General features: G+C 38.0%; 1 protein-coding gene across 1 annotated transcript; it reads right to left on the bottom strand.

Moving 5' to 3' along the window:
- Positions 1-4,745: 4,745 nt before the first annotated feature.
- On the bottom strand, positions 4,746-5,408 carry LOC139730164 (uncharacterized). Its single transcript, XM_071641060.1, has one exon. The coding sequence runs from the start codon at positions 5,406-5,408 to the stop codon at positions 4,746-4,748; it is 663 nt and encodes a 220-aa protein (XP_071497161.1).
- Between the last annotated feature and the right edge of the window lie 66,681 nt (positions 5,409-72,089).

Below are 72,089 nucleotides of genomic sequence, written 5' to 3' on the forward strand. Positions count from 1 at the left end.
TGGTACTCAGTGTTATAGAAGGAATCATGATAAAAAATCAGTGTCAGGGGCAATGTTTAAACCTACGACCACCAGTCCTGATTGCCGGACAGGCGTCTTATCCACTGGACCACCAATCTTCCGCCTGACAACCAGTGTGGGTTGTAACTCCTTATTTTCCTTAATTTCCTTTATTTTGAATAGATACGTAGTATACCCGCTGCAAGTTATAAGGATTTCTTTTTATCTGCAATGCTCCTTTAAGATCTCAGACTTACATACCTTATTTTCTGAAAACGAAATGCTTATATAGATGATTAATAGTCGTTTCAATTGGGTCAATTTATGTATAAATGATACAATGCCTTATCAGATTTTTTCTTGTTTTGTTACGATGTTAAAAAGAACAAAACAGACGAATCCATCCATAAATACCCAGCACGCCAATCGAATGAGTCTCATTTACCCTTGACACCCATAATTTTTACAAAATCAGATTTTCACCTACTCTAATGTCTGGCATTTCCTTTGGTCGCAATGTCTCTTTCGTCCCAACTCATTTACTTCTGCATGCGGGCAAAAACTGAATAGGTAAAAATGTCCATTTAACGACAGTCAGTGCGAGAAACACATAAAGACATCATTAAAACACTGTGCAGAGGTGGTATTTAAATAGGCAACCGAGGAGAAATTAAACATTTTTAGAAGCGAAGGTGTTTTTTTACATTTTATTTTTAAATCATAGTAATTTTATCTTCTGCATTTCAGATCAATCCGTTTCCCGTTCAACAACATTGTGAAATCTTTTTGTCCTTCACTGTTCCAAAGAGAAAAGTTCATGATATAATTCTTGTAATCTATCATGATACAAATACTCGATTGTTATAAGTAACACTGTCTCTTCTGATCAATTAACAGGACGAACAGCGAAACGCACTGCCTTTGGTCGTCCTTTCACTGGCTTTCATAGGTAGATATGTTAGATACTATTTGCCATCAATCTTATACAAAATGATGCACAGGACAGAGTGGATCAGTGAGAATTGGTTGCGCAGGTTCGAGGTTTAACTATGGAACTGAGTATATGAATATAAGAACGACCCAAGTCCAATTTTTGGCCAAATTCAGTGTGACATGGGAAATTGTAGCTTATGCATGGACTCATCTTGTGTATAAATAATAAATCCTAATTACCCCCGGAAGTGCCTGAAATAAATGAGTTAAATCTTATATGAATGTAAGAATGAAGGACTTGGGTCATTCTTACATTCATATTATAGCGCCCTCTCTCGTCCTTCTCTCATCTCTATAGCAGAATATCATGTATATGAATCAAAGAACGACCCAAGTCCATATGAATCAAAGAACGACCCAAGTCCATCACACAAAATAGCCTTTCCACAATTAATGTTAATGTTAATTGTCATAATAATACATGTTCTAATTTGTATATACAATGTTGCCATCCCATCACAGTTAAATAGAATATCATTGGACAAACAAAAAAGATATGAAGTTTTTTTTAGTTTACTCGAAATGGTCTTCCATGGACTTGGGTCGTTCTTATATTCATATACTCAACTGTTTAAACCCACATGGTGCGCTCGTGTGTCTTAAACTGTTTCTAATGTTAAAAGAGAGCATCCACTTCTCACTGGTCCACGAAATACACCTGTGCATCATTCGTTAATGGCCCATATATTCCCCATCATGCATCATGTACACCTAAGATATATGCAAGGCTTGAGCCATGCGTTCGAATTTTACCGGACGCATGGCTCAGTGTGGATCAGTAAAACAAAATGCACGATAATTACCAATTAGATTGCAGAGATTCTACAGCACATTTCATATTGTGTAATATGAAATGAAAGATTAGTAAGAATGGTCACAAAAGATTTTTAGATCAAGCAAGTAAATTGTTGACTGCATTTTTCTTTCAAGGAAAGTAGGGAGGGGTAAAATGGTGAGTAGACCTACTTTACAATTTGACCTCGAGTTTTTCTTTCTGCCCACAAAACTTTGTTGTAATTCCCCCTTTTCTTGGATATTTCCTTATTTTTATGGATGATGATGCATGATCAATTCCATTTTAAAGCCTATGGAGTCTGAGAAAACAATTTTGCAAGTTAGTACTGTATACATAAACTGTATTTCTTTTCATGTTTAATATCGTAAACAACATTAAAAAAAGATATATATTCTTTACTAAACGTGTTTTAGACATAAATTATGATATCTGTTTACTTATAGATTATCATGAAATGCCTTTTGATCTGACAGCTTTCTGTAAACTGTTATGCATAACTCATTTTGAAATTCCGACACGTCATAGAACTTAATATATATATATTTTTTGATGAGGCATCTTTCTTTTTTGGGGGGGGGGGGGGTGGGTGGGGGGGGGGAGGAGTTGTTTTTACTAGTTTAGTTTTATCAAATTATCCCTTCTGCAATATAGACAAGGCAGGAAAAACCTAGAGGCTCCGATGGAATGAAAGTAAGATAATTATAATTGCTGCAGCAACCCCTTACCCTTGGAATTACTAACACGATTAAAATGCATTCAATTTATTTGACGAATTAATAAATGGCTTCCCAAATGAAGCAAGAAAATATACGTCTTCACTCTAAATATTGGAGAAATTCACTCAGTGGGGATTGTGTCGGCTCAGCAAGCGTAACCACCTTCTCACATTAATTTTACACAAGGTGAATTTGCTCTGTCCTATATTTGTGTGAAACTTGCCTGCCTCGTAGTCTTTATGCAAGCCGATTGGAGTGTTGCAAACACATGCCACGAAGTGCTGGGAGTTGGTTTGGAGGGATATTGTCCGTATGTGCTCTCCAATGCGACTGGCGAACGAGTCCAACTGACACCAAAGGCTGTCTCGTTTCCTCATCCGTACTTCAAGGCCCCTTTCCCTATGCGGTTCACGAAACACTCCTTTTATTGTGCTCCTCCGGGTAAGAACTTGTATTTCTGTTAGCATTATTATGCTATATCATCGTCATCATTATAATATTGTTGTTACTCGTGTGGCATAAAGATAGGGTGCAGTACAGGCTTCAGTGATGTGACAAAGATGCAAAGGATCAAACAGACTTTATTCAGGTCCGGACGTTTTACTTTTCAACTTTTGAAAAGTGGTGTATTACGTTGGGTTATTGAAGCTAACATAGACACCGTCCCTAGTTCCTTCCTGGAAAAAAAAAATTAAACACACAAATACGAGTGGCTCAGACGGTTAAGCGAAACTATGTAACTGACAGCTGCAATTGACTTCATGTTATTACAGTAGTGTCCGCTAAATCCGGTTACGCTTATCAATCGGGTAAGAAAATGTCCTGTCTGCCTCTACCCAATTAAGCGAAGAGTACTTAAATCTTTATTGCTCCTCATTGTACTGTGTGAAATTACTGGCCAGAGCCTAACCATGTGTAATTGATGTGAAATATTTGCTTTGACAAACGCATAAGAACATAATCTGTATAATTCAGGATACCTAATTCTTAAGTGGACATAAAATGATACATTAACTTTATGTCAAGATTCAAGATTCAAATCTATTTTCACTTCCATCAAATAAACAAAGAAATTATATACAATGCATATGTACAGGATATTTGTAATAATTGCAGAATGTGATTTAACAAAGTACATATGAAAATGAGTGGCAGATGAAAAAAAAAAAACCCGCAATTATATCTTTGTTAATATATACATAAAGCGTATAATACAAGTTAACTAAGGATGGGGATGGAAATGGAGAGTCCCACTAAGAAGCAAGGCTTGTAGGATATGGGACCCTCAGAAAATACACAAGACAGCAATACAAAACAAAATAAAACGAACCGATGTCAACTGACATGAAATCAAAATAATTCGGAAGGGAAAAAAGAAAGAAAAAAAAAGAACTACAGCACGTGCCATCGCGGACGCAAGCAAGCTGGATTCCATAATGTAAAATTAGTGATAAAATACAACCTGGATTGAATATGATGCAAAAATTTTTATACGTAATTATACCGGTAGCAATGCAGGACAAGGAGAGAATAGACGCATCGGTATATACGGAACACTAACAGGAACATGTAAGGAGTAATTATGTTTAAAAGTCATTTAAATAAATTCATAATTGTATAATGTTCAAAGAAATGACTTGACTGAGATGGTAAACCGAACCTAACGCGGTTGGATGTTGTAAGATTTCAATGAAAACAAGTTTAATTTATTCTTGAAGGAGTTCAAAGATTGAGCTGTTGTAATATTCTTTTTTAAGGACACGTGATAGATAAATTTTGCTGTGTATTACATCTTCACCTTTGAAAGTATAAGTGTATCACTGTATATAACAGCAGTTAAAAGAGAGTTGTTGAAGGTCACGTCATTTATAATTTTCTCAGCCTGCATTCCGAACCCGTGTCTTCACGAGGGAAACTGCTCCGAAACTGAAGTGGACTTCACCTGCACGTGCGAGACACCATTCACTGGGAAGACTTGTGAAACAGGTAAATCCCGAAACAAAGGCCCTACCTAAAGTGACTTGTTGTCATACCATATCATATTCATTCGATAGCAGTAAAGGGACCTATATTTCTAAGTCTCAAACAATATTTGACATAATCATGAAGGTGTCATATAATTTGTTGTAAGATCAGAATATCGTCAAACCAATCTTGATATTAACGCTTTTCTGAAATGAATATAATGTCCTGCATAGAACGTCAAAGAAAGTTTGTTACATGAATGCAATTTTCAATAGCTACCTGTATAGAAATAATGAAAGTCTGCCAGGTTCGGCAGTGACGTCAGTAACGCCGCTGGTGGGAGCGGAGCCCATAGGCGGACGCGCAGACGCGGCTACATGTTTGGCACGCAACAGCAGAAGTAGGGCTGAAATGCCGCAGGCATCAAGGGAAGTTTTTAGGCTGTCCTTGTATCGCTTGAGTGGCCTTCCGATGTTTCTTACTCCCGAAGCCAGCTCAGAGAAGGAGATCATCTTTGCATCATCCATTCGAACTACATGTCCGACCCACCGGAGATGGGCCTTCACGATGACTGCTTCGATCCCGGGCGTTTTGGCTCTGCGAAGCACCTCAGTGCGGGAGACTCTACCCTGCCAGGAAATTCCTATGATTCGTCGCAGGCAGAGACCACGTCTCACAGCCATAGAGCGCAGAGACGTGAGAGGTGTAGACTGCCAGCCTGATGGAAAGTCCGATGCTTTGTTCACCCACAAACGTGTCCAAAGTCTGTCAAACGGAGCTCCTGCTTTTGCAAGCCTCTTGCAGACTTCTTTGTCCATGCTGCAGTTCGAAGACAGGCAGCTTCCCAGGTATGCAAAGCTCTCAACAGTGTTCATTGTTGTGCCCTCAATCTTGATTTGAGGATCAGGAGGTGTCTGACCTGGTGCAGATAAAAGCATATCTTCTGTTTTCACAGGCTAATAGTCAGTCCGAAGGCTTTTGCTGCTGTTACAAAACAAGTGACAAGTTGTTGCAGGTCTATTTCATTCAATGCTGTAAGCGCACAATCTTCTGCAAACAGGCAGTCTCTCACCAGGGACTCCAGGACTTTGGTTTTTGCCTTCAGACGTCTAAGGTCAAGGAATCGGCCGACACATCTGTAGCATCTGCAGCATCACACTTGGAGAGGGTGAAGAAGAGCATGGAAGCGAACATGAGACTGACGAGTGTGGGAGCCATCACACAGCCTTGCTTCACACCATTAGAGACCGGGAATGGGTCAGAGACATCTCCGTTTTCCACAATGCGAGCCATCATGCCATCATGAAATGATTGGATAATCTTGACGAGCTTTGGTGGGCAGCCTGGCTTGGTCAAGATAGCCAACAGGTCCTCTCAGCTGACAGCGTGACAAACGCCTTCGTCAGATACACGAAGAGGATGTAGAAGTTTCGGTTTTGTTCTCGGCACTTCTCTTGTGGCTGCCGTACTGCGAAGACCATGTCTCTTGTTCCCCTGTTGTTCCTCAATCAACACTGGCTCTCAGAGACCACGTCGTCCAGCAGGTGGTGTGTGATACGGTTCAGAACAACACGGGCCATGATTTTTCCTGCGATGCTCAGCAGTGAGATGCCCTTGTTGCTGTCACATAAAGCTCTGTCCCCCTTGTTCTTGTACAGATGCAACCCTACTTACGTGTAGGTATAAAGTCCTGCGACACTGACCCTTCCTCCCAGAAGTGCTCAGTCAGCTTTATGGCAATAGCTTCACCTCCCTCTTTGAAGATCTCTGGGGGTATTCCGTCAGGACCAGGTGCTTTCCCCGCAAGTACTTGCTCGATGGCCTTCTGGGTTTCTGCCAGCGTTAGGGAAGTCATCAAGAGAGGCCAGGACTGGTGCTGTGGCATATCTTGAATGGCCTGCTGGTCGATCTGGGAAGGTCTGTTTAGCAGCTGGCTGAAGTGATCACTCCAGCGGTGTATGATGTTGCTCTCCTCAGTCAGCAGCGTTCCATCAGCAGGGCACACAGGTGCCATTGCATTCGGCGTGTGGCCATGGTCACGTCTTTGAGGCCGGCAAATAATTTCTTGGAGTTGTGCTCGTCTGCGTACTGCTGTAATTCTGCAGCCTTGTTTTCCCACCACATGTTTTTCATCTGTCCTATCTCAGTCTGCACCTTTCCTCTGATGTTCTTGAGCTGGTCGTGTTTGGCTTGGGAGGCTTTGTCGTTGAGCCAGGCTATGAAGACTTCTTTCTTCTCCTAGAGGAGGATTGTGATCTTCTTCTTGTTGTTGTTGTCAAACCAGTCTTTTTGTTTCCTTTTTATGTAGCCAAGGGTCATCCTGGCAAAGTCATACACTATGTCCCAGAAATTGGCCCAGGCCTTCTCGAAGTTTCCCTCTGCATAATTACGTACTTTGGAAAAAAATTGTTAATATATTTCACAAACATTTATAACTTTATTTTCTTCTTCACTTTAGAGAGCATATCCTGTTTTCAACAGGATTACTGCACAAGATGATTAACAGCGATGTTTGTCCAAAAAACGTGAAACAGAAAGGAAAAAAAATCACCCTTTAACAAACAAGACAAAGTGTAGGAAAAAAAAGGAATTAAGATATCAAAGGATAAAGTATATCCTTTTCCCCAGTTATATCCAGTTCACTTCTTTTCTTTTTCCCTTCCCTCCAGTGAATTTCATCACAGAAGTTTCTCTCATCGGCGGGGATAATCGTCAGGGTATTATGACGGTAAAATCTATTCTAGATGAAGACTCACATCGATTCCTGAGCTTTCCCCGCTGGCAGCCCTCAATCTCTGAACTCATCTGTAGCTACTTGGGATTCGACGGCGTGTGGGCGACGGTGAACGGCGACATCTACGACGTTCCGCCCGAGCTGTCGGCGTCGCAGATATCCGAGATACAGTGTCCTGAAACAGCTGTTAACATTACAAGCTGCATGCTTTTTGACGAGTTATCCAGTACCTCAACGGCTGTTGGTATCATATGCTGTGACAGTACGTAATGTAACGAATGAATATTGGGGAAAAAGAGCGGCAAAAAAACCCAACAACAACAAAAACAGGCAATATATGCAGGAGATGATCCTTGTATAACGTTTCAGTATCAGTCATGGTTGAAAACAGAATTCAGTTCTGGTGCATGCTATATCAAATCATTTTCTAAAGGATTTGAATGAATTAAAAAAAAAGTCACTTTCTACATGTAAGTCTCTCCGAGTTGATGATGCTATACCCTCACAATTTTTTATGTGTGTTATATATGGCATTCAGAAAAATTGTCATTGTAATACAAGTAACTACATATTCCCATACTAACATATATCATACTTAACATTTGTTCTTTTTTATTTTGGGTGGTTTTAAGACAATTCTTATATTCATACAGCTGAAATATGCGGTTTTTGTAATTTCTGTTTATGAAATGAATAAAAAAAATGATGAGTTTGGATTGTCTGATTTACTTTGTGGTATGCGTTATTGCAGTATCCAACATTAATTGCATGTATGTCTGAAGGCTTTCTATACGTAATTGATCAGGCTCAGCACTATTCGACACAAATTTCATCAACGTATATATGCACCTGATAGTATGCACCGTGATTAGATTTCCCTGCGTCATAACGTCGATATTCACACTGAACGAAAACCTACAGGAGTGGTAGATAATTGCGGAAAATAAATAAACGCAAATTGTCGAACTTTTGGGGGCGCTCTTTCATACGCTTGTCGTGCAGGAGATAACTGTACGAATCCAGGACGAGAGCTGGGACTGCGGGACGGGAGCCTTCCGGACAGTCAGCTAACGGCGTCGGGAGATCCGGCTACGCGACTGCGGGAAGATACGACAGTCTCCAAGATGGCTGGTATCCAGAATCGAATGATATCTACCAGTGGTTTCAAGTCGACTTACTTCTGCCGCACCTCATCACGGGAGTTAAGCTGCAGGGAAGCAGGGATGCGTCCTATTTTGTGACCTCCTTCACTCTTACCTTCGCCTTGTCGGGTTCCTTCTGGAGACCATTCAAGGATGAGCTTGGAAATGTAAAGGTAATCTAAAGAAATATATATAAATATATATATATTATATATTTGCCAATGATATTTTTTTTTTGTTTATCAGCGTGAGTGGTATCTATATGTATGTGCAAGTAAGTTCAATTTGGTACCTTTTCTTTTCTCATTTCTTTCTTTCCCGTACAGTTTGGCAGGTAAGTATACTTAATATAGACGAAAGAATTGCAGTAATATTTATATTTGAAACACGCTACCATGTTGAATGCCTGAGCACTGCTTGCATTGCATAAGTCCTTTTAAAGCAAACAATGTTTCATACAATCAATATTGATTTGAAGGGGATCAAACTTACACTTTTTTCCATAGTATTTCCCTGGAATACCTGCACGAAACGAAGATGTCTACCACGCTCTCAACCCATCACCTGTGGCACGGTACGTCAGGCTTAATCCAAAGACCTGGAGGGAAAACATCTATCTTCGCATGGAGCTACTTGGTCTGGGTCCCCTCACGTTCTGGGATGGTGGGTACAATATTCATTTCCTCATTTTTACTCGGAAGGGGGGGGGGGGAACGAGGATGAATGGGAGGGAGTATACAACATATCGAAAATCTCTCTCTATAGTACAGAATACATTGATAGAGTTGTTCTTTAATCTAATATCTAATCATACTACTATTGTGGACTAAATCTTAATTTTCTGGTATATTGTACGCTTTTGTTTCGTTGTTGATCGGTAAATATAATGAATTGTGATGAATTATAAATTTGTAATTATGTACGGGTTTACTGTATTGTGAGTATAGATTATGCTTGTATAATTGTGTATATATTGAAAATTGTATTCATTTATATATGTACATGTACATGAATGCATGTATGTATGTATGTATGTAGATATTCCTATGTGTGCGCCCATATGCCAACAAGAAGAATTCCCTAAAAGTAATGGACAATAAATGAATCTGAACCTGAATCTTAGAAACATCCGTACTAAGCGCGTTATGAATATATTGCATCCTTATTCTTCTTATTATTATAATTATCATCGTCATAATCATTATTATTTTCTAAGTTCATGATTACGAAGAGACTGTCTCACAAAAACCAATATAATATTGCCAGATAAGGGTTATATATGGGTAATATTGTTGTCTGTTTTGAAGAAGGTTTTACGTAGAAGGTGAATGCACAAAGAAAGAAAAAGAAAATCACCAGCACAAAAATTATGTTATACATGTAACTCCAAATAACACGATATCTAGAACTCATTGCGAAAAATTGAATTAAACAATAATATGACTGCCGTTTTAGACTGAAAAGGCTAGGTATTTCTGAAGTCTGGAGAGAGGAAAAGAGAGAAAAGGATAGAGAGAGAGAGAGAGAGAGAGAGAGAAGGGGGGGGGGATTATGCACATGACCGCTAGATATATAGCATGACTTTCTCTAACCGCTGGGATATCTGCATTATATGGCAACTCTTTCATAATCTGATACAGAATTGTCAAGTCTCATAATTACTTTTATTCGTAATTCTTTCTGCATTTTCTCCGATCTGTGAGAAATGACGCTTGACAAATTTCAAGTTTCAAGCTTTTTCTTAACTTTTCTCCATCTCAACACAATAATATATACTCAAAATTTACATGATAGCAAAGAGATAACGATATAAATAATTAATATAAAAGTGGAGTACATCATACTTTTGGTGGGGATTGCAGGAATAGGCTTTTTGGTGATAAATAGATAGGAGTAGGAGATGGGGGATCGTTTCACTAGTTGAGTACCTCTGAAGTACAAACGACTTGCATTTTTTTTTCGATGTTTTGCGTTTTGTTATATCGTGTATATCACTTCAGTCAATTTTCATGACAACGTATTTGAAACTCCAAGGTTCCACAATTATATTTTTCTCAGTTTATTTTGTTTTGATTATGCAACCTTATTCTCTGTTACCAAAGAAAGTGAAATGTTTATGTTCTTTTCGAAAAATGAAATAAAGTTTGAATTGAATTAAATTGAATTGAATTGAATTGAACACAATTCATTAAAAACGAAAACTTCTTTAGATGGATGATAATTGCCCTTCTCTTCGAATGAATCTGATTTGATTCCGCGCTTGAACTAAAGTGCCCGGACTTGCGCCAAGACGGCCTCAGTATTTTCTGTTTACCTATTTGTTGGTTTTGAGGTAAAAGTGTTTTTACCTCAGATATTTACATATGAGTTTCAAATGACCTTCGGGGAAAAAATGCCTTGCTCATACACGTGAACTATGCAGGAGCGGTGCGAAATTAGATTAGAAAAGCAGGTGGATTAATCGTGAAAGTCACGAGGATAATAAGGAGATAGAGAAATAGGAAAATATTTCCGGAATGCAATGGATAAAAAAAAGAGTAAGATAAATGGAGAGAGAGAGAGAGAGAGAGAAGGAAAGAGAAAGAGAGAGAGAGATAGAGAGAGAATTGGAAGAGTGATAGCGAAACCATGGAAGAAGTGTTTACCTTGATACTCGCGAAGCGCGAAAGGCATTGCCCATATTAGGCAATTGTCCATATTGAGTGACCATCAGGGTAAATCACGCATCACTGAAAATTCTAATCCATTACCACTTTTTTTTTTTTTTTTTTTTTACAGAGAAGACCCTTTTTTGTTTTGTTTTATAGCAATTCAGGTATATTCTGTTTTTCCCCCACTGAAGTAAGCCACGGAAAGATCCTTACTAATTCCCTTATGCATAATTGTCGTAATCCTTCGTTACCAGGTCGTATTTTTTGTTTTGTTTAAGGGCACAATTTCTTGTACCTTTAATGAACAAAGAAAAATGAAAATAATCTATCTTGAATATTTTGGTTGGAATCACTTTAATTTTCATTGTGTGTCTCTCTCTCTTTCTGTGTTTGTAAAATAATGTAGCTTCCGTATATTAAGGACATTTCAAGTCATTATCCTCTTCTTTATCCCCCTTTCTGCCATGGACTTTGTATAGTATGTTCAATGCTATGGTATCTGATGTTCCAATCTACACTCTCTTTGCGCATGTGCTCTATAAAGCAGATGGTTGATGCAAGAGCTGATTTTCAGGGTATATTTAATCGTTTCAATAACTGTTGCAAAGTTTAAACGGATGGTACAGTTTGGGTTTATATTATGGGGCTGCAGTTGTCCAATTTCTGTGTGTGTGTGTGTGTGTGTGTGTGTGTTAGTGAAAATGGGAAACCTCTTATGAAATATGAAATATCATGTAAATCTCAGACGAATTCACAGATTAATGAAAATCGGTACTGAACTGGCAAAGATATTAAAAACCGGTCTTTGTTTTACCTTGTTTTTGAATATCTCAGTCATTTCAAAACCGACTTTCATCAAATAAACTTTCAATTCAACTTAGAAATGTGTGCTCTTTATCATTTCAGTGAGTGGTTTCTAAATATCTCAAGAGACAAAAAAAAAAAAATCTTTAAAGCTGAATCCTCACCTTAACCAATACCATACCATCCCTTAAAACAGCTTGATATTTGACTATAAGCTGCGTTGGCTGAAAATCATGCTTTAAGATTTAGCTTGATGTGATCAGTGGTGATCAAAAATGTTTTTCAAGATTGATAGTTTGGTAGGGACATGTTTCTTCAGAGAGCAGTTTTAATCTCGCACATCACAAGCATAAAAAGCAGGACATGTAGAACTCCTATTATAAACGGAAACGAAAACGAAAGAAAAAAAAAACCGGCTGCGTGCTTTGGGGATGTGTTTTTAGTCTAGTTACCGAAGAAGTGTGGAAAAAACTTGAAGTACAAGTGATTTTTTTCTTCTGTTTGAGCTTGTTTCTGTTTCTGTTGTGTATGCATTTTATAAATATAAAGTTGCGTATATCACATATAACTCTTTTTTTCCCCTCCGGTCTACTTTTGAACAACTCTCCATAGCTTTAGTAGAAGTAAACTGCTTGTTTGACGAAGGGTTCTGTGGGTGGAGCCAGAGTGACGAGGATGATTTTGATTGGTCGATTCAAGAAAGCATCACTCAAACTTCCGGCGTCTGCCCCCATCGTGACCACACATCTGACTGTACGTTTCAAGTACATTTAAAAATACATGAATAAATAAATAAACAGATAAACAAATGAATACACGAATAAATGATTTAGTGAATACATAAATAGATAGATAGATAAATAAATAAATAAGTAAATAAATAAATGACTGAATAAATATGTAAATAAATAAATAAAAAAAATGAATGAGAATGGAATAATACATGAAATCATCTCATAAGGCATGGAGCTGATAGAAAAATAAAAACATTACATCAATTTATGATTATAGCACGCCGAAAGCTAAAACATGATTTGACGTAAAGGATCATTTGCTCATAATCCCCAAAAGTAGGCCTACATTATGAATTTGACCGAGAATGTGCCTGAATGTTAAAACATTTAATCTAAAATTTTCCATTTGATATGCATGCACACAATGTTGCAAAAAAGCACAATTTTTTTTCTCTTATAACATTTAACATTTCTATTTCGACATGAGATGGATGTAATGTACTTAAGAATGATTTCAATATTGACTTTGTGCCATGTAAATGCTATTTGTATAATACCGCACTTATAACTTGTAGTTCATGTGTTACTTTATATTGTCATGGATGGATGCTGTAAACACAGCACTGTTTGATTTGTTTGGAAACCTTTGGGAGCAGTGATTTAAAAAAAAAATGTTCAAGATATCGCATTTGATACATATGTGTAGGTCTGTTGTATCACAAAACATCCTACCATATATATATATATATATATATATATATATATATATGTATATATATATTTGTTGTTGTTGCAATAAAAGCTAAAATATAAGGAGATATCAGTATTTTTCTCATTAAGTCTTAACTGTAGACGGTTTAGTCTGGAAACAGTTTTATTGTAACTATTGTTCACATTTTGTGTATCTAACAATACTTAACATCGATTATATGAATTCATTTTTTAAAAGTGGTTGTTTCTATCCCTATCTCGCATCTTAGAACTATTTTTATAGCACTAATGCTGGGTTTTAGTTTCTTCTGCAAATGGTAAATTATGCCTTTAATACATGAAATGAAATGAAATGAAATAAAATGAAATGTCCATGTTTTAATGAAGAAAAAGACAGAAACTTGTGATATTTTGCTTCTCCTCTCTATATCAGATGGTGCTTACATCTCAGTTGACACTGAAGCAAAATCGCAGCAGGTGGCCAAGCTCGACAGTCCTTGGTACTTGGTTCCCGAGAAAGAGGACTCAGTTTGCCTTCGCTTCTGGATTTACATGGCCGGTGCCGATGTCGGCATCGTCCGGGCACTCGTGATTAAAGACGATAACTCTCTGGGCGACATCGTGCTTGAGATCAGCGGAAACCAAGGCAAAGAGTGGCTAGAAGCCATGGTAAAGCTATGCGATATGGAGTTTTACTCACTGTCCATTGTCGTAACATGGTTAGTGTGGTGTACTGAGTACTGACACGACGGATGTTCAGATTATGTTAACTATCTCTACGATATTAGAAGGTAGAATCAAGCTATAATCAATATTCATTCCAATCTGCCATCGATCTAGGAGTACATGTTGGCCTACTAGACTATCTACTTGGTGTGTGTATGCGTCTGTGTGTGTGTGTGTGTGACGTGAAAAGTGTGTAAGACCAAATTACCATACTTTTCAGCTCTGAAAGATTACTTACCACTGGTAGATATCTTATAATATTTGAAATATAGTGACTTTACAGTTTACACTTTATATGTACATTGTATGCTCCAATATAATGCGTAATGGGGAGGTAATGTCTGCTACACACCTAAAAAACTGTAATGCTTTTTCGGGAATTATGATTTTTTTCTTTGTTTCAACTTTTAAATCTTCTATATGATTTTACGAAACAAATACCTTACATAATAGTATGAAAACATGATCGAATTTATCTTTACTAGCCATTGGATAATAGGCTATCAAAATGTACTAAATCACGAGCATTGAGTATGTTCATTTTGAGGAACCGAACAGAACGAAAAACTGAAATAGAATTAAACATTTCCTCTGACTTCGTTGATGATTAAGTGATCAAACTATGTCGAAAACCTCAATTGATAGGTAGTGAAGATAAATTGTCTAAATTTAATATCTTAATTCGATATGCCGGATTTTTGAAGTGATACAAAACTTATGAAACAGCCGGTAGAATAACCGGAACCTGATATTCTAAAAAAGTTGATTTTTTTGGAAAAAGTTCAGCGTAGGAGTGTACGTACGGTTTATAAGATTGGAGAGTGAAGCATAAGAGCACGTAGGACCATATAAAACACCATAGCAAAGTATACTTAAGAAGAGCATAGAAAATGAGGTCCATTTGTGTCATGATCTATCTACCATTTCCTTGATTAAATATCTCTATCCTTCAATATATAGATATGTGTTTCATGGCTAGTGCCAAGAAATTATATCACAAGTTCAAAAATGTCTGCAGTGAGAATGTCAGAGGTTACATGACAGTGGTAGAAATATCCTCAATTAACGCCAACACTAGAAATGTTATAGGTAAGAAACTCAACATTAAAGAGATGGTACAGTGTGGGTCAGTGGCGTACCATGGGTCAAGACATTGGGGAGGTGGGGGCACCTCGAGGGTGTGTATGCTTGTGCGTGCGTGTGTCTGTGTGTGTGTGCGTGCGCTGTCAGTCTGCAAAACTTTATGGGGACTACAATACATAACAGAATGTGATACATTCCACAGCGCAGTCATTGAGTAACATAACAAGTTTTCCTTTGAATTATGGAATGATGACGGTGTGAAACGACAAATTACTGGCAGCAACATCAGGAGAATTACATAACAATTGCATGCGAGCGAGCTTGAAAATTTGGACAGTTTACAGTCCCCAAACTGCCGTTTGTAGCTTTATTTTTCCGCTTTGGAAATTAAGGAGGGGAGGGGGCGCATCGGGCGCAAATGCTGGCAATTACTGGAACCAACACCATGAGAATGGCATAACGATTAAATGCGAGCGAGCGAAGCGAGCGAGCTTGAAAATTTTGACATTTTATAGTTCCAAAAACTGCCGTTTGTAGCTATATTTTTCCGCTTTGGAAATTAAGGGGGGGGGGAGGTGTACCGAACGCAACTGCTGGCAATTACTTATCAGGAGAATGACATAACGATTAAATGCGAGCGAGCGAAGCGAGCGAACTTGAAAATTTTGACATTTTACAATCCCCAAAACTGCCGTTTGTAGCTATATTTTTTTCGCTTTGGAAATTAAGGGGGGAGGGGGAGGTGTACCGGACGCAACTGCTGGCAATTACTTATCAGAGGAATGACATTTAATGACGATTAAATGCGAGCGAGAGAAGCGAGCGAGCTTGAAAATTTTGACATTTTACAGTCCAAAACACTGCCGTTTGTAGCTATATTTTTTTCGCTTTGGATATTAAGGGGGGGGGGGGGGGTGTACCGGACGCAATTGCTGGGAATTACTTGCAGTAACATCAGGAGAATGACATAACGACTAAAAGCGAGCGAGCGAAGCGAGCGAGCTTGAAAATTTTGACATTTTACAGTTCCCAAAACTGCCGTTTGTAGCTATATTTTTTTCGCTTTGGAAATTAAGGGGGGGGGGGGGGCGCCCGGTGCGATCCGCCAATGGTAGTCAAGAGTGTCAGTTTATGTTCATGATTGGGGGAGGTATGACCAGCGAGGGGGCGTCAAAGTGACCAAGCAGGGGAAGGATGTCCAAAATCTGCACTTTAGAGCATCCCCATCGATTGTGTTTGTGTGTGTGTGTGTGTGTTTTATATTCATTGAAAATTTAGGAAATAGCCCTACTGGCGATGCACGGCATTTTAATCAGACTAGTATGGAAAGCAACACCGCAAAATCAATGATCTAGCTTTGATATAACGAAGCGTACAAAGGTGTACATTCTACATCACATTGCGCAACATTGCAGCGACTCCTTTTGCCGTTGGGATGTTCTGAGTACACTGCGCATATCCTGCTGATATTCAGAATGCCTTCAATAATCACGCTGTATCACAATCTTTTGTCGCCTCCGGGCTTTTTTGAACAGTGTTTCACACTATATACCTCTTTAATTATGGTTAAAAGAAATCTTATTTCTTATCTTATTAGGTGATACGCTATCAGCGTATCACCTATTGTGATTGTCAAAATCTCTCTTTATTTTTTTTTTATTCTTCTTTCTTTCTGGACAATTTTGTGTCGTCAATATCTCAACAATGACATTACGGAATGACATGAAATTTTCAGTCAACATGTCTCATAACAATATCTAGCCACAATAAGGTTTTCATGACAGTAACATATCTATGACGTCATCTAGGCGCCATTTTGTGATTTTCGGACCTTGTCACATGATCGATCATAACTTCATAACTAGATGTCATTTCTGCATCATTTTCGGTGGACATAAAGTTCAGGTCACGCTCTATCTTACTTTTTAACGCTAGTTACCCAGGTCTTCATTACGCGCGCCTACGCGCGCGTCAAAATTTTAAAAGGCTCAAAACGACTTCCCAATGGGAAATCTCGAAGTTTCAGACAATTTTAAGCGTTTCAAACATTTTCTCGCGTGCGCGTCCGTCCGCGCAATTTCACGCGCAGAGGGCGTAACCAACATGAAAATGCAATTTTTTTGACTGATTTGGATTCCTGATACTTTGAGTAACAATATCCACTGATTTCCGATCGATGTTGACCTATAACAAAGGAATGCACTGGCGTCAAAGTTGAAATTCCGCGCGCGCGTCTTTCTGCAAATATAGTGAAAAAACATGTCTTTGTTTATTTCGCCATAGCTCTTTAAATCGTCCGTTGACCCGATATTTCTATTGCATATTACAAAAGCATATGAATTGTAAATAACATTCCTAGTATCAATATTGCCAGGAAAACGCGATGAAGTGATCATATCGTCATTTTGAATAAAAAAAGTGGAATTGATTTTTTTGAGGTACTGTTTCTGACATTCATTTGCTCGTATCTCTGTTGTTTAAGCTCAATATTATCCCAAATTCACATATGTTGTCCTTTAAACATTTGCCTTTCAAGTCCATGTCATGGTTTTGAAATTTGATGACGTCATCATACTTTAAATTGTGATTAAAAGTAAAGATGCAAAATCGGACAAGTTTACGTGTTATGTCTATGGGAGGTGATTTTTTTTAAAAGCATGCATTGACTTAACAACGTTTAAGCACCTTTATCTCAGCTGATTTTGCTTCATTTCCTCTGAAACTTTAGTATGTTGTAGCTGAGACAATAAGCTGCAGTAATCATGCATTTTATTCTTTGAAATCTCCTCATCAGATTGACAATTTTGCAGTTTAAAACTGAAAATGAAAATGGAATGTGGACAAAACGATTCCTCATGTATCTTTCATATACATAAGTTTACGTTCCCCATATTTTCTCGTCGAGACGTATGGCCGAGTGGTTAAAGGCGCCGTCTCAGAGACGTGAGGTTGCGGGTTCGAACCCCACAAGATCACGAAACAATTTTTTTTTATTTTACTTTTTTTTCTTCAATTTGTATTATATATTCGTCCATGTAGAAATCACGTTCGTATATAAACGCACCTATACACACACACAGACACACACACACGCCATATCCCTCTTTTTTGTGTGTTGGAGACCACATTGCTTCGACTGCAGCAACATTTTGCAGGTTGACTTTGTCAAACCGATCATAGTATGTAATGACGACGACTGAGGTGTTGTACTTTGAACAATTGTCTTTCAAGACGATGTCATTGTTTTGTAATTTGATGACGTCATTACACTGAAAATTGTGATTAAAGGCAAGGTATCAAAACCAGCCGATTATAGGTTTTATGTCTGCGGGACGTATTTTTCCCAAGTTGCCAGAAATGGCATAGCGACCTCAGTCGTTACAAGGCCGCTTTTCCGTCTAGCAATGCAATAGATGTTCACACGGCCACGTTAGTTGAGTGGGCATTGACTTTCCCCCTGTTATATCTATACATTGTTTTTTTTTTTTTGTCTTACCATTTCCGTGGATGACCCGTGGCCGAGTGGTTACAGAAACGGTTTCGCATGCACGCTCAATATAACTTCAAGGTGCCTATATCACATTCTTTTCTTTGTCGATCACAGATGACTGTCATCTGATGACCACAAGCGTATCACCTAACTCGTCCTCAATGTGACGAGTTTTCATGTCTCGTTTATCTTATTTCTTGATCACCCTTTCATGTAGATTTCAAAAGCAGTTTATTAACCCTTGAATTACAATTTTTTTTTTAAACCAGCGGATGCGTTGTTAGAAGCCAAAATGATGATTACACGCGCAAATATGCCCTCAATGCGCGCTCCTGCACGCCTGCCCCCTGTAATTACAACCCAAGAGCTCCGTGCGCACACTCCGGTATTTGATTACAACCCCTCACCTACGCACGCGAAGATCTCATCCTCCTTGCTCACATAAAATGACAAAATTCCTCGAAGATCGGCTATATTTCTTTTTTTTCTCTGAATTCTACGGATACCATGATAGCAAGATTCAACCGCTCCTCGGTTACCGAAGACGGTAAGCATCGTTGTGGCAGAGAAAACACGATGTAATGCGTGATATCGGAGTAGTTAATGACACTCTTTGGTATCATTAAGTTTTCCATTAACTTTCATACTTAATTACACCCTCAGAATACCGATTCGTAATTAAATCTGTGATTAAGTCCTCTCAGAGGTGCACGCGCATTGATACGCGCAAACGCGTAGGTCCTTCCCGCCAAAACGCTTGTTGCTATGGTAGTTAATAAAGCCTCTACTTAATCATGCTCTCAGAATACCAATTCGGTAATTAAGTGCTAATCAGACACTTAATAAGCTCTCAGAATACGGCCCCTGGACTCTAGACCATGCCTAACTACTTCGATATCATGTGTTGTATAAAACAAATATTTAGTGTTTATCATTCGTGCGACGGTACCGAATATTACATTCGGTGCAAGTTTAACCGTTCTATTCAACTCCGCTTCGCGTCGTTGAATAGAACGGTTAAACTTGCACGCTCATGTAATATTCGGAACCATCGCACTCATAAACATTGAATATTTGTATAATATACCACGAGCGAAAGTGACGTCAATGCTGCACATCATCAATATAAACAAATGGTAAATATCTAGTCATACAGTCAGACATACAAAATCGGAGGAAAAGATGTCAAAATCTTATGATCAAAATGCCACAATGTAAAATTATGCCATTAATTGTTATGACATGTATGAAATCATCTTTTGATTCAAGAGGTCTCGAATTGATTTCTACTTGTCTTGTCTCTGTGATCATTTATGATATTTTTATCCTTGAAATTTTGACTTGTGGCCATTTACCTCTCAAATACCGATCACTGCCATCTTCACCCGACCCCAGCAGGGCACTTTTACCTCTCCCGCAAAATTCGTAAGTTTGAATCCATGAGATTATGAACTACAGCATTTCCCTCCTGGCCGCTTGTTCAAGTTCGCTCGTTCTCTGTTGTTGTTTTGTTTTTTCGTTCTCTCCCGCGTTATTTCTTCTTTTTTTCCCCGGTATATTTCATGGACGATAGGCTGAATTCAACGCTCTCCCGGGAACCTTTCTCCACGTGACACTTGAAGTTGAAGTAAGCTCCGGAGAAATTGGTTGCATTGCCGTTGACGATATCGAACTTATACCCGGTGTTTGTCCAACGAGTAAGTTATGCATTGATCACAGGAACTACTTATAATAGCTACTTCACGCCCCAGTCCTGAATTTTGACGAGCGAAAGCGAAACATGTTTGATAACATGCTAAGGCTTAAAGCTTCAACATTTTTCAACAATCATTTACTAAGAAATACTGCATATCTTATAGCATGTTTATGTAGATATGTAAACTGCTCAATACAATTGATTTTATTTATCTATTAAAGTAATGTTATACCATGATTTTAAATCACTGCACTTGTTATTCTTTTTTTTTGTCTTGAAATTTGTATTCAATTTGTATTTGATTAAATGCGGAAATAAATCAAACAAACAAACCAATTTGACGAGCGACAGCATCTGCAAAGAAAAACGGTTTAGTGTAATAATGATGATAACAATGATAATGATAATAATAATAATAAGAAGAAGGAGAACATGAAAAGACATGAAAAAGTTATAGCGCTTATGAACAAAATGTCTATGAACGCGTAACAATTGAAAAGAGAAACAAACAAATCAATTACAGAGCTCTCGTGCAATCTACTTCGGGAAAGTTTTGAATTCATCTTCGTTGGAAATGATATTTAGAAGAACTGTGTTTTAGGTTTTGTTATTCTTCACTTTGAAGTAACATTATTCAGTAATTAACCCTGAAAATACAAAACAAAAGGAATATGAAATATTTACATATATGTCTTGCAAGGAAAGTCTCCTTAGTTTCCTTCTGTCACGTATATTAACTCTTCAAATTAATGACTTCTTTATCATTGCTACTATATACTTAAGCACGGATTCATTCATTGCTTATTTACGTCGATGTAGGGCAACAAAAACAACTCGACGCAAAAATTTCTTAGATTTGAATTAATACGCTGCATGTCATAAGCATTTATAGAACCAGGGGCCCGTATCGTAAAGCTTGTCATCAGTGACAACTGCCACATTTCTATGACAAATTTGCTCTCAGCCAAACAGATGCAAGAATTTCAGTAGCTTGTCACATCTATGACAACTTGTCACTGATGACAAGTTTTATGAAACGGGGCCCCTGCACTTGTAGTTGTCGGGTGGAAGCTCTGTGGTCTAGTAGAAAAGACGTCTGTCTGTCAACTTCTGAAGCACTGCTCAATTCGGTGCGTATTTACGTCTGTTTAGGGAAATTTGTCATTGTGTTTAACACCTTGGTATTGCAATGAATATAATTATGTTGTTTAATTTCTTGGCTGTTGTACTTTGGAGTTTTCTCTTACCTTCTAAAACTTACCCACTTTTATAGCTGGTAAGGGGAATGTAAAACCACGGCGAAGTAAGAATAAAAAAGTAAAAGAAACTGGAGCATTTCAAGCAAACTGGCTCATATCATGATATGAGTGGTTAGTAAAGTAGAAAAGAATAATTCAGTCCCTCTATTCGTAGGGAATTAAAGACAGATATTTTCGTCATTCATGTAAAAAAAATCCTCCTCAAGTTGAGGGTAGAATGGACTGCGATTTCGATCAAAACTTGTGCGGTTGGCGTCAGGAGTTGGAGGACGATTTCGACTGGGCGCCGATATCAAAGTTTCTTGTGTCGTCTGGTAAAGGCCCATCCAGGGACCGCTCCATGACTGGAGGTGAGGAATATTTCTTCTTTTGTTGTTGTTGCCATTATTGCTTTTTCTTTTTGGGTGTCTGTGGTATACACTTGCATCCTTTAAATTCCATTCTGGCATTTGTTCTTTTCCTTTTCTTTGCTCAGAAAAAATAGACTGATTTCAACGATATATTGAAGAGCATTTAGTCACTCATGGTTACAAACGTACAGAAAAGCAGGAACAACGAAAAAGGACCTGGCTGTTGGAATGCTTGTTGGTGATTGAAAAAAAAATAATCGAAGAAGAAAATAATGAATGTGTTATTGTGTCTGCTTATATGCGGAGTTTGCTTTATCTGTGTGTGTGTGTTCGTCTGTGTTTGATTGCATGTTACGTAGGGGTAATTGTGGGATATATACGTGTTTGTGTGTTTGTGTGTGTTGTGTGTGTGTGTGTGTGTGTGTGTGTGTGTGTGTGTGTGTTTGTTTGTTTGTTTGGGTGTGAGTGGTTTCTTGTCTGTTTGGATGTATGATACCTTGTGAGGAGTATTGCTGATCAGTACAAGGAAGTCTGAGATGGAGTTTGAAAAAAGCTCTCAGTTTTCTGTTGATACCCAAAATAATTCCACAGTCCAGGATTGTGCCTTTGTGATGAATGGGCCCGAGTTCGATGCCGCCATCCTTCTAAGCAATCTGAAGAATCATTTTGAACTCAACAGAAGATGGGCTGTATTTTGCTTGTTCATCCATCAAACAAGATAAAATGTCACTTAAAGGGGATGGCTAGTAACTGAACAGTGGGAATCAGTGGGCATGCTGGGGGACAACGGCGTAAATCCGTGCTGAGGAGTGGGGGGGGGGGGGGGGGGGGGATGATCGGCGATAGTCACCATCACCACGATTACAAGCCCATAACCGGACGGGAGCAGCCAGTGGCGTACCGTGGCGGGTTGGTCAAGACATAGGGAGGGGGGGGGGGGGGGGGGGGCACCTCGTGGAAAAGTAATTTTGAGGGTGTGTACGCATGCTTGTGCGTGCTTGCGTGTGTATGTGTGTGTGCGCGTATGTGCGTGTGCTGTCAGTCTGGAAACTGTAATGGGGACTGCAATACATAACGGAATGTGATACATTCCACTGCGCGTTCATTTTTTCCTTGTGGATTATGGAATGACGGTGTGAAACGACAAATTACTGGCAGCAACATCAGGAGAATTGCATAACAATTAAATGCGAGCGAGCGGAGCGAGCGAGCTTGACAATTTTGACATTTTACAGTCCCAAAACTGCCGTTTGTAGCTATATTTTTTCGCTTTGGAAATTAAGGGGGCGCACCGGACGTAACTGCAAGCAATTACTGGCAGCGACATTAGGAGAATGACATAGCGATTATATGCGAGCGAGCGAAGCGAGCGACCTTGAAAGTTTTGACATTTTACAGTCCCAAAACTGCCGGTTGTAGCTATATTTTTTCGCTTTGGAAATTAAGGGGGTGCACCGGGCGCAACTGCTGGCAATTACTGGCAGCAACATCCTAGTAGAATGGCATAACGATTAAATGCGAGCGAGCGAAGCGAGCGAGCTTGAAAATTTGGACATTTTACAATTCCAAAACTGCCGTTTGTACATTGTAGCTATATTTTTTCGCTTTGGAAATGAAGGGGGGGGGGGGGGGGAACGCACCGGGCGCACCTGCTGCTGACAATAACTGGCAGCAACATCAGGAGAATGGCATAACTATTAAATGCGAGCGAGCTTCAAAATTTTGACATTTTACAGTCCCAAAACTGCCGTTTGTAGCTATATTTTTTCGCTTTGGAAATTAAGGGGGTGCACCGGACGCAACTTCTGGCAATTACTGGCAGCGACACCAGGAGAATGACACAACGATTATATGCGAGCGAGCGAAACGAGCGAGCTTGAAAATTTTGACATTTTACAGTCCCAAAACTGCCGGTTGTAGCTATATTTTTTCGCTTTGGAAATTAAGGGGGGGGGGGACGCACCGGGCGCAACTGCTGCTGACAATTACTGGCAGCAACATCAGGAGAATGGCTTAACGATTAAATGCGAGCGAGCTTCAAAATTTTGACATTTTATAGTCCCAAAACTGCCTTTTGTAGATATATTTCTTCGCTTTGGAAATTAAGGGGGCGCACCGGGCGCAACTGCTGGCAATTACTGGCAGCAACATCCTATGAAATAGAATGGCATAACGATTAAATGCGAGCGAGCGAGCGAAGCGAGCGAGCTTGAAAATTTTGACATTTTACAGTTCCGAAACTGCCGTTTGTAGCTATATTTTTTCGCTTTGGAAATGAAGGGGGAACGCACTGGGCGCAACTGCTGCTCACAATTACTGGCAGCAACATCAGGAGAATGGCTGAACGATTAAATGCGAGCGAGTTTCAAAATTTTCACACAGTCCCAAAACTGCCTTTTGTTGATATATTTTTTCGCTTTGGAAATTAAGGGGGCGCACCGGGCGCAACTGCTGGCAATTACTGGCAGCAACATCAGGAGAATGGCATCACGATTAATGCGAGCGAGCGAAGCGAGCGAGCATGAAAATTGTGACATTTTAATGTCCCAAAACTGCCGTTTGTGTAGCTATGTTTTTTAGCTTTGGAAATTAGGGGGGGGGGGGGGGGCGCACCGGACGCAACTGCTGGCAATTACTGGCAGCGACATCAGGAGAATGACATAACGATTATAATGTGCGAGCGAGCTTGAAAATTTTGACATTTTACAGTCCCAAAACTGCCGTTTGTAGCTATATTTTTTCGCTTTGAAAATTAAGGGGGGGGGGGACGCACCGGGTGCAACTGCTGGCAATTACTGGCAGCAACACTTGGAGAATGACATAACGATTATATGCGAGCGAGCGCAGCGAGTGAGCTTGAAAATTTTGACATTATTTTTACAGTCCAAAAACTGCCGTTTGTGTAGCTGTATTTTTTCACTTTGGAAATTAAGGGGGGGGGGGGGGCGCACCGGGCGCAACTGCTGGCAATTACTGGTACCAACAGCAGGAGAATGGCAAAGCGATTAAATGCGAGTGAGCTTGAAAATTTTGACATTTTACAGTCCCAGAACTGCCGTTTGTAGGTATACTTTTTTGGCTTTGGAAATTAAGGGGGGGGGGGGGTGCAACGGGCGCAACTGCTGTCAATTACTGGCAGTGACATCAGGAGAATAGCATAACGATTAGATGCGAGCGAGCGGAGTGAGCGAGCTTCAAAATGTTGACATTTTCCAGTCTCAAAACTGCCGTTTGTAGCTATACTTTGGAATAAGGGGGCGCACCGGGCGCAACTACTGGCAATTACTGGCAGCAACATCAGGAGAATGGCATAGCGATTAAATGCGATCGAGCGGAGCGAGCGAGCTTGAAAATTTTGACATTTTGCAGTCCAAAAACTGCCTTTTGTAGCTACATTTTTTTGCTTTGGAAATTAAGAGGGGGGGGGGGGGGCGGATGCGCCACTGGTAGTCAAGGGTGTCGGTTTATGTTCATGATTTGGGGAGGTATGACCAGCGAGGGGGCGTCGAAGTGACCAAATGGGGGAAGGATATCCAAAATCTGCACTTTAGAACATCCTCTAATATTATTGTTTGTGTTTGTGTGTGTGCGTGTTTTATAAACATGAAAACGTTAGGAAATAGCCCAGGTCAAGTCTTATTATTGGCAATGCAAGGCATTTTGATATAGACTAGTATGTAAAGCAACACTGCAAAATCAATTATGATCTAGCTTTGATATAACGAAGCGTAAGGTACAAAGGCGTTCATTCTACATCACATTGTGCAACATTGCAGCGACTCTTTTTGCCGTTCGGATGTTCTGAGTACACTGCGCACATCCTGCTTATATTCAGAATGCCAACCAGGAATCACGCTGAATCGCAATATTTTGTCGGCTCCGGACTTTTTGAACAATGTTTCACGCTATATACCTCTTTCAATTATGGTTAAAAGAAATCTTAGAAAAATATCTTATATCTTGATCCCCCTTTCATGTCGATTTCAAAAGCAGTTTACTAACCCTTGAATTACCATTTTGGTAAGTTTTTTATTCTTTTTTTACAAGCGGATGGGGGGGGGGGAGCTTGGCGCACCCCCCCCCCCACACACACACTTAACAGGGATCGAATGTACCACTCTTTTGCATGAAATATAAAGTATGAGAGAAGTGGTAGCAAAAATATGAAGACTTTTTGTTTTTGTTTTTGTTTGTTTGGGGGTTTTTGTTATTTTTTTTCTTTTGCTTGTCAGCCGACTTTTGGCGGAAAATCAGACCTTGAAAGAACGAAGAATTTTTGTTGTTGTTTCTCTTATCTTTTGATTTTCTTTCTTCTTGACTGACAGGTGATTTTGACCCCCTCCCCCCTTTAAAAACGTTGCATAGCCCTGAATAATGCCCAAATATATTCAATAAAATGGTAATATGGATCTCCATTTCTTTGTATGTAATAACGTACCGCGGTATTATCTTCCTGTAGGTATTGTATTTTTCTATTTTCTTGATTTAAGTCAATAAAGCAATCATCCCATGGGCATCGTTCTGTTTTTTTGATGATGGGTGGGGGAGGGACTTGGAGTTGGAATACCTGTGCGAGGGAGCGGAGCGACCGAGTGGGGGAGGGTGTGGGAGGGGGGGATACCCCCTCTCAGACGAGGAAGATTTTGCATCTTCAGACCTGAAATTAAGCGATCTGGTGCACACTTTTGGTGAAATTTTGGATTTACATGTTTACATGTAGGCCTATACTATTTGACGTTTTCAACGTCTGGGCCATACCTTATGTCGATATTACTGTCTTTGCGAGCGAGCGAAGCGAGCGAGCGCTTGAGAAAATTATGTATACATTATCCTACAAGACTGTTCAGCTCTGTTACCTGTCTGGAGGCGGGCGTACGAACGTCATGCAATATCCCAAAATTGATACAATCACATTTCTGCTTCGGCATTTCCCCTCAAATTTCAGGGGGGGGGGGATGATTGTACAAGCCATCCCCCCCTCCTCCATTTCGGGGGGGGGGGGGATATATCCCCCACCCCCCCCCCCCCCCCCCCCCCCCGGGATTTACGCCCATGCTGGGGGATGACTGTTCCAATCCTTGTGGGATTCATTTAAGAGTACCTTATATACATATTATTGTTGTGTGAAAATTATTTGCTTCAGAATGGTCTCATATTCAAGTAATGTGCAGTTTAATGTTTCCAGGTTAGCATGCCTGTACAGTGACGGGGCAAGCGTTAACGGTAAGCTGCACATTACTTGAATATGAGACCATTCTGAAGCAAATAATTTTCACGCAACAATAGATCTATAATGTACTCTTAAATGAACCCCACAAGGATTGGAACAATCATCCCCCAGCATTCCCACTGATTTCCACTGAACAGTTACTAGCCATCCCCTTTAATGATGATATTTAAACTAAATCCCGTCCAGAAATATGTGCAAAAGTGTAAATCTGAGCTGTAGGTCTATGTCGTGAACATAAGCACCGTGTGGACACAAAAAACAACGAACTCGAAGTTAAGAGTGACCTCGCCGTAAACTGCAGCCCCCACAATTTCCCTCTGCTTCCGGGTTAACCTCCCAAACGTACACCACAAATACACTACACGTGAAAAACCTACGACGCACGACACAACATCATCTTTTCTTCCCATGCGCTTGATCTCGTCGAACTCGCTACTGTATTCTATATTCTTCTCCGACGCTAAAAAAATGTTTTCGACGAATACCTTCATAAAGGCATAAAGTCATCTGCGCAGTGCTGTCTCTGCATTCCATGACATAGAAAAAGAATACCTGTAAGCGAGTCCGACAGGGTTGGACTAAAGAATAAATAGACGCCTTGTTAGCAGTGTGGGCTGAAACTTCCGGTTTTGTGGTTTTAACATCGAGTGGGACCCACTCGTAGTTACGGGGGGCAGAAGCTTAACCTCGAGGTTTCGTAACCTCGAGGTTAAGTTACGTCGTGTGGACACACGTCGTAGTTAGGGGGCAAGAGCTAAACCTCGAGGTTTCCTAACCTCGAGGTTAGGGCCTGCCGTCTGAACGAAACTAATGTGCAACTGCACCCTCACTGGAAAGCCGAATTTATCATCCTTTTCAATCGATACATATGGTAGATTAGTGTAAACTCTTGTAAAGTCTAGTAATTTTGATTTTTATTTCGTCAATTTTTGCGCAATTTTCATTTGCACATCCTGACCTCGGGTCTGTCCAGTATGTACCACTCATATATTTCATAAGAAGTGACTGCTACAAGTAGGCTACTTACTATCATGAAAACATATCTTCCGTAGAGAGTGAGTAGTCATAATGCAATGGCACGTGAATCAATATTGTTTCCCTACCTATGGGGCAGCACAAGTTATCGCACACATACACTGCAAATAATTTATCTGAGTGATAGCATTTGACATTGGAATCAAAGAGAATAAGGTTGTATTTACTCCATATTTTGAATCCCATGGGTCAGTATACCTTTGTAAATCATTGTGTGTGCGTGTGTATGTGCGCGATTACGTGATTGTGTTGTTGGACTATTATCAGGTTTAGGTTTGTCCGATTACTGAACAGTCAAAATGATATGCGTCATGATTATACAATATTAATTCAGTGCAATTTAAATCAAATTTCATTTCATCTTGTCGAAAAGAACACAAACATTTCACTTTTCTTGGTAACAGAATATATGTAAACTATATACATTTGGTTTTAATTTATTTGGTTGTGTGTGGTAAGTGCCTGCGTCTTGTGTGTGTGTATGTGTGTGTATGTGTGCAAGCTGCATGCGCATTCCAGCTTGACAAGTGTCCGTGTGTGTCATAAGATTTTCGTTTTTAATTTCTATTTTTAAACTGGGAATGTTTGTTGGTCAGAATTTTGGATCGACTCATGTTTTCTGGTATTGAATCTGCATTCAATCAATGCATCCCATGCACAATATTAAAGATGTTGAATATTGTAGAGGTGGACGATATAGTTGTTGGGTTTAACATCTTGTTAAAATCCCTCCATTTCAGATGGAAGATACCTTCACGTTGAACTGAACAAGCATCCCTCAAACCAGGTGGCACGATTAGTCAGTCCTGAATTCCACTTGACAAGACGTACAGACTTGTGTTTCAGCTTTGCTTACTACGCGCCGCCAGGTGGAATGAATCTTCTAAAGGTCTACGTTGCTGAAAGTGGGGACGATGAGCTTATTGGCAGTGGTAACATCACTGAGTCGGATGGGGGAGTGATAAGACATGGTTGGCGTGAAGGAAAGGTGTGTTTGCCTAGTCACCTTTGGCCTAACTACACTGCCAGAACCAATACTGGTTGTTGTTGTTCATTTGTTAATAATATTATTAATAATAATAATAATAATAATAATAATAATAATAATAATAATAATAATAATGATAATGATAATAATAATAATAATAATAACAATAATTGTTTTGGATATAAACTCCAAATTTTATTGTCCGAGAATGGAAATTCTTTTTGCCCAATTGATCGTGGGCCCGGCAGCCACTGAGCAGCGCCAGATCGATGTTGCTCTAACCTTTTCAACTGTTGAACGGCAAACAAGGTAGCAGCAACTCTCATCTTTTAACGTCTTTTGGTATGACGCGGCCGGGGTTTGAACCCACGACCTCCCGATTGTGAGGGCAGCCGCTCTACTCACTGAGCCAACACATCGGTATTGTTATTGTTTGTGTTGTTAATAGAGTAGAAATGTTATTTTACTTGTTCAATTGCTATTCATCTATAAAGTGTATAGTGTTTTCGTTTGCATTTTTTTGTGTGTGAAAATCTCTAAATTGCAAAATTTATTGGTGATTTGTCAATTAATTACATTAAAATCATTCTATAGTGGAGTAGTGCTTCGTTATTGTCTATTATAGTACGTTTTTTCAAGACATTGAGCTTAGAATTTAATGCTTTCGCTCAATAATGTTTTATGACTAAATGTTAGGCACAAGATTTCGTGGTAGGGGCGCAGTGATTGCACCTCCCCCGGAAAGATGCCAATGAATTCTTATCAAAGGCTGTCTTTAAAGTCTACCTTCATTCTCTGTGTCTCAGTAAAACAACTTAACCAGAATCTAAGAGTGTAATATATCTCAAACTTTCAATATTTATCATTTTCATTATTAACTCTGTATTTATTAGAATAGCATAAGCGTAAGATTCTTTTTTACTTTTAACTGTCTTGTGTATCCCTTTCCTGTCTTGACATGGACATTTCTCATCGACTTAAATATGCTATCGGGTACACCGACTGTGATTCAGATTGTTGATGACTGTATAAATTACTGTAGTAAATCTTGTTGTTTGTTTATTTGTTTGTTTGTTCATTTTCCATCTGAGAAGATGGCTGGAAGGCCCATATTCAGCTATAAGTTAAGCTGGTCTTCCATGGGGACCAGTTGGATGTGAGGTGGGATCACTTCACCGGGTTAAAATAAGACAGTGGGGACGTAATTATAAACCATATTTGATATGGCTGCTGTAGCCACTGACATAGTGAGTATTTGTGTCTCTTATACCATCGATCAACTGTTACAGGTAGATTTGAACTTGCCCTGGCCGAAATCTTACGTGGTCATTATCAGCGTGGCTGGAGGTAACGATTTATACGATGATGTAATCGCAGTGGACAACACAAGGCTGACAATTGGGCGGTGCCCTAATACAGGTAGCTTTCTTCAGTTCTCCATAGTACTCGAACTTCTGCATTGTAAGATGTTGTTTGTTCATCATCCCATTTTGATTTGTAGTTTTCATGCATGGTCGTGAAATAGAGTCATTAAAGTTACTGTTGTAGAGATGTCAGGATCATCACTGACGCATAATCAGTGGGGGAGCTATGGGGTCACTGGTAGTGCACAATACAACATTATTATACACGAAACACATAAACACACAAGTGAGTAAAGTACTACAGTAATACATTCAAATTGCTGGTTGGAAATCTTATGGAAATGTCCTTGCCCTGGTATTTAGAATGTATGACAGGCTAATTGCGGTATGAGTTTAATGTGTGATTCAAATACCTTTCTTATGGAAGATGAGTTACTTTAATTTTTTCTTATTAGTGGAGCGGCATAGCCGAACAATTGTGCATTTTGTGATAAAAGCACCAAATTTCGTACACAGGTTGACAATCACGTTCAGATTAAATTTAGATATTGGGCCATCGTAAATTGCGCCCTCAACGTCCATGGCAGCCATTTTTCAAAATGGCTGCCATAAATGCCATGTTTTCGTAAATTTTGCTAATTTTCGGAGAGAAAAGTCAATAAGATTTTGGTTACAAATGGGAAATTACATTAAAAATAAATCTAGATATTGGGCCATCGGAAATAGCGCCCTCAACGGCCATGGCAGCCATTTTTCAAAATGGCTGCCATAAATGCCATGTTTTCGTAAAATTTGCTAATTTTAGAAGAGAAAAATCAAGATTTTGGTTACAAATGGGAAATTACATTAAAAATAAATCTAGATATCGGGCCATCGGAAATAGCGCCCTCAACGGCTATGGCCATGTTTTCGTAAAATTTGCTAATTTTAGGAGAGAAAAGTCAATAAGATTTTGGTTACAAATGGGAAATTGCATTAAAAATATATCTAGATATCGGGCCATCGGAAATAGCGCCCTCAACGGCCATGGCAGCCATTTTTCAAAATGGCCGCCATAAATGTCATTTTTTTTCAAAATATTTGCTAACTTCAGAAGGGAAAGCCAGTAAGGATTTTGCAAACAAGTGGAAACTTACATTCAAAATGAAGTTAAATATTTGGCCATTGTTAATTGCGCCCTCAACGTCCATGACAGCCATTTTTCAAAATGGTTGTCTAATGTGCCACTTCTTCGATGATTTTGCAAATTTCAGAAGGGAAAAGTTAATACGATTTTGCCCATAAATATTAATTACATTCAAAATCAATCTAGACATTAGGCCATCAGAAATTGCGCCCTCAACGGCCATGGTAGCCAATTGTTTTCAAAATGGCCGCTATAAATGCCATTTTTTGTTTAAAAATGCAAATTTCAGAAGGGAAAGCCAGTTTCTTTTTTCTTTTTTGTAAACAGCGGGAAATTACGTCCAAAATAAATCAAGATATTGGGCAATGGAAGATTGCGCATGGCAGCCATTTTTTTTTTAATGGGCACCATAAGTGCCCCTTTTTTTCATTTCAATTCAAAAGGAAAAGTCAATGAAATTTTGGTTATAAATGGGCAATAACATTCAAAAGTAAACTTAAAGGGCCATTTCAAATTGTCCCCTCAATGGCCATTCCAGCCATTTTTCAAAATGGCCACCATGAATGTCTTCTTTTCGTGAAGTGTTGCAGACGTCAATGAGTATTTCCACAAAAGTGGAGAATTACATTCAAACTAAATTTGATTGTAGGCCATCCAAAAGTGCACCCTCAACAGCCTTAGCAGCCAAGTTTCAAAACAGCTGCCATGGATGCCCCCCCTTTTTTTTTGGGGGGGGGGCAAAAATTTGCTTATGTCAGAAGGAAAAGTCAATAAGACTTTACAAACAGGTCGAAAATTATGCTCAAAAATAAATCTAAGTATACGGTCTTCTTAGAAGGCGCCCTCAAGGGCCATGCTGACCGCCATGGATGTCTGCTTCTTCTTCTTCTTTTTTTTGGAAAGACTTGCTAATTTCAGAGAAAAATCAATGAAATTTGTACATAATATGTTGAAAATCATATTCAAAACAAAATAATATATCGGGTCATTGCAAATGGCACCATCAACGACCATGGCAGCCATTTTCCAAATGGCCACTATATATTTCTTGAAAATATGATAATGCCAGAAGAAGACAATACAATTTCTTGTGCAAATTGAAAAAAGACATTCAAATAAATTCAAGTTTGAATTTGAGATGAAGATATTGAGCCACTATTTAAACATCGTCCCCAACGGCTATGGCAGCTCTTTGTCAAAATGGCTTCCACACACTCCTTTTTTTTAATTTGCTTATTCCAGAAGGAGAAGGTAATAGAATACTGCTAAACAGCCATTATATCTAATGCAATCTGGTGTTCAAAGAAATTTGAATTTTAAAAAAGGCTTCATTGATGGGTTAGTTCTAAATCCATGTTTTCAGCTTAGTTCTAATTGCAGTATTTCGCGTGTGACGGCTAACAGTATGGATATCAAAGGTATGTGTTTTAATGGAAGCACAGCAAGTAAATTCACTTTTTCGTAAAATGAAAGGCCATTTTTTCGTATCTGTCTTAAGAATATTTAGGAAGTTACATTTTAGAATAGATACACGTCATATAGTCCCATATATTCAATGATATGGTGTTACTGTCAAAGTTAATACATGGCGCCATTATCCCTAGATATTCATATTACTCTTTTTTGGAAAAATTTCAGGTTTGCCACCTAAAATATGCATTCAACATTGGTGAGATATAATCGCTAAGCATTTGCCTTGTTCGTTTTAGTTGTTCCTGAAATGATTTCTTTAATACCACATTTCAGATTGTATAATGTCTCTGTGAGTATTCTACTGTCTTCTCCTTCAGAAGTTAAGCAAATTTTCAAGACAAAAAAAAAGAAGAAGAGTGTATTGTAGCCATTTTGAAAGTAGCTGAAATAGCCATTGAGAACACAGCTTATGATGGCTCAATGTCTAAAATTCTTTGTATGTAATTGTCAACTTGCGCAAAAATGTTTATTATTGTCTTCTTCCGGCATTAGGACATCTTCATAAAAGAAAAAGAAATATTGCATTTATGGCGACCATTTGTGACCGTGCATCACAAAGCGAACAAAAAGTCGCACACACTGATTTTGTGCAAGGACTGAAAATAGGTGAAATGGGTCAACCTAGCCAATCTTGACTTTTTCATATTTTCTGAAAGAGCAAGTCTTCTTCTACATTATGCTAAAGTTTGGGATCATAAAACGGGCAGGAAAGTGTGTTTTTTAGCAGTTTATCTCGAACATTTTTGGGTGAAATAGTGTGATTAAGTGTGTCTTTAGAGTCCCCTTTTCATTTCTTAAAAACCTTGTACACGCTCTTCACTTTCAACTCCTATAACTTTTGAAAGGATGATGCTGATTTGAAAGTTGGCATTAATTATGGACAGAATATTTTAATAAGGCATGTTCAATTTTAGTTTAATCTGATAATCCCTTCATTGTTGTTACTCCAGTGGTTTATATCCTGTTTTTTGTCCCATTCATCATTCAGCCAGCATGGTTTGGTAAAGATTAAGCGCTTGAATAGACACTGTACTTCAGAGCCTCTTTTCTCAGTCCATTTGATTTGAGTTATACATCATTTTAAAGCTTAAAGTCCGCTCTTTCAGAACATGCTTTCAACTAAAATTTTATGTCTGGCGACTTTCTGTTTGTTTTGTGATGCAGGGTCACATTTTGAAAAAAAAAATGGCTGCCATGACCGTTAGGGGGCGCAATTTGCGATGGCCCAATATCTAAATTTATTTTAAATGTTATATCCACTCGTTTGCAAAATCTTATTGATTTTCCCTTGTGAAATTTGTAAAATTTTACGAAAACTAGCATTTATGGCGGCCATTTAAAAAAAAATGGCTGCCATGGCCGTTGAGGGCGTAATTTGTGATGGCCCAATATCTAAATTCATTTTGAATGTTATTTCCCACTCGTTTGCAAAATCGTATTGATTTTTCTCTCTGAATTTGTAAAATTTTACGAAAACTGGCATTTATGGTGGCCATTTTGAAAAAAATGGCTGCTATGGCTGTTGAGGGCGCTATTTACGATGGCCCAATATCTGAATTTATTTTGAATGTTATTTCCCACTCGTTTGCAAAGTCTTACTGATTTTCCCTTCTGTAATTTTTGAGTTTTTGCAAAAAATGGCATTTATGGTGGCCATTTTTAAAAATGGCTGCCATGGCCGTTGAGGGCGCAATTTGTGATGGCCCAATATCTCAATTTATTTTGAATGTTATTTCCAACTCGTTTGCAAAATCTTATTGATTTTTCCCTTCTGAAATTTGTGAATTTTTACGAAAAATGGCATTTATGGCGGCCATTTTGAAAAATGGCTGCCATGGCCGTTGAGGGCGCTATTTACGATGGCCCAATATCTGAATTTATTTCAAATGTAATTGTCAACATGTGTGTGAAATTTGGTGCTTTTATCATAAAATGCACAATTCCTCTAATTTTTCAAGCTATGCCGCTCCACTATATAACACTTTAAACTCGTTACGTCTTCCCTAGGTCCTAAGCACTCGAGACGTGCATTATTTGTTGATCTCGCACTCCATTGAAAAACACCACAAAATTTTCCCAAATCCTTGGTATACTTAAGAACAAAGAAGCAGTTCATGTCTTTGTGTGCTTCAGTTTAATGCATGTGTAAAATACTCTGTTAATAACTTGAATCGCTCATTTGAACTTGTTTGAGATTGAGTGTATACCCAATATGTCCCCCCCCCAACCTCCGCAACGATAACTTTAAAAATACTCAATAAATCCAAATATAATCTCAGCGTATGAAACTATAGCTTTTTACACACATCTTAATGCAGAAAACCCGATTTGATTTGCTGCAGTAGTGGTCAAAGAGAGAGAAAAAAATCTTTGTAGAGCATGTCAGGAATCTCTTCCCTCCAAGTCCTGTCCATTGCAAGAGCATCTAAGAGCTTTACTTTGAAGATTACAGACCCATGACATGCTTTAAAACGATCTACATTTCTCTGTGACCACTAAACCAAATTGAATGGAGTTTTCTGCAAAATATAGGTAAGGTGTTGTATGACTGTTTAGACCCTGAAATAGAATTCAGACAGTTTAATCACACTGAAAGTTATCATTGCCGAAACGCGATGGTTTTTTTTTTTATATACTACTGTATTTCTCATATTTGTGTGTGTGTGTGTGTGTGTGTGTGTGTGTGTGTGTGTGTAGTCTAGTTTTGATTCAAATCTATTTTTTTCAATCAAAATGATGTACGGTACAGACTTGGCGTGCTCAATTCAAATGTAGATATATTGTAATTTCTAGTATAAATTTACATTGCGAAATTATGATTTTAAGAATGAAGAAAAATAGGCAGGTATGAAAAGGGATGCTCAAATATTTCGTAGTGTGACTATGACAAATCACTGATATCTCTACGGAAGAACAAGATCAGTGGTGAAAATGATTTGTTTGCTTGGCGGAGGTCTGCGCTCTCAGAGTGCTTTTCTAGTTGTATTTTATTTTGAGAAAGAAAAAAATAGTTTGGCCGAATTTGGCCATCAATTATACTGAGGATGGCTGGATAGCCCATATTCAGCTGCATTAGCTGGTCTTCCATGGGGTCCAGTTGGATTTAAGGAGGGACCATCTGGTCGCGGCAACTCTAGCTCTAGTTCATGCAGGTATCAAGCACTGAGCTCCAAGTTATTCTCACCTATTCTGGACTAAACGAAAGTTAAACCGAACGAAACAAAACAACAATCCACACGCTCACAAATTTCTGATGCCCAATAAGGTCGCAAAAATAAATATATAATATTATCAGTTTTTATAGAGAGTTGTGATCAGACATTTTTTCTTTCTGGTGTCCCCGTGCCTAACGCCTATATCGAGCCCTGTATAACATAATTATATACATTGTAATTTGACATTAATTTACATCCCAATCATGTGTGCATATTTTCATTGTGTACTGTTAACTTGGATGCCTTATGCAGGAGCCGTAGGTGCCGCTTGTTCGTTTGATGTTGATTTTTGCATTTGGACGCTTAATGATGGCTGGTCGAGAAGGAACGATGATCTTGTAAGTAATGGAACGTCGGATACAGGTTCACTTCGGGACCACACAGGAGGTAAGTATAGGGCCTTTTTCATTAGATTGATTCAAATTTGTTTTCATTGTAATTTATCTTTTATCGCACGAGGCCAGTCACTCGGGCATCAACAAAATTGAGCTTCGACTTGCACATCTTTTGTGGCAAATATGAAAATGATTGATCTATAATGTGACATATATTGGGGATAAAGAAATTATACAGGAAAATCATGTTTTTAGTATATTATTTCCTATGTATCTCTTTACATTTTGGTAAATAGCGCCCTCTATGGGTGATCTTGAGAAAATTCAAATGTGCGGTCATGGAGAGTAAGAGTTACTCTACCCATGTGCCAAATAATTTATGACGATGAAACATCAAACAATAACAAAGTTATATGGGGGGGGGGGGCACATTATCCCCCTTGGGCCTGGGAAGGGTCAAAATAGCTTGGGCTTAATAGGGTTAAGCAAGCGGTATTTTAATGGAAACACGCTGCCACATTTCTGAAATATGTGAGGCTTCTATGTCATGAACACTGTTCAGTGTAATTTGTTTAAGATTTTTCATAATATTGGTTTCTCTGCTCAAGGACCACAGTAAATTCCACAAATCTATAAGTGGAGCTGTCGATTTATTCACTACATGATATAAAATTTTGAAAAATCGTCTTGATGCCCATTTGGGTGTTACACTAATTATGTATATTTACTATTTATATATATATATATACATATATATGCATATATATATAAATATATAATATATATATATATATATATATATATATATATATATATGTATTATATATAATATCCATATAGTAAAAATAAGTTATGTTCAACCACTCCACATCTCAGGGCCTTCTGCCACTCGAGAGATTTGTACGTACGTTAAATGTCACCGTCACCGCCTATAGTTGAAGTTGTTGTGGGTAAGATCACTGTTTTCTGAAAAAACTAACAAACATGTGGCATTGTGAAATACCGCAAATTTCTGCATTTTAGAATCTGGGATTTTCATAACACATTTGTCATGTTAACATTCTTCGTAAAACACAGCAAACTCGATAAATATCCGAAATTGAGCAAAAGTGTGTTGATTTATTATTACATGTAACTTCATCTCATGGCCCTAGATTTGCACGTACTGTCTGCTTGCGCTTAGGTCAAACTGAAGACACTCGGCTTATATGCATATGATGTGATCAACGTTCTCTGAGCAGCTCCCCCGCCCCCCCTCTCTCTTTTCCTCTTCCTGTCTCCGCCCAGTAGGTGGTCACTATGCGTACATCAGACCAGAAATGCAGATCAAAATGAGACTGGAGACTCCTAATTGGATAAGACTCCCTTTGGACGGCAGAGGCTATTGCTTCCAGTTTTGGTACTTCTTACAAGGTCCAGACATCAGGCACTTCTATTTTATGTTACAGTATAATTCCAATGGACTTATCCACTCGAGCGCAAAACTGAAGGTGACGGGAGGTCTTGGAAACAAGTGGACAATGGAACAGGTGCAGAACTGTCGAACGTTATGATAATAATAGTAATAGTAGTAGTAGAAGTCGTGGTACTACTACTACTACTACTACTACTACTATTATTATTACTACTACTACTACTATTACGTGTGTTGCTAAACATCGAGTTTCGAGTTTCGAGTTACCAATTAACGAAAATCTGCAACTTGAAATTTGAAATTGAGACTCCATACTCGAAACTCGAAACTCGATACTCGAAACTCGAAACTCGATACTCGATACTCGAAACTCGAAACGCGAAACTCGATACTCGAAACTCGAAACTCGATATTTAGCAACACACAGTAGTAATAGTAGTAGTAGTAGTAGTAACAGTATAGTAGTAGTAGTAGTAATAGTAGTAGTAGTAGTAATAATAGTAGTAGTAGTAGTAGTAATAGTAATGGTAGTAGTAGTAGTAATAGTAGTAGTAGTAGTAGTAGTAGTAATAGTAATAGTAGTAGTAGTAGTAGTAGTAATAGTAGTAGTAGTAGTAGTAGTAGTAGTAGTAATGATGATAATTGCAACTAGAAAAGCACTCGGAACGAACAGACTTCCGCCAGGCAGCTCATTTCCACCCATACACGCATGCTGAATATTTCCTACATGATAATAATGCATTTCCAAAAATATATAGAAGCCTTTTGTTTTCATCAGCTTCAAGCTACGTGCCCCTCGCTCGAGCAGAGCATGCCCCTTAGAGCGCATACATATCATGCAAACCTCATATATACGCGGAGCTTAGATTCCTTAGTTCAGTTGACTCTGTCTGCCAAATTAACAAAAATCCATAAAAAAAGTCCATAACACCTTACGGATCGCTACCAAAATTTAATCGTCTGTTGCTTGCGTCATTATCAACATTTCCTGCAAATTTCATTGAAATCCAATCACAACTTTGTGAGGTATTTTGCAGATAGCCAAACAGACAAACCAACGTCGATGAAAACATAAACTTCACTTCTTGGCGGAGGTAATAATAATAAGGTCTTCTTTATCCAAGGTATAACCTCGTCAGTATTGCCACTGCTCTACCAGGGGCTCCTGTCGTTATTGTTTTTACCCTAGTTTTGCCAGATACCCATTTACACACTGACTTGGGTCGAGAGGGACGTGGTGGGTAAAACGTCCCATTGTTCAAAGTGCGTAACCACTGGACGGGAATTGAACTCGGGTCCTCCAAATTAGGAGTATGGAGTCATATCCACTATGCCACAGCGCGCCATTTTCATCGCCAGTCATTGGCTACCAGATGTAACTTTCATACAGTTGGCATACAGTTGTTTTCAGTGGACCGTTTTGTTTTCAATTGCTACACTTGATATTTGAGTATATGAATATAAGAACGACCCAAGTCCAATTTTTGGCCAAATTTAGTTTGACATGGGAAATTGTAGCTTATGCATGGACTCATCTTGTGTATAAATGATAAATCCTAATTACCCCCGGAAGTGCCTGAAATAAATGAGTTAAATCTTATATGAATGTAAACATGAAGGACTTGGGTCGTTCTTACATTCATATTATAGCGCCCTCTCTCGTCCTTCTCTCATCTCTATAGCAGAATATCATGTATATGAATCAAAGAACGACCCAAGTCCATATGAATCAAAGAACGACCCAAGTCCATCACACAAAATGACTTCTCCACAATTAATGTGAATGTTAATTGTCATAATAATATATGTTCTAGATTGTATATACAATGTTGCCTTCCCATCACAGTTAAATAGAATATTATTGGACAAATAAAAAAAATATGAAGTTTTTTTTAAGTTTACTTGAAATGGTCATCCATGGACTTGGGTCGTTCTTATATTCATATATACTCATTTGTCAACCTTGCAATGTGTTCACTTCTTTTTCTTAGTTACTCTATGTAATTGCATAATTTCATGTATTTTATTATATACTTTATGATCCTTACATTACACCATATTTATTTTTTCTTTACAAAATGATAAAACAAGCTTTTGTGAAATGTATGTCTTATTATTATATACATATATATATTTATACATATATTGTTTCCACCTTTCGTGGATGGAAATACATGACAAATTTGAATGAACTGAATTGAATTGGCACACTAAACTTGCCGCTTTACGCAAACGACGACTTTCATGTCCTGGTCGCATTTCTGGTTCAACAGAGATTCAAGAAACTAAAGAACGCATTTCGGACTATGCTTGGAAAAAGTACATGAGAGTGTGGAGCTACAATTCAAGTATTGGGGATCGGTAACCCTTCAACTCTTTTGATAGGCGAGCATGGTTCAAGGAATAAAATATATGTCCTAAAATATAAGCACCACAATGTGATTATGAGGTGTGTATATATATATATATATATATATAATCATGGATATGAACGTAAGATAATGGATATGAATATGAACATGAATATAAATATGAATTGAATATGAATGTGTATATGAATATAAATTTGAATTTGAATTTGAATCGAATTTGAATTTGAATTTGAATCGAATTTGAATATGCATATGAATACGAGAATCATACCTGGTAGAACTTAATCATGTTTTAGTCAAAGTCGTAAAGACCGAAAAAAAGAGAGAGAGAAAAGAGTAGCGTATGTTTCTTTGTTTTTTTAAAGCTACTCTTTTTATCGAAACGTAAAAAAAATGTTGTATTCTAGTGCTATGCTGTCCGTTGCACACCCATTATTTTCACAGTATTCCGTCCGTCAACTGCCCAGGCCCTTCTTCAAAATCATTTTCGAGGCGCGCAATGGAGCCGGGAGGTCGGGCGAGTTTGCGATTGACGATATTTATTTAGCGCCGGGTCCATGTCAAAGCGGTAGGTGTCATTATGGATATGGATGAAAATGTAACGTGCAGACGAAAGAGAACGTCATATTTACATCATGTAATTAATAGTGATGCAAATAACATGATCTGTAATGCCATTGATAGAAGGCCAGGGGGTAATGCCATTGATAGAAGGCCAGGGGGGGGGGGGGGGGATAGAGGGCGTGCCAAAGAGCCCCAAATGCAAAGACCTTGTAAAGGTGATAATGGAGTCAGAAATTGGCCCGGCTCGAGAATGCCCTTAACGAATCGCATAGGCTTAAAACGTGAAGATTTATACTAACACGTGACTGAGAAGGTAAATTGAAGTTACTATTTCCTGTATAGGTACACACAGAACAAAAGATTATGGGCTCGGGTCAACCGTAGAGGTACGCATCAATATACGATTTGCTGATCTGTGCCATTCGTGGTTTCCGAATGAATTGGGCCACCCTCGAACCCCAGGCCTTTTCTAGAATACAAAACTAGTTGACGTACCTCTATTACATTTTGTTTTAGATAGCATAGAAAATCAAGAATTTGTAAAGGGGGGGGGGGGGGGATTCGGTCCACTGCTCCTACCCGTCCACGTCCCTCAGAGTGGGCGTAGTACCCGTTTCAATAAACAAAGATCCTATATACCCTAGAAATTATACCTACGAAGTTTAGAAAAAAAAAAACCTAAAATAAAACTGAGAGTTTTCACGAATAAATTGAGATGAGATTAGAACATGAATGAATGAATGAATGAATGAATGAATGAATGACTGAATGAATGACTGAATGAATGAATGTCATCCTGTGGGTGCTACCTGCAATTGTGACCCTGCACCTCAAGACAAACAAAAAGTTGCCAGACATGAATTGTTAGTTAAGACCATATTCTGAAAGAGCAGACTTTAAGCTTTAAAATGATGTATAACTCGAATCAAATGGACTCTCCTAACCTATCTAAATATTGGAAAGAAAGCACAAACTCAGGAAAAGTGTGAACTGAGAAAAGAGGCTCTGTAGTACAGTGTTTATTCACGCGCTTAATCTTTACCAAACCGTGCTGGCTGTGCGATGAATGGGACAAAAAAAAAAAAAACAGGAAGTAAACCACCAGAGTAACAACAATGAAGGGATTATTAGATTAAACTGAAATTAAGCATGCCTCATTAACACATTCTGTCCATAATTAATGCCAACTTTCAAAGCAGTAGCACTATCCTTTCAAAAGTTATTAGAGTTGAAAGTGAAGAGTGCGGACAAGGTTTTCCAGAAATGAAAAAGGGATTCTAAAGATACACCTAATCACACTATTCTACCAAAAATGTTAGAGATTAGCTGCTAAAAAACACACTTTCCTGCCCGTTTTATGATACCAAATTTTAGTATAATGTAAAAGAAGACCCGCTCTTTCAGAAAATATGAAAAAGTCAAGTTTGGCTAGGTTGACCCATTTCACTTATTTTCAGTCCTCACGCAAAATCAGTGAGTGCGACTTTATGTTCGTTTTGAGGTGCACGGTCACAATTGGTAAAAATTTGTCAAGATGCTTTTAAGGAATTGAAATAGTAATATTCACGCACAGTATTGTAAAGATACAACGCTTTATCATGATCCTCTATAGGTAATATCATTAAATAATAATAACAATAATGATAATAATGATGATGATTATAATAATACTAATACTAATACTAATACTAATAATAACAATAATGATAATAATAATAAACCATTTTTATAGACCTCAAATTACATTCAAGTCTCTAAGCGCCTTTAGAAATGAGAAAAGACAGATACATGTGTAAGAACACACAAAAACAAAGTAACTGATTCGCTAATTGATGTGTTGCATTTGCACAGTTCACGTCAAAATTTAACGTTCACATGTGACGTTATGCAACTGTAATGATTTTACACACTTAACGGCAAATGGTTTCCCATTTAGCATTCTATTTCTTAGTAGCCTTTACGACAAGACGATTGCATATTTCCAGTTGTGTGGATAATAATTCCTCTGTTTTGTGACATTTTACGGTGTTTCTTTAAGGACCTACACTGGAAGACGCGCAGGGTTTGGACTCATTCCCAACAACTTTTTTTTGGGGGGGGGGGGTAGGGGGAGAGGGGTTAGCAGTCGTATAATCACTGTTATTTAACCATTAAAAAACAATTCATAGCTTTGAAACTGTGAAAAAGTACACTATGTCAAATTGCTTGGTCATGTTCATAATATTTCGTTGACTTCATGGAAGGATGTCACATCACAAGTCAAAAAGATTTGGTCAAAGAGAATGCTTTAGGTTAAAGCAATGTACATATCAGTTTTGAGTAGAACATTGTACGTTCATGTGAATTTTATGTTATGATGCCATTTAATATAATGAATGAGAGTATGCAATTTACTTAAATATTCCCTGTCCAAAGAGTTCGTGTTAGGATTCACATACTGTGTATAATGGGTCTGTGGATTTAGTTTGGTTACAGTTCGCTGGCTTCATGCTGAGGGGAAAAATGGGTTGACAAAAATATTGAATGGATTCAGAAGTATATTAGCCAAAATGCCCAGAATCGAGGTTTGTTCAAGATTGAAACCCGTTAGAAATTTGAGTGTCGAGAATGATACTAACTCAAAAGGGCTATGAAATGGGTACGTTGACGTCAAACATATTTATGTTTAGGCGTTATGAAGTGCCTTTATCATGATATCTCTAACTTGCTTTCTTACTTCATCTTCCTTACGCGCAGAACCAATCCGATGTGGGTTCGAGACGAGCGAGATTTGCGATTTCACCACTGAAAGTAATGAAGTCCAGTGGGCAAGAATGCCTGCGAACTACTTGAACTACATCCAAGGGCCGCTTTATGATCACACATTCGGTGATGAGCGAGGTAAGGTCCAAAATATTAATTGATCAATTCACTCTTTACCCTTGACACCCGGATCTTAGTGATATTGCTGAACAGCATCCCTGTTGATGCCTTGAACAATCATGAATTACGTGTAGTAACCTTACGTAATGTCCCCCCCCCCAAAAAAAAAAAAAAAAATAGAACGGGACCCTTTGCAACGGAACTTTGAAAATAGTGAATCAATCCAAATACAATTTCAGGGTATGAAACTATACCTTATTACCCACATCTTACTGAAAACCTCATCTGATTTGCTTCAGAGGTCAAAGAAAAATGAGGATCTTTGTAGAGCATGCCAGGAATCCCTTCCCTCCAAGTTCTGCCCGTTGTGTTCACACATTACTATGCAGTTCCAAGTGCTCAACTTGGAAGAAACAGACCAATGACATGCTTTACAAAGATCCATTATCTCTGTGACCACTTTTGACCACACTGAATGAGGTTTTCTGCAAAATGTGGGGAAGATGTTATGTTTTTAGACCCTGTAATAGCATTCAGACAGTTTATATCCAGGTATATCCAGTTTGAATATGAATATGAATAATAACAGCAACAACAACAACGACAACACCAGGGTTTTTCTAGTACAGAAATAAAAAGTTATAAAGGGGAAAAGGAAGGAATTAATGCGAATATACAATGTGTCTTTACAATGTGAATAGTATCAAAGCAGTTTCAACAACGTCATCATCAATCCCATGTAAAGACTAATGTTCTTTGAATTCTTTCCGAACCAGTTCTGTTAAAAAAAGTAGCCAATTCGCCGGTAGGTATTTTGACAGTAAAACATTATCTACGTTAAAGGTTCGATGATTTAACAATTTGAAGTGAACTATTCAGGCCATACGTAAAAACCCCCAAAACATTTTAGATGATTTTGTGAAGTTTGGCAAGCCTATGTAGTCTTGTAGGTTCTGTGCAGTGCGTTTGAGTGTGTGTGCGTGGATGTGTGTCTGTGTCTTTATGGTCTTGTGTTTACTTGTGTTTTGTATAGCGTCCACTCGAAAAAATAATAATGATAATAAAACCTATGTAACTACGTAACACGCAATTTTATGTAACAATGACTAATGTAATTCCTGATACATGCCTAGTGATTGGTTTGAAATAAATTAAATTTAATTGTATTGAAGAGCTTTAAAACATCAAGGTAACCAGAATAGTTATTTCCACAGAGATCAGCGAAATCGTTAGATATAGAACAATATAGAAGCTCGGTACTGGTGTAAAGTGTGCTAATTAGTATCATACGCACTTTTAATTCTAAGGCACATTCTGTCAAAACATTTATTTTTTTTTGTAATGTCGCTTGAAGTGTTGAGCTATTACACAGTTATACTCCTTATATACATGATATACAATTTGAGGGAGAAAGATTTCCGGTGACACCATGTGTATGTAGTCCTTAACCGGATCGTTGTTTGGCAGAAGAGCCTAGAAAGAGGAAAATTGAAGAGGGAAGCGACATATGGGGGTTGTAAGGAGGGCAAAAAGTGAAGGGTGGGGGACAGTAATGGGCTAGATGTTGAAGCCGTGCACTAGTGGATACGGTAGAGGAAGGAACAGAGAGAGTGGTAAGGAAGAAGATACAATTTGTATAAGATATACAATTTGTCTTTCTAAAACAGATAATATCAGTGGACTTTTTGTTAGTTTCCAAGGACACTTCAAAGTATCGAATTGATCCAAAAATTACTACATAACCAGTTTAGAATGCCTCTTTTTCTGCGACAGGGCACTACATGTTTGTCAATTCTACTGCGGAATCGACTGGAAAAAAGGCTACACTAAGTTCTCCAATGTTCCTGTGGCGGGGCGTTTACTGCGTTGGATTCTGGTATCGCATGCTCGGCGAGGGTATTGGGAATCTTACATTGACGGCAAAGACTATTCGTCCTGAATTATCTTCCCTATGGATTCAGGTTGGCCACCAAGGTGCTAATTGGAAGTATGCCTCCGTAGCGTTGACTGTATATTCGCAGTTCACGGTAAGAAGTGAAGGAAAACAACAACAACAACAACATTCTAGACAGGGAATGGTGCGGTGGGTGTGGAGTTACGGAGGAATGGATGGGTGTGGAGTAAGGATAAGGGATTCGTAGGGGAGGAAGGGGCCTTTAGTGGTGTTTGGGTCGAGGGAGGGGCCGAGAATGATGCCTTTGGGATGGAGAGGGGGTGGGGAAGACGCTATAGGGAGATACTGGAATTAAAGGACAAGTCCACCTTCATATAGATGTGGATTGAAGTGAATGCAGCAATATTAGTAGAATACATCAGTGAAAGTTTGGGGAAAATCGGACAATCCGTTCAAAAGTTATGAATTTGTAAAGTATCTGCGTAGTCACTGCTGGATGAGAAGACTACTACAGTGTATGATTTCATATGCGTACAACCATATAAAGAAAATAAAGAGAGAATTTCACAAAACTTTACTTTTTGAATAAAGTGCACTTCTTCGACTTGTTACTGACATATGTTAAGGGTAATATTATTTCCCATGCCTTCTGAAAGAGAGAATTCAAGTGTTCTTTTGTTATGCGAGAGAAGTGAAAATGTGCTGAATTCTCTTTATTCTTTCTTCATATCGTTGTACTCATGTAACATCACAAGCTATAGTAGTCTTCTCATCCAGCCTTGAGTGAGCAGAAACTTCAAAAATTCATAACTTTTGAACGGATTGTCCGATTTTGCTCAAACTCTCACTGATGTGCTCTACTAATATTGCTGCATTCATTCAACCCACATGTCTATGAAGGTGAACTTGTCCTTTAAGGATCACGGTAAGATGTGAAATGATAATCTTTTAAAGAACGGCTGGGACAGGTGTTATGACAGGTATGATATGAAGAAGTGGCAAAGGAGCCGACTATTGCTGTTAAGTAAAGGAAACTTGAGGATGTGGATTTATAGTCGCAAAATAGTTCAATCTGCAGGAGTATTTCTCTGTCTGACTGTCTGTCTATTTCTCTTTCTCTCTCTCTCTCTCTCTCTCTCTATATATATATATATATATATATATATATGTATGTATATATGTATAATGTACGCAAACAACTATAATATACATACAAAACAATAGAAATGAGTCTTAATTGCGTTCTTTCTGATGATACCTCACATGCTACATACTATACTACAATGAAAAGATTTCATATTTTGTTACTATTTTCCTCTTTTTATCTCACCAAAGTGAATGGTAAGGATCTGAGATAAACAAGAATGACGCTAAATCGTTTTGTCTTTAAACTTTTCATAAAGATTTGTTTGCACACGATATTGAGTAATACGAGGTAAGGTAGTCAAATCGTATTTTTTGTTTCTTATTTTCATCACTATGATTAACTTGTGAAAGACTTTATTAAGCCTTGACTGTATCCGTATATCAGAATGCAAATGATATTAATTTGTTTATGTGCTGAATGGAGGGGGTATTAATAAGATTACCTTTTGCATGAAGAAGCGCTTCACATTGCAACATAACAATTGTAAAATTGAACTTACAGATAGTGTTTGAGGCCACCGTTGGAACTGACACCGATTTAAAAATAGCGTTGGATGACGTCACAATCTCGATGGGTAATTGTCCTGGGCGCCAGCCAGAATGGGAAGGTTAGTTTTGTGTTCATGTTTCGTCATCAAAATTAAAATCCTACTAACTTTAGAAACCCTAAAACACAGCAAGGAGACATAATAGGTATTTTTAGTAATAGTAGTTTAATAGTAGTTGCTCTTATTTTCGGTTTATATTCGACAACTTGATATGTCAACAATATCTGTCTTGATGTCACTACAATTATATAGCTTTTAGTTCAGATCTCATTCAGAAATATGTCACTGTAGTAATGTGAATATTTTAATGTGTTTTGATATTTTATCGCTTGCATATTTAACTGCGTCTAAACTTAAACCTATTTTGATGAGCTGCCGTTATACAATCGATGATTTTTGCTGTTTCTTTATCCATTTTTGTTTTGATATGACAAATAAAGATGGAAAACCACAAACGTATGTTCTGAAGCTTGAATTCCCCAGAACATACCACCAAATAACGAAAAGTGCACATCGATGTTGATTTTGTTAGGTTAGTCTTTCGTTAACACTATTCATACTTTTTAAAATATTTCACCTATTGATGCTCAAAGAAATTCTACGTCGAATCGGTTGCCAGAAAAAGGTCGGATATCCGATGGGAATGGAAAATGGGCGGATAGGGGACGCAGGGCTTTCGGTGTCCTCGGTCATGGATAACAACCCGTCAAAGTATGGATCCCAACACGGTCGTTTGAATGCGATCGACTCACTGGGCGGTTGGCAAGGAAACGTCAACTACAACAGTTGGTATCAGGTATGAACATATAGACAAAGAACCGAAACAAACGGTAGAACGAGAACGGTAATTTCAATTTCAATTTCAATTTTATTTTCGCATTTCTCGATAGAAAGTACATGAGGTATAACAAAATATGATTGTAAATAATGTCCAGCTTGGATATAGAAAAAAACCCCACCATACAACGTAGCGGACGAAGTTTTAGTTTCAATAAAAATCAAAGAATGCCATGAAATAGAGAAATATGAAGAAACCTACTTAAAAGCAAGCTTGTTGAGTGTAAGTCCCAACGAACAAAGAACAGGATACCTGGATAGGTGTGATAGCACAGCTACATCTAAAGACCACACTAAAACGAGAAATGTCGTTATGGCGACTGGTATGTCTAAGCCATAATGCATGGTTCTCCTAATAGGTTTATAGTACAATGTCTTGACAATGTGTGATGGCAGTTTTACATGACTGGCAAAATATAGAAATGACAGGTCTGTCAAAAATGGGTTGAAAGTTTACTTTCCTCGAACTAGGTTTAATTGGATGAATGACTATCTTGTCTAAGAGTGCAGGTATTTGGGGATTTGAGAATTTCAACTTGGCTTTAGACCCTTTCATACGTTTAAGGAAGAAGTGAAAGTTTTTGCACTTTTACTTGACGTTTGACCTATTGACCTGTGACCGTATGACGAAATATCACCAGCGAGGCTTGTAAGACGTCGGATATTGATTGTTTTTCCTTGTTATCAGCAGGCTTGCTATTGACGGCTTGACCAATTTGTAATCCTCAGTCACATTTTAACTTTAAAACTCTAATCAAATCCATTAGGCTTTGAAACCCGTTAAGACTGTTATTTTCATTTGTAAAAAAGCTTCCCGTTTTTATACAGAAGCAGACTTGAATGATGTGAATGAGATACATTATAAAGAATTGATTTCAACGTTTACAAAAAAGAATCTACAATATGCACTGTCAAACTTTGACCATGACTTATTATAATAATTACAATAATAATGATAATAATGATAATATTAATGATAATAACTAATTCTTATATCGGGCATTTTACGCTCGTTAAGTATTTCAATGCGCTTTACAGACTGTTATTACCCCGGTCACTGGATATTATATCATTTCTAACCTGGGGGGCGTTTCATCAACGAGTTCGTCGGAGGTTTTCACCGACAAATTTGCTATCAGCCGATCAGACGCAAGGATTTCAGTATAGCTTTTAACAGTTGTCAGTGTAAATCACCGACAAAAAATTTCATGAAACGGTCCCCAGCACTGACGGTGCTCACTCTCCACTCCATAGGGAACATTTCAGCCAGTCGCAGCCATTTTACAGGCGCGAAAATGCTTATCAACCAACATAATTAAACTTTTTCGTCATACCGGGTACCTACAGTGTATTTATACTCTTTGGCAGAGAGCAGCAATGTTGACAAAGTGCCTTGCTTACCACGAATCTTATACCACGCTCGTGTCGTACACTGAACAATAATAATGATGACAGACATGGAGTCTAACACCTTCTTGTAATGTAGCAGTGTTGTCATGAATACCGCTTGCTTAACAGGTTCACCTGTGTAGAATTTATGTTTTGTTGTTGTTGTTGTTATTCTCCTTCATTTAACCTCCTCTTCACTCACAGATTCTTATGGTGAAGCTGCCATGTCATCACCCGTGTGCATTACGACTGTAATAACTTTTGAAAAAAAAAAAAAAACCCTGTCTAATTTCTCATTCCTAGCACTATGAATTCGGGAGCATTTTACCCAGTATAACCAATTTGCAGCTGATCAAATGCAGAAATCTAGAAATAATCACGGGCCCGTTTCATAAAACTTGTCATCAGTGACAACTTGTCATCAGTGACAACTCCCACATTTCTATGACAAATTTGCTCTCAGCCAATCAGCTGCAAGGATTTCAGTAGCTTCCCACATCTGTGACAACTTGTCAATGATGGCAAGTTTTATGAAACACGCCCCTGGAGAACCTATTGAAAAGAACTTACAGGAGTTACATCAGTAAATAGCGCAGTTGTCTTGCAATCAAAATTTGTCTCGAGTTCTCGTTGTCGTCCCTTTTTGGTTTAAAATAATACTACAGTATTATACACACTTCATATAGACGTTAAAGATGACAGGGGAAATGTAATTAAAATGAGCAGCACGATCGTCTCTGATTGTACGGCCAACTGCTAATCGTCATGAACCAGTTACCAGTGGCATTATTGTTACCTATGTTTAGTTTCACTTTTGTCTTTGTCGTTCAGGTGGATATCGGAGCGCTGCGGTGGTTGACAGGTGTTCAGACCCAAGGAGGCCATAACTCACTGGATGCAGTAACATTGGTCACGGTGTCGCTGTCAATGGACAATTCTGTATGGGACGTGCTCCCAGCATCGACATGCGGCCTATCTAAGGTAACGAATCACCGAGCACACAACAAATTGACTCTTTATTAATTTTTCTTTCATAAAACATTTTATGTTTTGTACACTGTGAGTGAAAATTAATTTGTATCATCATAATCACGGCTAACACGGTTAAGCGCCGGCTGCGGCCTTCTTTTTATATTTTTTCCTTGTAAAAAGGGTAAGTTTTCGCGTTGTAAAAATTTTCGAGCAATGCACGCAACCAGAAAATATAATGCGAAAATAAAGCACAAATATTTTTACTTACCATAATTATGTTGCAGTAGTTAAAGTCTCAAATCCGGGGAATAGAAAACACGCGAAACTCATCTGACCTGACTGACCGCAAGTTATTAGGTTCACTCACGAGAAAATATCAATTATCTGCTTTTACAGTTCATTGATTTTTACTGAATGTGTGTTCTCGTGTAATGTCAATAAGAAGATAAAATTCATGACAAATGCAGTTTCTGTTAATCATCACAATGAAATATAAACGATTATACTGCACAACTACATCGGATATATAATGTATACGGACAGAGATATCTGATAAAATCTTACAAAACCTATGACAATAAGATTATGTTCATTATCAGATAACATATAACAGATAACCAAGTGCGTATTAAAGACACACACACACATTACATTAATGTTATATACAGACCAGACCCACTATACCAAATGTATATTCACAGGGTTATCACATTGGGTACCGTGGTGATTCCATTGTGACGTCATTGTTTCCAAGTCCGCGCCTTGCCCGTTACGTCAGAATAACAGTCCTCGAGACAACTACTGTCTGGTTTCTTCGCACTGAAATACTGGGTAACGTAGTATTATGTGCATTCATTTGTGTATGTAGACACTCGATTGTGTTCCACTGTTTATCAGGGTTACAGCTCGTTATTCCGAAGGTTCGTTATTCCGAAGGCTCTTTATTCCTAAGATTCGTTATTCCGAAGGCTCTTTATTCCTAAGATTCGTTATTCCGAAGGCTCATTGTTCCGAATTTCATTATCGGATTAACCAATCTTCGGAATAACGAACCTTCGGAATAACGCCACAAATTTTCGGATTAACGAACCCTTTGTCATTTTCGGATTAACGAACCTGTAGGTATAGGGAATTTGCGTGTTTCGGATTAACGACCCTTCGGAATAATGAACCTTCGGAATAGCGAACCTTCGGAATAACGAACAGCACCCGTTTATCAGTGATGGCAATAAAAAATATACGTAAACAGATGACATATTGTTGCATAGTGTACATTCGTTTTTTAGCAAGTCCACGTCCTAATTATGATGTCCAGTATCATATTGATATCAACATTAAATCTCCACTTCACTTACGCAGACTGCTTTAGTGCATTGATATTCTACTTTTTATTGCTAAAAATATCAAACTTTGACAAGCTTTTATGACATGTTCGGTTCCTTTTTGAAACATGGGGGTTGTAATCTTTGTGGAGTTTGCCTGGTTTGCTTTCGCTAGCAGGGGCATGACCATGTGTGCCCTAACATGCAATCTGTCGTATTTGCGTCATTGAATGATGCTATTCGTCAGACTTCGGCGCTTCATAGATGCGGTGTTTTTTTTTTTTTAAACGATAGCATATGCATATAGTTGCCAGCGATATCGACGTTATAGTTAACCATTCATATTGCTATAGATATCACTTGTGTCAACTTACGTGACATCACACTTTCCCTTTACACAGGATTCCGTGATATGGATTGCTCCGATATATACCTGAACGGATATGAAACCAGTGGTACCTACGACGTATGGGCCCTCGATTCTGACCAAGCCATCCAGGTGTATTGTGATATGGACGTTGACGGAGGCGGGTGGTTGGTGTGTGCTAAACTCCATAATGAAATGGATGAATAAAGAGATATTGTAAACAGAAAGAGAAAATTAGATGCACTTACGAATGCGTGAGTGAGTGAGTGTGTGTGTGTGTGTGTGTGTGTGTGCGTACATGGTTAAAGATGATATAAAGTTTTGGTACCTCAAAAGTTTTCCTGAATATCCTTGTCTTAGTTTGTGTTCCAGGTTAAAGTACCTTTCATATAAGTAACACTGTGAGACTTACTTGCCCCAAAGTGCTCTCATGTCTTAGTAATCATACAATAATGGTTTCGTACCAGAGCCGTTTAGTATGCGCCGCCGTACGGCGGCGAGGTAGTACACGTATTGTACGAAACCATTATTGCATGATAACTGCCGCTGCGACCAGCAGCCCCATGGCATAGCTAAATGGGGCGTCGCATTTTAGCATACAGGATCATGACAGATTTAGTATCGCGGGTAAATATCAACTTAAAATTCAAAAATTTCTTCAATTTGAAGACTTACCAGTTAAGTTGAAGTATTGAAAACAGGCTTCGGGCAACGTTTGGTTTTGCCAATAGTCCCTTTCTGTTCGAATTGATGACTGAATGTGACTCGGTCGAGAGGACCTTGGGAGAGCTACACTGAATTGACGGCCAGCGCATGCGCACACAGACATCTTATCCGTTCATGGATTTGAAATTTGTGCGCATGTGATGTGTGCGCATGCGCTGGCCGTAGTATTCAGTGTATGTAGCTCTCCCAAGGTCCTCTCGACCGAGTCACATTCAGTCATCAATTCGAACTGCTGGTCGCAGTTAATTGCATGATTACTAAGACATGAGAGCACTTTGGGGCAAGTAAGTCTCACAGTGTTAGTTAGATGAAAGGTACTTTAACTTGAAACACAAACTAAGACAAGGAAATTCAGGAAACTTTTGAGGTACCAAAACTTTATATTATCTTTAAGCTTGATAAAGTTGCCCACATCCTTTTTCTAATAGAACACCTAAGCTTTAACTCTGGGCTCCCCAAGGACGTATTAGTAGTCTTTCTCTGTTTTCCTAAATAAATCCACACATTTTGTAAAGGAGACTGTGGGAAGATTAAAATTCTATTTAAATTTGTATATCAATCATTTCGAAGGATTGGGCGACGTTTCAGCAGCAATGACAAACAGTAATGAAATATTACTATGTTATAAAAACTTTTAGTTTAAACAGATTGGGGTATCTGACATTGGAAAAAAAATGATAACACTCTTGGTTACTGGCTGTTTTTTTTTCTTTTTAAGTCCATTTTGATATTCAAAGCAACAGAAAATATTACTCTCTTTTTTGTTGCCCACCTCATGAAATCATCATGTTCTACAGTTTTTGCAGCGCCGTTTGAACAACAAGATGAATTTCAGCCTTGCCTGGGATGATTACGATAGCGGCTTTGGCAATCTTGACGCCAATCATTGGCTGGGACTCGAGCAAGTGCGCAGGATATTTGGTAACAGGACATTGCAGCTTCGCATCGACATGGAAGATGACAATGGAAACACGATATATGCCAAGTACAGCAGCTTTTCTATAGGAACTGCCGATGATTTCTATCAACTTACAGTTTCTGGATACAGTGGGGATGCAGGTGAGATGATAAGGAACCCAGGAGTTAGTCTGTTATACGAATCGTCTCAGTCACTGGGCTCTATGATGTTTCTTGATAAAGACTGCTAGTATAAACTTCAAAGCTTGTTTTGTCAGAACTTATTTATACTTGCAACTGATTGACAAATTGCCCTACATCGACGTAAATAAGCATTGCATTGATCAGTGTTTTAGTAGTAGCCATGATAAATAAAAAAAAAAAAAAAAAAAAAAACACGGGCGTACATACTCGAGCAGGATTTGAACCTACGACCTCCTGATCACCGTACAGACGTCATCTCCACTAGACCACCGAGCTCTCGCCCGACAGCAAGTGTTGGTTCTAACCCTCATTACGTCGATGTAGGGCAATTTGTCAATCAGTTGCAATGAACACATCTCGACGGAAGAATTTCATGAATTTGAATTATTTATACTTGATTCCTGCAAGATCTCTTTTGCACGGAGGTGGAGCACAAGAAGCAAGTCCACGGTTCACCATTGTACATGAGCAAAAAAAAGAAAGAAAAAAAGAAGTAATTTGCACAATCTGACACGTCTGCCAAATTTCGTTTGATAACACTTTTTTTCCTCTTCTACCGTTTCGAATCTAATCTGATTCAGGAGACGGTCTCTCCCATTCTAACGGCTCTCCATTCAGTACGGCTGAACTGATAAACGACCCGAACATGGCCATTCCTTGCGACTCGTGCTGCCCGTCAGGTGGATGGTGGTATAATGGGTGTGGCCAGTCCAATCTCAACGGCGTCTACCCCGGTGATACACAGGACGGCCAGGCCCTCTTATGGAATAACAGAATAATCACTCACGTCGAGATGAAAGTGAGGCCAACTTAGTCACATGTTAACACAAGCGATGCTGGATATGACAGGCGGATGTATTATCCCCTTCTCTTTCATTAAAGTGTCAGTTAAATTAATACAAACGAGAGGCGGAGAGATTTCGCTTGTACATGTATCAAAACTGCGTTTGTCTCTGTTAGGTGATTGAAAAACTACGACTTTATTCTGTCTTCGCAATGTTACTTTTGACAAATCTGTACAAACTACTGGCAATATTTGAAACTGAAAAATTTAGTGTACAGTTAAATAGGTGAATAATAGTTGAATGATATGCTGATGCAGGTAATATCACTGATTCTTTAAAATATATATTTCTTGTCGAATTTTATGAACATGGTAATTCTCTTTATTATGTACTTACGCTTATATCTATCAATGCAAACTCGAAAACTTACACACTACAGTAAAAAAAACAACAACAGCAAAGCTTTCCCGTTATTAAAACCGATGAACGTTCACAAACACTTGCAAGCTCTACCCCCACTTTGATGTCACATATTGAACACATAAGAAATCCACTGGTCCGAAAGTGTAAAATTCCAAATCCCACTAGTGTGTGAAATTATCTGCCCTGATGACATCTTGCTAGTGTTATTATTTATTTACGTCACTGTTATAGGAGTTGTATGTTACAAATTCGTAACGAATGTATTAAACTCGTATCCTTTTATTTTAACAACCACTTTTAACCATTAAAAAACCCCCAAAAAACACACATACATACACTGAAGAAATCCTTCTTGATTTTTAGCGTTTCAAGATATTACTAATAAAGAGCCAGTTTGGATAAGAATATCATTACCTCCTAATTGTTTACACCTCGCCAAGAGTAGACGCTCTAGATAAAAAAAAAAAAACAACAACTTAGTGCGTCATTTCGTGGAGCGTAATTCAATCACGCATTCGTTTTTCCACATGCCAATATATATCCTATTTGAGAGATTTTGAAGTTTGTATTTACAAATTACGTTTATGTTGATTAAACAGTCTTACTTGAGGCTGTTGTGTGATCAAACTATTTGCAAAAATTTCAATCCTAAAAGTTCATTCTACCAGTATCTAATTTAATTTCATTTATTTTTTCTGCATGTTACACCTAATCAGCGAATCACTTTTGAAAACGTACACACTGATTCATAATTAATCACGGCCAACTTTGCACATGCGAAATGATCATATAAGGAAATCAACTTGAGGGAAAACAGAGAAAAGATAAAGGGTAAAACAAAATACCATACAGGAGGATTCCCAGTAACCAGGGCTTAATATTTGGGGCATCATTATACACGAAGAAAATCAAATAGACAAACATTGCTAACAAACTATCGACTTACTTAACTACGGCAAGCAACAACTATTTCACACAACAAAACATTAATGGTCATTTACACAGGTGATGCTAAGAAAAAAAAAAGAAAGGGACAGCGAGAATGGAAGATAGTGAGAAAGAACAGGAAAGAAAGAAATAGAAATACTCTCCGTTCACTGTACACTTGATGTGATATACTGTACAAGTACAACACTTGTCGGTGCATTCACCATGTTACCATTACGGCTGGGTGAAGCAAAGGGACAACTGAAGAGTTTGTTCGCAAAAACCGATAAGTCCATATTTGCCAAAAATTGAGATATTTGCGATTAAAGGTCAAGAAAAACAAAGAGAATAATAAGAAAATTTTTGCTTCTTTTGACCATAACTTCAAAAATGTACCTTTATATGTAGTGACCAATATATCATTTAAAAGGTATTATTTTGTACTTTATGACAGAGACCGTACTTCAAAATCTTCAAAAATGGACTTAACGGATTTTGCAAACAAACTCTTCAACTCATTTTCGTGATAATAGGGGAAAACAGTCCATAGCAAGTTTGTATACGGATGGCAGTATAAAACATACATTGTAGAATAAAACTGCTTAAAAAAAGGAATACATTTAACAAAAAAATCTCGACGGAAGAATTTCATGATTTGGAATTTTCTGAATGATATGTATGTAAGGTCACTGATATTAGGCAACAAGCATAATATGTTTAATTGTTCTTTTTTTATTAAAGAACCAATTGATTATTGTATGAGACTGAAATGGTAAAGAACTCTATACATCAAATCACTATTATTCCTCTATCTTTCAGTAATGTAGATTAGCATAACCTACCATTGTGTCATCTAGTTATTGTACATGTAATTTAGTTTTGTTTGATTGTACCTATTATTTCTCAGAAATTGAAGGAAATGATTGTGTAACATTTGTGGTATGTTTAAATGCATAACGATATGAGTAAAATTTGATTGTGAATGTGAATCTAGCTCATGATACTTATGTTACATTTATTGTGTCTCAAAGTCAAATTATAGTCCGTGATATCGTGATATCGGGAGGATAATTCTTTTTATTTTTCACTGTCTTACTGGGTATAAGATTACGAAAAGAAGAACATTATTTTAGAGGTGGGCTCAGTGGAAGTAAACAAAAATAAAGAATGGGAAGCGATGGACAATCAATCCATCATACACAATTCAATCGGTTCAAAATCTTGAGATTGTACACCTAGTCAAATCAGCAGAACTCAACACGGATGTAGAATATATGGAAACTTAAAAAAATAGAAACCACTCGATTAGGTGGTACAACAACGGAGGGAGATGTCAACGTTTCTAAAACGATTGCTTCCGTTCACTTGTGCTGTATCGTCTATACATGACAGCATGATTGAGATATACTCACATATTCTAAAGTATGAACTTTTAATCGGAGACCAAACCCTAATAATCTACCCTTTCTCAACTTTATAAGTAAACACACTACCTCTTCAATTATTTTTGATGATGAAGACTGAGAACAGTTTTTGAGTAATTTTGTGTTTCGGTAATTTGAACGTTTTTTTTTTTACCCACGAACCTCCGTGTTATGTGAATATTATACAGGTCACTATCGAGGGAAAATTCACGTGATTTATGTGTTTTTACTATTTCTTTAAAACAACAAACAACCCCCAAACAAAACAAAGCAAAACAAAGCAAAACAAAAACACACACACAACAACTTGCTGGTTGTATTTGAATAAAAAGTTGTGGTCGGTTATGTCATGTCATGTCATGTCATGGAAAACTTATTTGTGACGCTGGTTCACAAAACCAACCAAACGTTGCCACCAGTCATGGATTTTTAGTGAAGAGCAGATTTTGAAAGAGCGGACTTTAAGCTTGAAAATAATGTATAACCTAACTCAAGTCAAATGGACTCCCACAACTTATTTTAACATGCGAAAGAAAGTACACACTCTGGAAAAGTGTGTACTGAGAAAAGAAGCTCTGACGAATGGGGTCTAAAGAACACGACGTAAATCTTCAAAGCAAGAACAACAACAACAATAAAAAAACGAATTATGAGATTAAAAGGATCGTATAGTATTGGTGGAGATGAAAATTGGGCTTTTAACTTTTTGCGAGATAGGAAGAAACAATTTATAAAACAGTATAGAACATACCATTTTAAAGAGAAATTCAAAGTTTGATGAAAATTGGATGAAAAATGGCCGAGACATAGAAAAAAACCCCACACAAAGCGATCATAATAAAAGGTGGGTCCAACCCTTTGTAAGGATCGCTCTATTTTTTGATTTTCATCCATTAAACTTTGAATTCCTCCTGGAATTATATACTCTTTCATATTTCATCTCAGTTCTCATGATTAAAAAATGTTAGAAACCTGAAGTTAGGTCTCAATCAAAACCATCCGTTTAAACTGAAATTGATCATTCTCTATTCACACATTATAACTATGATTAATACCAATTCTGAAAGTAGCATTATCCTTTCAAAAGTTTTTAGGGGTGAAAATGAAGAGTGTCTACAGGGATTTTAAGAAATAAAACAGCAACTCTAAGACTAATCACTTATTCTACGAAAAAGTGATCTTGAAAACTTGTTAAAAACACAATTTTTTGTTCGTTTTTATTGTGCCAAACTTTAGTATAAATGTAGAAAAAGTATTGTTCTTTCAGTAAATATGAAAAATTCGAGATTGACTAGATGGACCTGTTTCAATTATTCTGAGTCGGACTTAACAAAAAGTGAATGGCCTTTTGTTGGTTGTGTGAAGCATGGTCACATTAGTCCTTCATTCTTAGGGAAGCATATCCAATTGAAGAATCAAGTTAATCACGGATAGTACTTCACTATATCGTGTGAGTTAATTAGCTAAGATATGAAACGAATGCGATTCCCTGTTACTCTTATCTTCTGTAACCTTGCTTGCTTATCAACGATCAGCAGCACTTTGGTTTATATTCAATAACGGACGTGATATAGTGACACAATCAGATTGTGCATTGATTAGCCGTAATCATTATTACTATTGTGAGAGTTCTTGTTACTATTATTATTGTATAAATATATATATCTATATATATATATATATATATATATATATGTATATATATATATATATATATATATATATATATAGAGAGAGAGAGAGAGAGAGAGAGAGAGAGAGGGCGGATGGAAATATGTGTGTGTGCTAGAACCGTGACTTGCGAACGAATCGTGTATGCAGCCAATATTTCAATTGGTCACTGTAATTAATGTGATATATTTGATATACCTGGTGGTGCTACATCAGTCCTATACTGAATAAACACGAACGACCTAATCGATAGGACTTTACGTCGCATATATATGTATGTATGTATATATATATATATATATATATATATATATATATACAATCCTTGGTTGCGACACAGAAAGAGACCAGGAATAGGCATATGGTCACGTGATCGACCGTCCCAACGAAGAGAGATGATTGGATAACAGTCACCAGCGCCCAATTTAATGGTGTCACGGCCGGAGAACAAAAGGAGATAACTTCCTTTCTAATAAAAGCTGGACATAAAAGCCATCACCATTACAAAATAAGTTTCAGTGGAAAGGGGTTCAAACTCTGCGTGTTTCAACAATTCTAGGGGAACTAACTGGCACTTTGTCTACTGGTCCACAAATTCCTCACGGTCATTCAGGAGGATCTTCAGTAAAGTTGGCAACTTGAGATTCATGATTTTCCAGTAGTCTATTATAGACATCGTTCGCAGAGAGGCCCGATTAGTCGACACACGTTAGCAGTAATCACTCATGTCGAGATGAAAGTGAGGCCAAGTTAGTCACATGGTAACACAATCGATGCTGGATGTGACAGGCGGATGTATTATCCCCTTCTCTTTCATTAAATTGGCATTAAGTTGATACAAAGGGAGGTAAACAGATGCATAATATTTCGTTTTTATCAAAACTGCGTTTGTCTCTGTTAGGTGATAGCGCTCTATTCACACATTCTAACCATGATTAATACCGATTCTGAAAGTAGTTAGCATTATCCTTTCAAAAGTTATTGGAGTTGAAAGTGAAGAGTGTGCATAGGAATTTTAAGAAATGAAACGGGGAATCTAAGACACACCTAATCACACTATACTACGGAAAAGGTGATGTTAAAAACATAATTCTACGTTCGTGTTATTATCCCAAACTTTAGAATAATGTAGAAGAAATATTGCTCTTTCAGAAAATGTGAAAAATTCGAGATTGACTGGGTGGACCCGTTTCAATTATTTTGAGAAAAAAAAGGGAGTGGCCTTCTGTTGGTTTTATGAAGCATGGTCACATCTTGTCCTTAATTCTTAGGGAAGCATATCCAATCTAATCGAAGTATCGAGTTAATTACGGATAGTATATCACTATATCCAGTGAGTTAATTCACTAAGTTATGAAACCAATGCGACGACCTGTTACTCTCATTTTCTGTAACCTTGCTTAACAACAATCAGCAGCACTTTGGCATCGAAATTTCATTACTTTTCAATAACGGACGTGATAAAGTGACCACACAATCACATTGTTCATTGATTAGCTTTGATTATTTGTTAACATTATTATAGTTCTTCTTATTAGTTTTGTCAGTGTAATCATATACACACATTTTTATTGTATAATTTTATGTACATATATGTTAATATAATATACATATTGCTGAAGAGGGCAGATGGAAACACGTGTGTGTGTGTGTTACAACCGTGACTTGCGAACGAATCGTGTATACAATATTTCAATTGGTCATTGTAATTGATTTGATATAATTGATTTATAGCGTGTGCTATATACATATACTAATATATATAATATTTTGTATATATATGATATACATATATATTATATATACGTATATATGTACACACACACACACATATATACATATATATATATATATATATATATATATATATATATATATATACAATCCTTGAATGCGACACAGGAAGGGATCGGGAGCAAGCAGATGGTCACGTGATGGACCGTCTCAACGAAGAGAGATGATTGGATAACAGTCGCCAGCGCCCATTTTAATGGCGTCACGGCCGGAGAACAGAAGGACGTATAGCTTCCTTTTAATAAGAGCTGGACATAAGAGTCAACGCTATTACAGAATGAGCTTTAGTAGAAAGGGGTTCAAACTTTCCGTGTTTCAACAATTCTAGGGGAACCAACTGCCTCTTTGTCTACTGGTCCACAACCTCCATGCAATTATTCAGGAGGATCTTCAGTAAAGTTGGCAACTTGAGATTCATGATATTCCAGTACTTTATTTAAGACATCGTTCGCAGAGAGGCCCGATTTGTCGACACACGTTAGGCGCAGCATCCACAACGTCATGATGAAGGTAAAGGCGTATACGTGTGTATTACGATCTCTCTCTTTCTCTTTCTCTCTCTCTCTGTCTCGGTCTGTCTCTGTTTGTGTGCCTGTGTTATGATCTTTATTTTGAAAGGTAATCCACACTTTGTTCTGGCAAAATTAACGAAGAAAAGTAAAATCTGATACATCACATAAGTTGAATAATGTCGAAATTTAACATTTTACGTATTTTCATAAAAAAAATCAAAGTGGCGATAAAGATGTTATCACTTGAAAACACGATTACGATCTGTGTGTGTTTGTGTGTGTGTGTGTGTGTGTGTACGATCTTTATTTCAAAAGGTAATCCACACTTTGTTGTGGTAAAATTAACGAAGAGTGAAATTTCATACATCTCATAAGTTGAATAGTTCAGTCACACAAGGATCTTAAAAATAATGTCGAAATTTAACATTTGACATATTTCCCTCAAAATTAAAGTGAATCTAGTAAAGATGTCATCACTTGAAAACACGACTACAGTCTGTGTGTGTTTGTGTGTTTGTATAGGTGTGTGTGTGTGTTTGTGTGTGTGTGTACGATCTTTATTTCAAAAGGTAATCCACACTTTGTTGTGGCAAAATTAACGAAGAGTGAAATCTCATACATTACATAAGTTGGATAGTTCAGTCACGCAAGGATCTTAAAAATAGTGTCGAAATTAAACATTTGACATATTCCCTCAAAAATTAAAGTGAATCTAGTAAAGATGTCATCACTTGAAAACACGATTACAGTCTGTGTGTGTTTGTGTGTTTGTGTGTGTGTGTGTGTGTGTGTGTGTGTACGATCTTTATTTCAAAAGGTAATCCACACTTTGTTGTGGCAAAATTAACGAAGAAGAGTGAAATCTCGTACATTACATAAGTTGGATAGTTTAGTCACACAAGGATCTTAAAAATAATGTCGAAATGTAACATTTGACATATTTCCCTCAAAAATTAAAGTGAATGTAGTAAAGATGTCATCACGTGAAAATTATCCAATAGGTTACAAATATAATGTTAATAAATTTTCATTAAGGATTTCGACCCCCCACAAAAAAAAAAATTACTGCAAGATATCCACGCCGATATTACAAGACTGTTTTAAGTTGATTCTGAAAACACAACCCTCTGATTATGAAGAGTTTTGTTTTTAAGTCCTAAAATTATTTTTTCCTTGAATTGGACTTTTTGGCAGAAATTATTCCATTTACGTAGTTTTAAAGAGTAAAGTCGATAATGTATCAAATTCTAGCGAGTAGAGAAATCAGGAAAAGACAAATTAAGGAAAAAAAATCTTTTAAGAGAGAATACATGGACTTGTAAATTGATTATATCCATACTTTTTTGTTTGCAAGATTAAGTTTTGATGTCAATGAAAAATAGATGTCATTGAAAAATAAGTAGAAGACACTTTGTCGAATAATGAACTTTATATTTTCATGTTCGCTGACTTTATTTCATCATATACTACTCTGAAAACATTTATAGCCCTTCTTTGATATGAGCATTCTCTGCAAACTTACAAACGACATTTCTCCCCGCTCAGCTGATATCTTCATTTAAATTACAATAAACTTTGTACTGTATGATATTTCTTTTACGTTACACATGTACGTCTATCAATTTCATTTTCTTTTTGACTATGCTGTATTAATCTTTTTTCATTAAGTTTAATTTGCCATCTTTTTAAATACTTACACAAAATAATGGCGCAAAGAGGATAAATCATATTTTTCTTGTTTATTTTGTGTTTATAACAGTCCTTGATATGGTTACGATGATGATGATGATGTATCTTTTCTTTTTTTGGAGACATTCTTTAACATAAAACGTGTTTAAGTAACGCAGCGTCCGGTTGGCCACCACACGCTCAAGAAGTTATCAATTTCAAAGCATAAATTACTTTTGGCAAATAAAACGAGACTGTTGGCGTAATATGTGAAACACCATGTGACGTGACAAATCTATGCGTTTTCTATAACGTCATAACTCTATTATTTAATGCAATGTATACATTATACGTGTAATATGCGCATAATGTATTCAGTGTATTATGAATATATATAAGATGCACTAAGTATAATTCCTAAATTATGCGAATAATATTATGAAGTATAATTAGAATTCTATTAATAACAATGAAGTACAAGATGAAGAGGGTTAGCATATTCCTGCGTGCTTTGGCAGAGAGATCACACAAAGGAAATTCAAAGTCTTTTGTTATGATAATGAGTTTGGCACCCCAGTCCCTATAAATAGCAGGTATTCCCACTATTCGACATCTTTTTAAAGTATACGAGGCAGTATCCAAACATTCACACGATCACTCAACGTCAGTCTCCACTAACATTGAACAGAATACGTATCAACAATTATTCATCCGGATCAGTCATATATATCTTACAGGCATGAAGCCAGACAGTAAAGTAATGAGCCTGGTCACGGAAGTTGCGACCGCAGGTAGTATGGCAAATGAGTTGACAGTTTCTGTGACGAGAAGAGAGAGGGAGGGTTATCAAACAATATGTTATGAACCCGCAACGCGTTGGGTGGGACCCTCTTCATCTTGTACTTCATTGTTATTAATAGAATTCTAATTATACTTCATAATATTATTCGCATAATTTAGGAATTCTATTACATAACACTTCGTACAAGCTTTCAGAGGGTTAGCATCTTCAAAGTAATACGCAGAAACTGTCAATTGAGATATGTTTCAGGCAAATGAAACAAAAAAACTGCTGCACATGCAATGGGCGTTCATGATAGGTCAAATTTTATTCATGAGCAATCTGAGTAGTACCATGACAAGGTGTATGTTCCGTATGAACACATGATCACAAGGAGGAAAGAACAGTATAGTTTTGTAACAGTATAGTAACTGTGAGTTACATACGTATCGTGTCCCCTATCTTCCTTATAACTTGTGAAGATGAGCTGAGAATGGTTGAAGCGAATTTTGCTTCTTGAACTGGTTTAAAATAAAAATCTCGAAAGGTTTTGGCATTGGCAACTCCTCAATGGTAACGCCTTGATTAAAAGCTGCAGTACTCGAGGCACTGCGGTAAATGTGAGCAGAAAACCGATGTATCTATGCCTGCTTATTCAATGTGCCCTTTTACCACCTAGACAGGGTAGAAGTGATTACTTCTTTGTGAGGTTTTCTAGTAGAAATAAAAGTTTAGTCACAACGTGAACCTGACGCAAGGGTTCTTTTCGACTTAAGTACTCCATGAGCACTGATAAAACACACAACTTCTCGTTTGTGAGGAAAGAAGACAATTTAATAGATTGGTTGGCAATACCCTTCTTCTGTAGTTGTTTTCAATAACTCAACCACTTGAAAGACTGTACTTTCATTAGGAATTGACATTATGTAATGTCCAAAAAACTCAGAGTCTGCAATCTCTGTGTTGAAACAAGAGTCGCCAGGGCAATCAAATTCTCGCTTAGAAGTAACAGTCTTGCATTATCACCTAATGAACATAATTGAGAACTTAAGAAATGTGGTGTTGTACCGTGGTTTGGGAGGTTCTATACCTTTCAACATAGGTACATGTACTACAAACGGGTGCTTTCCCACGGAAAATCCGTCAGAAGAGGGCAGCACAGATGACAAGGCTGATCGATACGAATCTACCTTACTGTATTTTTCCCTAACACATGCTGGTCAGACAAACATTACGATATTGGTGATGGATGAACTAAATGGATCAAGCGATTGTTTGCGGCATCAACTAATCCACTGCTTTCAAGCTGAGTTATAATGTTCTTTGGTGTTGTGCCATGAATTTGCGATGAGCTCGGAAGTGTGCTCTGAAATTCCTAATGCTCGCCAACGTTCGCTGAGATAGGTCAGGCAGGGAGGTGGGAAGAGATATCTCCCTGGGTCAGGCGAGTAACCTCAGCTCGGGCATTGGAATGGGAAGGGGAACCAGGCAGTCCCCTGGTAGGAGGGGTGGGGCTGCCATGATCGCGGGTGAGCGGGAGCCACGATTGTGTCCTCCACAAAGGGGGTGATCGAGACTGCTCTCTGGCAGTTAATATTGTCTCTGCGGACTTGGGAAGGACCCTGGAGAGTGGGCAAAAACAAAGTGGAGGAAAAACATAGTAGGGATGTAAAAATTCCCATGATATTGAAAAGGCATCGATAGCCTTAGGGGTCTTGTTCCCAAGACAAGTACGTAACCAATTTCCTATTGGCAGTGGATGCGAAAAGATCAATTTCGGGTCTGAAGGAAGGTATAGATAAGAGCAACGAAAATATATATCAGGACGAAGACTAATTTAATTCTTCATATCTCTCCGAGATAGATTAATTATCTGCTTCTATATGAGCAACACCAGCTAAGTGGGAAACAGATAGCCAAGAGTAGCGACTCAGCGACCACGCCTAATTAATGTCATATGACAACTTATTAAGTAATGGAATACTACCACTCATTTTCCTGACGTAACTGACAGCTGCACTGTTATCTGACTTTAATAATATGAATGTGTTGCTTATGGGAGGTGTCGCACAGGGAGGCAAGGCCTCGATGAATAGCCAGTAATTCTAGCGCATTGATATGCAGATTAGCTTCCTCTCGAGACCAGACACCTTGAGCAAAGGAATTATCATTTACACAGAGTGTACCCCCATCTTGAGGTGCTGGCAGCAGTACGAATATTGTCCATGGATGACAGGAATGTCGATGCAGGACCCAAATTCCTTGCATGGTAAGGGAAGCCACCGACGAATTTCTTCAATGGCATTATTGTTTATTGAATTAAAGAGATGCATCAAAATTACCGCCTGATTCTTGCACTGCTTTGGTTCTGCACGACTCTAGAACACGGTAATGCCAACGACCCGCCGGTACGGGGTCAAATGGAGAAGAAAGAAACCAATGAACTTTGCTAAATCTCGAATTTTTTGTCGAGGGAGACGACAAAATAGGATGCCCAAGATTCCTTATCTTGTCATTTTTTTTTCTTCGTCTAGATGGCTCGCCACCAAATTAAAGCCTGAGTAGGTCGGAGATGTTGTGACTTCCCACAATTAATGACAATCCCAATGATGCCAGTAAATCCAAAACACAGTTCGTGTTAGCAATACTCTCCTCTTTAGAGCGGGCAAATAATTAAAATATCGACCAAATAAATCATTATTCTCATGCCTCTGCTTCTAAGAGAAGCAATAACGGGTTTCATTCCTTTAGTAAATACCCTTGGCGCTGAACTTAACCCAGAGGGTAAGCAAGTAAGACAATAAAAACGACCATTCCACGTAGAACAAATACTTTGATAATCTTCACGAATAGGAATGGAAAAATGCATCCTTGAGATCCAGTGACGTTAAGTAGTCAGATTGCATTGATTAGGATTTCTTTAACATTTCGAAAAATTTCCATCTTGAAATGCTCATACTGAACGAACGAGTTCAGATTTTTCAAATCAATGAAGGATCTGAGATCCTCGGTTTTCTTTGGAACTGTGAATATAGTGGACAGAAATGAAGCTTCCCTTGGGGAAATTTCTGATGTTGCCCCTTTCTGGTTAACAACGAAAGAAATTCCAAATCAATTGCCGCATTTTCCTCCTCCTACAGTAGTAATTGAGGAGGAATAATTTTTGTTGGGATAACCGTCAAATAAGATCTTGTAACAACAAATAGTGTCTGAAATCCAGGGATCAGAAATAATGAGAGACCACGTCTCTCTGAAAATCTGAGTCGTCCCGCATGTAAACGGGGACTTACTAGTTTTTCTACATTAAATGGTGCGTTGCTGGAAAATATGACGGTATGTTCTATCCGCGTGCTACCGAACGACCGACGACGCGGTCGGTCGGAGAAGGTGACTTTTTGGCCCACGCACGAGGGGCGACTCGCCAGCATTTTTCATGTTGTTTGCAAGTCTCTCTCAAATAGCGTTTTCCCTATGGAGATCGATCTATTGCATAAATTATTATGCCCCTGTACTTCTGATTGAAAGCAAGTTTGAGCTCCTCTCGGTTCTCATGTTCATCTCATACGAGGATGTTACCGCACAGAGTAACTCCGTTGACCGCCAGTCAAGCAACGGGGGCTGAATGGACTGACCGTTGCTCCCTAGCTGCTGTCTGCAGCTCCCGGGTGATTTTAGCATTTACTAAAGGGAACATTCACTGAATCACCGTCTTTTGCACTTCTGTCAGCTGGACGGTTTTCCCGGGGATCGAGGTGCACATTTGCTCCTCTACTCTCGGTGCACACACCGAAAGGGGGCGTCGAGGGCGTCATGTACTGTAGCGTATGGATTCTTTTTTCCACGCTCTCCTTTCACGGGGGCAATGTGACCGCCTTGTCAGCTGAGCGGTCAATCCATCAGAACTGCGAGGCCGAATTCCTCAGGGCCTTCATACAAATTGTCTGCTTCCAGCTCTATGAGCTGGTCGCCGAAGCGGCGTTTGCACTGCCTCCCACGGGCTGTGCTGCCTGCACTAAGCTCTCGAACTCCGCCTTCGGGTCCGAGCTGAGCAGGTGAGTGGTTGCAGAATTCTGGCTGATTGTCTCCACAAAGTGCTCAGTAAACCAACTTCGCGGTCACACCGCGAAGGAGCCAGTCTGAAGTGCTCCCGCATGCAGCGCATGGCGGGCTGGCTCAGAGGGTTTGGAGACAGACATCTGTCCATCCATAAAGCGAGATAATTAGGCCGATAAACGTCGAATCTCACTCTTCTGCGCTTAAAGATTAGACCGCAGCTCTACTTGATATACAGCCCCGTTACCGGCGGCTGTGAACCGTTGTCTTCTGTATCACTCAGGTTTGTCACACGTCGAAAAAGATCAGTAAGCGAAGCTTATAACGCACAGTTGCACTGTGCAAGCTAACTCTCTGCCGAACACACGAAGAAAAGATGTCGAATAGTGGGAATACCTGCTATTTATAGGGACTGGGGTGCCAAACTCATTATCATAACAAAAGACTTTGAATTTCCTTTGTGTGATCTCTCTGCCAAAGCACGCAGGAATATGCTAACCCTCTGAAAGCTTGTACGAAGTGTTATGTAATAGAATTACATCATACACGAATATAATACTCAAGATTCTTGAAACATTGTAAGCGGAGGTGGTATTCAATCTGACAACTGGGGTGTTATGACCTATTTTTAGATGCGATGGTACTTTGCTGTTTTTTTATCACTTATCCTATCGTCTGCCAGCATTTCAGTTCTTTCTGGTCTCCATTCAAAAACATCGAAATCCTTTTACAGTTTCTTTGCCTTCACTTTGTTTCACAAAAGTATACTGTTATCTAGAAATGATTACTAGGATGCTGATATTCGAGGGATTTTCTTTCTCTATTTCGTCAATAATATTTGTCTTATTTTCAATATACAGAGTGAACAGCAATACACCTTGAAGACAGTCACACCGTGTCTTGCTATCAGAGGTAGATATGCCACGGGTTTATTGATTTAATTTCTATAATAGTGAGAAATAAACAACTGAATAGAATGCGTGGTAAGAAAAACCCAACCCAAGAAACTACATTCATAATTTTCTACAAGTTACAAAGAAAGTGGTGAGAGATAATGGGGAGTACTTCATGATTTGATCTTGAGTTTTACTTTTTCATTTTTTTTTATCTTTACTGTTATGCACCTATTTCTTTGCATTCCTGACTCACATAAGCCTATAGTTATTGTAACTGAGGACGTACGATTGTTTCTATTGTTTCAAAGCTCGCTGAGTCTAGGATAACACACTATTGAAAGTTGGTAATGCAAATATGAAGAATATATCTTTGTTTTTATCTTCACTATTCACGGTTGACGAAAAGGTCGAAAACAACAATAAGACTTCGCTTCAAGGAACCCATTTTTGTTTTTAGATGTTATATCTGTTTCATCTGTAGAATTTGAAGATGTCAATTATAATTAAAAAAAAAAACGAACAATTTATATAATTTATTCTTTGAAGAGTCAAAATGTTTGCTCTATAAGCTGCCTAAAATATAGTAAAGGCAGTGAAGTCTAGCGGCTGAAATGTAATGATAAGATAATTATAATTGCTGCAGCCACTGTACTTCGATAACTTTATAAAAATGCATCCAATTTTCGTATCTAATTTGATTAATTTATTATGTGCAAGAAAATGCGCCTCTTCCCTGTTAAGATTTTTGACATTCAACGAATGAGGATTGTGCCTGTCAACATACATGTGTCTCCCGTCACTTTCCAGTCAACATCTAATCGTGAATTCCCACCTCTCTATACATTTGGGCAAAAGTTGCCTACCCTGTAGTCTTTGCGGAAGTCGTCCTAGGTGTCACCAATACCTGCACCGATGTGCTACAGAAAGATCCGGAGGGATTATGTCGGTATGCTTTCTCCGATGCGACTGGTAAACGAGTCAATGTGACACCAAAGGCAGTTTCATTTCCTCCTCCACACTACAAGGCCCCTTTTCCTACCGGTTTGAAGCAGTCCTTTTACTGTGCTCCTCCGGGTAAGAACTTTTCATTATGTTTCTTACTTTCTTCATTGCATTACTTCTGTGTAAAGAAAAGTAAGTCACGACTCGAAACATGTTCCATTTTTAATTTTAAATAATAGTGTGCGTTGACACACATAAGAACACTAATCTTTACGTGTCAGATTGTCTAGTTTCATTGAAAGTACCCGAACAATATTCAATGTTCAAATTCATGAAAATCAGTTGCAATATTCAATGTTATTGTCTACTTCAAGGAGACGTTAAAAAATGTATTCAGATGCACATTATCAATTCTCTTCCTGTGACGGCCATACAGAGAGATCTTAAGACAATTGTAATTTGGTCAAATCATTATGTCTTCCTTTTAATAGCCTGCATCCCGAACCCGTGCCTTCACGGCGGAACGTGTTCTGAAACCCAACTGGACTTCACCTGCTCGTGCAAACCATTTTTTACTGGGAAAATTTGCGAAAAAGGTAGTTCTTATCTACCATATTGTAGAAAATTAATACGATGATTATGTATTTGGGCAATTCCGCCGTCAGGTTCACGTTACATTAAGCAAATTGACAGATTTGCCTTTACTTCAAAATGTATTCATTTAGGGTCAAAATGATTTTAAAACATGTTCATCCTTATTGTTTCGTGACAGTGACCACAATCATTTTGCTGAATATTCTGTCACTACCGGAGAGGTCTAAGTTATTGCGAGTCTACGAATGGTTCAAGTAGTTGCAGAAATTTTAAATAATAGTGTGCATGGACACACATATAAGAACACTAATCTTTACGTGTCAGAATGTCTAGTTTCATTGAAAGTACCCGAACAATATTCAATGTTATTATCTACTTCAAGGAGACGTGAAAAACTATGTATGCAGAGGCACATCATCTCTGCCTGTGACGGCCATACCAGAAAGATCTTAAAGGGACGCAGTCCTCACGAAATTAAAACAAAATATGTTGTTGGTACCTCCAATGAACTACTTTCATCAAAAGCAAACTTTCAAATCACCAAATAAGCTCGTACATTTCGGATAAAAAAGTGTGACTCTGCAAATGAGCAAGTCTTGGCGGAGAGTCATACGTCATCGATGCACAACTCTTTCCAGCGGTGTTCTGCTCGTCATCTCTAGTTATTTATAAATACATGTTTACTATTTATTTTTATATTAATTGTACATATAAATAAGCTTGAAATATTTTGTTTGAAATAATAAAACCACATATTGTCACACTTTATGAAAAAATCAGATATGATCATTTTGAACACTTAAATTGGTTTTCTGAGGCACGGCTGTCAACGTGAGAGTAGGGCATCAATGATGTTGCACCTTTTGGCAGGCTCTTACACGATCGCTTGCAGGAATTATTTTCTAAGAATTGCGTACGGAGACAATTTTTGATGTCCACGCGTATAAATTGGTGAAAGGTTATATTTTTTACTCTTCTTAATTATAAGTACAGTGAAAATCTCAGGACTGCTTCCCTTTAAGACAATTGTAATTTGGTCAAATCATTTGTCTTCCTTTTAATAGCCTGCATCCCGAACCCGTGCCTTCACGGCGGAAAGTGTTCTGAAACCCAACTGGACTTCACCTGCTCGTGCAAACCATTTTTTACTGGGAAAATTTGCGAAAAAGGTAGTTCTTATACCATATTGTAGAAAATTAATACGATGATTATGTATTTGGGCAATTCCGCCGTCAGGTTCACGTTACATTAAGCAAATTGACAGATTTGCCTTTACTTCAAAATGTATTCATTTAGGGTCAAAATGATTTTAAAACATGTTCATCCTTATTGTTTCGTGACAGTGACCACAATCATTTTGCTGAATATTCTGTCCCTATCGGGGAGGTCTAAGTTATTGCGAGTCTTCGAATGGTTCAAGTAGTTGCAGAAATTTTAAATAATAGTGTGCTTTGACACACATATAAGAACAATAATCTTTAACGTGTCA

Source organism: Diadema antillarum, unplaced genomic scaffold (genome assembly GCF_040938485.1).
Source record: "Diadema antillarum isolate AM-2024a unplaced genomic scaffold, OU_Dant_1.0 seq00000297_RagTag, whole genome shotgun sequence".
In the NCBI taxonomy this organism is placed as follows: domain Eukaryota; kingdom Metazoa; phylum Echinodermata; class Echinoidea; order Diadematoida; family Diadematidae; genus Diadema; species Diadema antillarum.

What these genes read in the sequence shown, in the direction of transcription:
- LOC139730164 (XM_071641060.1), bottom strand. Translation starts at nt 5,408, where the DNA reads ATGCTTTTATCTGCACCAGGTCAGACACCTCCTGATCCTCAAATCAAG.